Source organism: Triticum aestivum, chromosome 3B, assembly GCF_018294505.1.
Source record: "Triticum aestivum cultivar Chinese Spring chromosome 3B, IWGSC CS RefSeq v2.1, whole genome shotgun sequence".
NCBI classification, from domain to species: Eukaryota; Viridiplantae; Streptophyta; class Magnoliopsida; order Poales; family Poaceae; genus Triticum; species Triticum aestivum.
Window position 1 is genome coordinate 575071226 of NC_057801.1, and position 72089 is coordinate 575143314.

General features: G+C 44.6%; 3 protein-coding genes and 1 pseudogene across 4 annotated transcripts; 3 read left to right on the plus strand and 1 right to left on the minus strand.

Moving 5' to 3' along the window:
* Positions 1 to 25247: 25247 nt before the first annotated feature.
* LOC123071007 (vacuolar protein sorting-associated protein 28 homolog 1) lies at positions 25248 to 26284 on the plus strand. The gene has a single exon (XM_044494462.1). The coding sequence runs from the start codon at positions 25432 to 25434 to the stop codon at positions 26074 to 26076; it is 645 nt and encodes a 214-aa protein (XP_044350397.1). The 5' UTR covers positions 25248 to 25431; the 3' UTR covers positions 26077 to 26284.
* A 295-nt stretch (positions 26285 to 26579) lies between these two features.
* On the plus strand, positions 26580 to 33260 carry LOC123071004 (putative disease resistance protein RGA4; annotated as a pseudogene).
* A 1178-nt stretch (positions 33261 to 34438) lies between these two features.
* On the plus strand, positions 34439 to 41641 carry LOC123071008 (disease resistance protein RGA2). Its single transcript, XM_044494463.1, has 5 exons — positions 34439 to 34612; positions 34855 to 36954; positions 38795 to 40648; positions 40800 to 41300; positions 41417 to 41641. Exons 2-3 carry the CDS (start codon positions 34927 to 34929, stop codon positions 40607 to 40609), a joined length of 3843 nt encoding a protein of 1280 aa, XP_044350398.1. The 5' UTR covers positions 34439 to 34612; positions 34855 to 34926; the 3' UTR covers positions 40610 to 40648; positions 40800 to 41300; positions 41417 to 41641.
* Positions 41642 to 41813: 172 nt separating this feature from the next.
* On the minus strand, positions 41814 to 44889 carry LOC123071005 (sphingosine kinase 2). Of its 2 annotated transcripts, none has more exons than XM_044494460.1 (10): positions 44404 to 44889; positions 44046 to 44168; positions 43839 to 43939; positions 43396 to 43468; positions 43188 to 43280; positions 43024 to 43101; positions 42866 to 42936; positions 42506 to 42775; positions 42264 to 42386; positions 41814 to 42143 (listed from the first exon to the last, which is right to left on the minus strand). In XM_044494460.1, the coding sequence occupies exons 1-10, from the start codon at positions 44753 to 44755 to the stop codon at positions 41946 to 41948; spliced, it is 1482 nt and encodes a 493-aa protein (XP_044350395.1). In that variant the 5' UTR covers positions 44756 to 44889; the 3' UTR covers positions 41814 to 41945. The 2 variants fall into 2 exon arrangements, with proteins under 2 accessions (XP_044350395.1, XP_044350396.1); XM_044494461.1 differs by having other exon boundaries at positions 43194 to 43280; positions 44404 to 44885.
* Positions 44890 to 72089: the final 27200 nt, after the last annotated feature.

Here is a 72089-nt window from a genome sequence, read left to right on the forward strand (position 1 = left end):
TCGGATGCATGAGACGAACACGTATGCAATGCAATGCACATGATGACATGATAAAATGCAACACGCAAGCAAATGACATGGCAACAACGACGAATAACTAGCTGACATCTGGCGCATCGGAACCGGGGCGTTACAACACTCCTCCACTAACAAGAGATCTCGTCCCGAGATCTTAGGACCGAGACGGAAGGGAAAAGGGATGAGGTGAAACAAGAACTAAAGAGAAGAAGCAAAGAATCGAGAGCACTCGAGAAAAAGAGAGGAACGATGAGAATGACGAGAATCGAAAGCTCACGGAATCAGATAGACTATGAAACCACTCCGGTTAGAACAAGATAAGAAACGAATAAGACTGAAAGGATTTAGGCAGCACTCCGACTGAAACATGGAGGAACAGAACACGAGCTTCACAGATGGAATGACACTTGACGAGATGAACAACGCAAAGCCTCCGGAAGAATTGAAAGAATGAAATGAAAAGAATTTAGAAGGAAGGATTGAACGGAGTTGTTGAGAAAAATCAACAACGAAAAGAATAAGCTTGTTGTGGACTTATGGATAGCATCTCAAAATTATGAGGTGATCCCCGACCACAAGCTGAAAAGATTGAATAGCTGAGAAGAACGAAGAAATGTAAAACTCCACTTCGAAAGAAATATGGAGAATTAATTGCACTTCGAAAATCAAGAATGAAAGATACTTGAACTCCTTCGATAAGAATCTTGATGAACACTTGAAGAATGAATTAAATACTGACGAACCGCCGTGAAGAACTCCGTTGACAAAAAGGATGATGAGATAGAATGAGGAATGAAAGAATAAGATTAAAGCCTTGCGATGATTTAGATGGAGGTTCCGACGAAATGACCGAGGAAATTGAACTCCGGAAAAGAAAAGATGAAAACACTTGCAACTAGAATTTATTCATCAAGAACAAACTTCGAAGGAAGGGATTACTCACTTGGATGAAATAAGAATAAGATTTATTGTATGCTTATCCTTCATCAAATTAAATTGATGACAAGCAATGGATTTTGCATATTACTTATTCTTCTTGAAAAAGGATTGAGAAGTGACATATCGCAAACTTGAGAAGGTCTTCATGAACCACCGGTAGGATTGAAAGAACGAATGGATTAATATGATAATCAAAGAAAAAAAGAATCTTGAACGAACCACCGTAAGAATTCGAAAATCACTGACGAAAGAGAATGAATCACCGGGAAGAATTAGAAGAACCAATATGCTCGAGGGGATTTAGATGCAAAAGAACAAATAGATCATGAGCTGATTAAAGAACACTGTAACGAAGCACCGGGATAATTGGATAACGGTAACTGAAATGTGAGGACGAATAATTATTCTAGAACAATGGCCTCCGATGAAAAGAAACGGGAAAACAACTTCTGACATACTCCGGGTAGGTGAGAAAAGAATAACTGGCAAATGGAATAATTTGAGAGGATAATATGAAGCTAGAACCACGAATCTTTGGGAGGACGGACAAGATTTAGAGGAAAAACTCTTCTTCGATCTTCAAAAGTTGAGAATGAGGACGAGAAACACCACAAAATACTGAGATACTCCGGAAGAATGAAAAGCGAAGAGGTTGAGCCAACAATGAAAAGAATTTGAACGCGATCTTGGAGAAGACATGTGATTGATGGGATCCATTCTTACGTCAAACTTGAAAAGAATTGAGAATAACTCCGGGGGAATTAGAAGAGTCAGGTAAGATCCTGGGAAAAGACCTGTGGGTTAGGGCCCACTGAAGAGAAAACACCGTTGGAAAGGGATGTTGAACAGATAGATGATGCACCGGAACAATAGAAATATTTGAATGAGGTGACAACCTCGAATTAATTCGAACACAGACGAATCTCCTAAGATGTCTTGAGCACTCCGGAAGGATAAAATGGCGAGAGGCAAACGAGCAAGGAAAACACTTCGAGGAAAAAGGATATGATCTACCGAAAACTTGAATTCGGATCCACCGGAAAGAAAAAGAGATGAAGAATGTCAAACGAGACGAGAATTCACCGGTTGAAATAATTGAGGGAAGACTGAAGAGGCTCTACACGAATGAAATTGATGCTCGAAAAAGACTCAGACTTCGGGAAGAAGAGGGGTGGGAGGGCGGGAAAACAACTGAGGATTGAACTCAAAGATGAAGAGGCTCGAGTCAACTTGACGAGAAATGCACCAGATCAAAAGAGCTGAGAACCAACGATCGGAAAACCAACTGCGTGATCCTAAAGAAAAATTTGAAGGGGAAGAGAAGTAATTCAAAACACCTACGTCAAGATTCCTTACCAGAGCGACGAAGGGGCGGAGGAGTAAAAAGAATTCCTACTCTCCGATATAACTAGACTCCGAAAACAGTTTATTCTAGACTCAACAACGACCAAACTACACGATCAATCAAGGGGGCTCCTAGGGTCGGTCGAGGCTCTGATACCAACTTGTCACGCCCAATATGCGACCCTATCCAAAAGGAACTCGAAGGTCCCACCAAGGATAGACCCGCATATTGAAACGCTTTTGCAAGGTGGATATCATTACATCAACATTACATAATAGATGGGGATACATACATAAGGCATACAATGCCACACGAATACAACATCAACTTACATGAGAACAACATCCGACTACGGATGAAGCACAAACAGAAGCTCAAACGGCATCCACCCTGCTAGCCCAGGCTGCCGACCTGGAACCTATCCCCTGATCGAAGAAGAAGTAGAAGAAGAACTCCAAAACAAGCAAACATCGCTCTCGCGTCATGATCATCGCGTAAACATGTACCTGCAACTGTTGTTGTAGTAATCTGTGAGCCACAAGGACTCAGCAATCCCATTACCATGGGTATCAAGACTAGCAAAGCTTAAAGGGAAAGGAAGGGGTAAAGTGGTGAGGTTGCAGCAGCGACTAAGCAAGATATGGTGGCTAACATACGCAAATAAGAGCGAGAAGAGAGCAAATGGAACGGTCGTGAAGCTAGCAATGATCAAGAAGTGATCCTGAACTCCTGGTTACGTCAAACATAACCCAAAACCGTGTTCACTTCCCGGACTCCGCCGAGAAGAGACCATCACGGCTACACACACGGTTGATGCGTTTTAATTCGGATCTGGTGTCAAGTTATCTACAACCGGACATTAACAAATTCCCATCTGCCTATAACCGCATGCATGGCTTTCAAAAGATTATACCCTGCAGGGGTGTCCCAACTTAGCCCATGATAAGCTCTCGCGATCAACGAAGGATATACCTTCTCCCAGGAAGACCCGATCAGACTTGGAATCCCGGTTTACAAGACATTTCGACAATAGTAAAACAAGACTAGCAAGACCGCCCGATGCGCCGACAATCCCGATAGGAGCTGCACATATCTCGTTCTCAGGGCAACACCGGATGAACACTACGTACAACTAAAATCAGACCTCGAGTTTCCCCGAGGTGGCGCTGCAAGTGGCTCTGGTTCGGACCAACACTTAGACAAGCACTGGCCCGGGGGGCTATAATAAAGATGACCCTCGAGAGAGCGACTCCCAAGGGAAAAGTAGGTGGTGGTGAGGCAAATGGTAAAACCAATGTTGGGCCTTGCTGGAGGAGTTTTATTCAAAGCAAACTGTCAAGGGGGTCCCATAAATCACCCGACCGTGTAAGGAACGCAAAATCCGGGAACATAACACCGGTATGACGGAAACTAGGGCGGCAAGAGTGGAACAAAACACCAGGCATAAGGCCGAGCCTTCCACCCTTTACCAAGTATATAGATGCATTAATAATATAAGAGATATTGTGATATGCCAACCAAAATCCTGTCCACCAAGGAGCAATCTTCAACTTCACCTGCAACTAGCAACGCTATAAGAGGGCTGAGCAAAGCGGTAACATAGCCAAGCAACGGTTTGCATAGGAAAGGAGTCAAAGGTTAGAGGTTCATGGCAATAAGGGAGGCTTGATAAACAGGTGATAGGTAGCGCAGCAAAGCGATAGAATGAAGCAACTAGCATAGTAATGATAGTAGTGAGATCCAGGGTAGCGGTCATCTTGCCTGAAATCCCGCAAGGAAGAAGAACGAGTCCATGAAGAAGACGAACGGATGAAGCCGAACCAAGCGTAGACGAACGAGTCCTCACGATCGCAACGAAACGGGAACTATCGAGAGAAGCACACAACATAGTAAACACACCACACATGAACAAGGCATGATGCACAACAAGCATGATGCAAGACAAAACTACATGAAGCTACTCATGGCAAGAGATGATGCAAACCGGAGCAACACAACAAGGCAAGTTTAAATGAGGCCGGAAACAACATATAACAATTCCGGTAAGTCCTCATATGCAAATTTCGAAGTTGGACCAGATCTGAATAAACCTTATGTTCAAGTTGTTAAACAGCAAGTTAAGATGCACACATATGATCTACATGAGATTCTAGTCAAATTACATATAAAGTTCATTAGATTTGGAGCTACGGCCTAGAAGATATGAGCAAAACAAGTTAAACATGGCATTGATGCAAAATGCATACAAACATCAAGCAAACACCTCAAAACAAAGATGCAACATGATAATATGAAACTACATGCAAAATCAAGCAAGTTTCATATAAAGCACACTCAAAACGGAGCAACGGTTCAACACACACACATGAAACAAGTTTAAAGGACAAGCTGTCCAAAACAGCAACTAGGCATATTGCAAGCATCAAAACAACATGCTACAGGACCTCAACAAGAAAACAAAAGGCATGGGCATGATGTACAGGTAAAGCATAACAAAATATGAACACTGAGCTATCTCCATAAATCACTAGAACATGCCCAAACACACATGGCAAGTTTGCAAATAATAACAGTTCAGACTTTACAGAAATAACATCAGGTTGCAATGTTTAGAGCTATCAAACAACATGTTACAGGAACTTATCATGGCAAACAAAGGCATGGCATGAATCTACTAATTGCATAGATCAAAAGTCCCTTACTGACCATGAGCCCAAAAGGATCAGAAAATATGATGGCACCCATGTAAACATAGCAAGTTATAATACAGATTCAAACATGGCAGAAACAGAATAATGAAGGCATGTTGGTGTGCTTGTTACACTCACCACAGAGCAATACATGGCATGGCAAGGCAACCAACAGTAAGAAGGCATATTTAAGAAGCTAAGCATGGCAAGAGAAAGTTCATAGGGTACATGGATCACTAGCAAAACACATGGCAACAACTGAACTTAATGTTAACAGGCTGACAGCAACATTATATAGCAACTTTGGAGCAAGATTACAACAAGCTACAGCAAGCTATAAATTCAACCAGGAGCGTGGATCGTTAGAGGATGACATGTAGAACAAAACATATTTAGTGCTCATCTCCAGATTATGCATAGAATGATTTGTAGCAGCAGGTTTACATAGCATCACCAAATAACAGATTCAGCCTAGCAAAATAGCAACAACAAGTACACTACTTAACAAGCTTGATTCACTTACCACAAGTCATTGCATGACAAGATAAGCATAGCATCATCAAGAAGACATGTTTGTCAAACAAACCAAGGCAAGAACAAGTTCATAGCATGCAAGGATCAACTACAACAACCTTGGCAAAATTGAATAACATGTAAACAATCTGCCAGGAAACATTTTGAAGCAAAAGTAGAGCACGAAAATGACATGCTAGACTACTCCATAATTTCAACCAGGGGCATGAATGGATAGAGCATAACCATATATTCAAAACATCCTTACTTAAGTATCTCAAAATATGCATGGATCACTCTGTAGCATCATGTTTACATGGCATCAAAATAACAGCAGAACAGGGACTAAAATCAGCAACATCACGATGCCTAGTTTGCATGCTTGTGCTAGTCACCACATTGATCACAAAAATACATGGTAAGCACCTCTGTAAAGAAGATATATCATAGATCAAAACACATGTAGGCATCAACCTCATAGGATGCACACATCAATCATGGCAAAAATAACAAAAGAGCATGTTCTGTTAACAGACAGCAGAAAACATTAGGAAGCACTCTTGCAACGATGATTCAGGCATCAAGATGAGCTCAAATGAACATGATGCAATGGAATGAAATGATGTACTCGTTGAGGCGAACAATTTGACATATTACACGCACGAAACGGAGTTACGGATGCAGAGATACTATGCGATGAACATGGCATGATAATGCAAAATATTTCGGGACTTGCACGAAAACAGAGGGGGAAAAGTCAACCTCCATTCAGATCTGAGATGCACGAGTTTCGAGGTTCACCGGAGATGGACGAAGATGGCCGGGGAAGGGAGCTCCGGGCCGGATCTCGCCGGATCCGGCTGGATCTCGGTGCGGGGAGGCGGAGGAGGCCGGCGGGGCGCCGTGCGCTGCTGGAGGCACGGCGGCTGGGTCACCGCGGCGTGGGAGACGGAGCTCCGGCGCGAGCAGACGGCGGCGGTGGCCGACGGCCTCGGGCGCGGGGCGACGAGGGGCGGAGGCGGGCGTGCGCAGGGCGCGAGGCCGCGGCCGGCGGCGGCGGAAGCCGCGCGGCAGGGGCCGGGGTGCCGGGAGGCGACGGGCGGCAGCGCCGGGACAGAGCGGCGGCGGCACGCCGGCGGGCGGGGACGCGGCGGCTTGGGTAGAGGGGCACGCTCGGGCCGCGCGGGCCCCGGATGGGCTCGGCCGGGCCGCGGCGCGGAGGGACGGCGGCGGGCCACGTGGCGCACACAGGTTGGCTGCGGCGGTGGGGCGGACATGTCCAACTGCGGTCGGACGTGTCCGGTGGCGGCGGGAGGAAGAGGACTAGGGTTTCGGGGGGAATAGACCGCGAATTTTGGGGGGGAGGGCATATTTATAGTTTCTGGGAGCTAGGAGAGTCCAAATGAGGAGCGGTTTTCGCCCACACGATCGTGATTGAACGACTGAGAGCATGGAGGGGAGTTTGCTGGGTTTTGGGCCACTTTGGAAGGGGTGTTGGGCTGCAAAGAGAAAGGGGGGCTTCGGGCTACGCGGTTAACCGTTGGAGTACCAAACGACCTCCAAATGGCACGAAACTTGACAGGCGGTCTACCGGTGGTGTACCAAGGCCGCTTGGCAAACCTCGGGCCATTCCGAGAAAGTTCAACACCCACTCACGAAGAGAGGCGAGAAGGGGACGCCGGATGACATAGGAGCGCCGGATTGCAAAACGGACAACGGGGAAAATGCTCGGATGCATGAGACGAACACGTATGCAATGCAATGCACATGATGACATGATAAAATGCAACACGCAAGCAAATGACATGGCAACAACGATGAATAACTGGCTGACATCTGGCGCATCGAAACCGGGGCGTTACAGGATGCCCCGGATGGCATCCCCTCTTTCGTCTTTGTTCATCGATAACTTTACTTGGAGCTATATTTTTATTCACCACATGATATGTGTTTTGCTTGGAGCATCATTTTCTTTTGTTAGTATTAGCTTGATGTTATTTAGATAATGTTTTGCATCTTTGTTTTCAATAAAAAAAGTCAAGGATAGCCTTTACCATGCTTATTTTGCTAGTTTACATGTTGCTGTTTGAAAACAGAAAGTTTACCACTGTTGCGAAAATTCCCTAGAAAAGTCAGAGAATGGTATAATGTTGAAACTTTTTGCATAATGAGCTCTGATAAATCTTCTACAGCGTAGTATTTTTCTCATAATTTTTGGAGTTAGGTAAGTATTGGTACTCTTGCATTCTTTACAGACTATACTGTTTTGGCAGATTGCTATTATGATTGCATTGTTTGCTTGTTTAATGATTCTATTTGAGGATAGGAGTATTAAATATGCAGAGGAATTTAGTATGCAATGTTGAATAATAATTTTAGTGATTTTTTACAGTAGAAAATGATAAGGTTTTTGCATTGGTTTATACTAACCTATCTCACGAGTTCTTGTTGAGTTTGGTGTGGATGAAGCTTTTGATAAAAAGAGAAACCATGATATGAGAGGAATTAAGGAGACACAAAAGTTCAAGCTTGGGGATGCCCAAGGCACCCCAAGATAGTATTTCAAGAAGTCTCAAGCATCTAAGCTTGGGGATGCCCCTTTAGGCATCCCACCTTTCTTCTTCAACAACTATCGGTTAGTATCGGTTGAACCTAAGTTTTTGCTTCTTCACATGAGTTGTGCTATCCTTTCAATGTCATTTTATTTTGCTTTGTTTGCTGTTTGAATAAAATACCAAGATCTGAAATTCTTTAATGAGAGAGAGTCTTCACATAGTTACATAATTATTTAACTACTCATTGATCTTCACTTATATCTTTTTGGAGTAGTTTTCATTTACTCGTGTGCTTCACTTATATCCTGTGAGTAAATGGTTGAATGAGTTGAATGTCATAAATCTTAAATTATATATGTTTCATTGCTTATCCCATGGGGAGTAATGACTTCACATCTAAGAAGTAGAGGTTGTAAATTTATTGAAGGTTAGCAAGCATTGTATTGGTCATTTGAACAATTCATGAAAGAATATTGAAGGAAGAGAGATTTCACATATAAATATACTATCTTAGACATCTTTTATAATTGTGAGCACTCATTAAGTATGACATGCTAAAGAGTTAATGTTGGACAAGGAAGACAACATAATGGGTTATGTTTTCTCACATCTCACTTAAAGTATATTGTCATGGATCATTCAAACATGTTGAGCTTGCCTTTCCCCCTCATGCTAGCCAAATTCCTTGCACCAAGTAGAGATACTACTTGTGCTTCCAAATATCCTTAAACCCAGTTTTTCCATGAGAGTCCCACCATACCTACCTATGGATTGAGTAAGATCCTTCAAGTAAGTTGTCATCGGTGCAAGCAATAAAAATTGCTCTCCAAATATGTATGATCTATTAGTGTGAACAAAATAAGCTTTATACGATCTTGTTATGGAAGCAATAAAAGCGACGGACTGCATAATAAAGGTCCATATACAAGTGGCAATATAAAGTGACGTTATTTGGCATTAAGATTTTGTGCATCCAACCATAAAAGCGCATGACAACCTCTGCTTCCCTCTGCGAAGGGCCTATCTTTTAATTTATGTCTTTTACTTTATGCAAGAGTCAAGGTGATATTCACCTTTCCCTTTTTCATTTTATCCTTTGGCAAGCACCTCGTGTTGGAGAGATCCTGATATATATATCCAATTGGATGTAAGTTAGCATGAACTATTATTGTTGACATCACCCAAAGGTGAATACGTTGGGAGGCAACACTATAAGCCCCTATCTTTCTCAGTGTTCGATTAAAACTCCATAACCATTAGTATTGTGTGAGTGTTAGCAATTGTAGAAGACTATATGATAGTTGAGTATGTGGAGTTTGCTAAATCAAAGCTCTAACATAGACCCTTCCTGAAAATAAGATGAATTGTAATTGTTTGATGACTGAGAATGAAGTTTGCTAGTTTTCAAGAAAGTTTATGGTCTTTGCTTTAACATGTGAATAGCTTGTTACTTATTCTTGAGAAGTTTTATGAGATGAACTACTATTATGACATATAATCATGCTAGAAAAGGTGATTGAAATTATCATTGATCAAACTTGTGCACCTTCTAGCATTCACACTTCATAAATTCTTTCTTTTATCATTTACCTACTTGAGGACGAGTAGGAATTAAGCTTGGGGATGCTGATACGTCTCCAACGTATCTATAATTTATGAAGCATTCATGCTATTATATTATCTGTTTTGAATGTTTACGGGCTTTACTTTACACTTCTATATCATTTTTCGGACTAACCTACTAACCGGAGGCCCAGCCCATATTGTTGTTTTCTTGCCTATTTCAGTGTTTCAAAGAAAAGTAATATCAAACGGATTCCGAACGGAATGAAACCTTCAAAAAAGTTATTTTTGGAACAGAAGCAATCTCGGACACTTGAAGTACAAGCCAGGGAAGTTTCGAGGAGGCCAGGAGATAGGAGGGCGCGCCCACCCCCCTGGGGGTGCCCCCTGTCTCGTGGGCCCCTCGAGGCACCCCCGACCGACTTCTTTCGCCTATATATTCCCATATACCCTAAAACCATCAAAGACGAAGATAGATCGGGAGTTCCGCCGCCGCAAGCTCTGTAGCCACCAAAAACCTCGCGGGAGCCCGTTCCGGCACCCTGTCAGAGGGGGAATCCCTCACTGGTGACCATCTTCATCATCCCGGCGCTCTCCATGACGAGGAGGGAGTAGTTCACCCTCGGGGCTGAGGGTATGTACCAGTAGCTATGTGTTTGATCTCTCTCTCTCTCTCATGTTCTCTCTATGGCACGATCTTGATGTATCGCGAGCTTTGCTATTATAGTTGGATCTTATGATGTTTCTCCCCCTCTACTCTCTTGTAATGGATTGAGTTTTCCCTTTGAAGTTATCTTATCAGATTAAGTCTTTAAGGATTTGAGAACACTTGATGTATGTCTTGTCATGCTTATCTGTGGTGACAATGGGATATCACGTGATCCACTTGATGTATGTTTCGTGATCAAATTGCGGGTTCCTCCCATGAACCTATGCATAGGGGTTGGCACACGTTTTTGTCTTGACTCTCCGGTAGAAACTTTGGGGCACTCTTTGAAGTACTTTGTGTTGGTTGGATAGATGAATCTGAGATTGTGTGATGCATATCGTATAATCATGCCCACGGATACTTGAGGTGACAATGGAGTATCTAGGTGACATTAGAGTTTTGGTTGATTTGTGTCTTAAGGTGTTATTCTAGTATGAACTCTATGATAGATTGAACGGAAGGAATAGCTTCATGTTATTTTACTGCAGACTCTTGAATAGATAGAACAGAAAGGATAACTGTGAGGTGGTTTCGTACCCTACCATAGTCTCTTCGTTTGTTCTCCGCTATTAGTGGCTTTGGAGTGACTCTTTGTTGCATGTTGAGGGATTGTTATATGATCTATCTATGTTATTATTGTTGAGAGAACTTGCACTAGTGAAAGTATGAACCTTAGGCCTTGTTTCCTACCATTGCAATACTGTTTACGCTCACTTTTCTCATTAGTTACCTTGCTGTTTCTATATTTTCAGATTACAAATACTTATATCTACCATCCATATTGCACTTGTATCACCATATCTTCGCCGAACTAGTGCACCTATACAATTTTCCATTGTATTGGGTGTGTTGGGGACACAAGAGACTCTTTGTTATTTGGTTGCAGGGTTGTTTGAGAGAGACCATCTTCATCCTACGCCTCCCACGGATTGATAAACCTTAGGTCATCCACTTGAGGGAAATTTGCTACTGTCCTACAAACCTCTGCACTTGGAGGCCCAAACGTCTACAAGAAGAAGGTTGTGTAGTAGACATCGACATGCTAAAGAGTTGATGTTGGACAAGGAAGACAACATGATGGGTTATGTTTATATCCAAAATAAAGTATATTGTCATGAATCATCCAACATGTTGAGCTTGCCTTTCCCCCTCATGCTAGCCAAATTATTTGCACCAAGTAGAGATACTACTTGTGCTTCCAAATATCCTTAAACCCAGTTTTGCCATGAGAGTCCACCATACCTACCTATGGATTGAGTAAGATCCTTCAAGTAAGTTGTCATGTTGCATGCAATAAAAATTGCTCTCTAAATATGTATGGTTTATTAGTGTGGAGAAAATAAGCTTTATACGATCTTGTGATATGGAAGCAATAAAAGCGATGGACTGCATAATAAAGGTCCATATCACAAGTGGCAATATAAAGTTACATCCTTTTGCATTAAGATTTCGTGCATCCAACCATAAAAGCACATGACAACCTCTGCTTCCCTCTGCGAAGGGCCTATCTTTTACTTTTGTGTTATACCTTTTACTAGAGTCATAGTGATCTTCACTGTCGTGGAATTGTCACGGCAGATGTCCTTAGTGTGAGGACTTCGCGAGGCCAACGCATCTATGTGGTAGCTTGAGAGGGGTTGGGCGGAATCGAGAGACGCAACACACAAGACAAGGATTTAGACAGCTTCGGGCCTCGGGAAACATCATCCGGTAAAAGCCCTACATGTTGTTTGTGGCTAGGTCTCATTATGCTCATGAGGGAGACGCCGCATCTCCGGCTCTCTTCTAGTTGGGTCTAGCCCTAAAGATTGTTTCTTATTACTTGTCCCTCTTTGGGGAGCCCTGCCCCTCCTTATATGAGTTGAAGGGGCGGGTTACATGACTAGTCCTAGTAGGATTAGGATTACTCTATTACAAGTGGAGTCCTAGCCTTGCTTCCTTTGTAGGAGAATATTCCTTATGCCTTTTCTCTTAAGCCGGCCCACCATAGCATGAGCCGGCCTTCTGGGCCCTGGGCCTTGTCTTCTATCTGACCCGCCGTAAGGGCCATCCATGAGTCCACAGGCTCATGAGTCGTCAGACCAGTGAGCCGCCAGACTCTGAGTCGCCAGTCCTCCGGTGAGTTACCAATGAAAATGCCAAGCCTGGCCGAGTCATACCGTGGGGGTATATCCCCGACATTAGCCCCCAGTTTAATTTGGACTTATCCATGTTAAACTGATCCTGTAAAATAAACACAAGAACAAACTTGATAGGTTGTGCTCCGGGTTAAATATTTTCTGAATCGGCACCTGATCATCCTTAAGTCCTTGTCATTTTCTCCTGGATGCATGTCCATGATCTCATAGCAAATCTCCTTTAACAGATATGTTCAAACTTTGCCAATGCAAAAAAATCCGGGCACTTCTTCTGAAAAAAATTCGGGTCAATAGGCGAGCTTCATAATCAACTTGCCGACATTGGTTCCTTGCAGAAAAAATATTATAAAGAATAACCCATTTGAGTCGGCCTTCAATACTCTGACTTTGACAAAAAATATTAGTCTTGAAATATTAAACTGATATGCAGCTGGCTTAAAGATGTAGATCTTGCCGATATATGATTGCCAAAATTACCGGGTTATAAACAAATGATGCCGGGTCATGTAATTGTTGATGATGGCGGGTTAATCTTATGATGACGTCGGGTCATAAACTTTACAGATTTCTCTAATAATAATATAATACCTGCTTTGCTCAAAACTGAGAATTTGAAGTTATTCCTCCCTTATATGCATATCACCTGTAGCCCCCAAGTGTCGGGTCTGTTGGAAATATGCCCTAGAGGCAATAATAAAATGGTTATTATTATATTTCCTTGTTCACGATAATTGTCTATTGTTCATGCTATAATTGTATTAACTAGAAACCGTAATACATGTGTGAATACATAGACCACAACATGTCCCTAGTGAGCCTCTAGTTGACTAGCTCGTTGATCAATAGATGGTTATGATTTTCTAACCATGGACATTGGATGTCATTGATAACAGGATCACATCATTAGGAGAATAATGTGATGGACAAGACCCAATCCTAAGCATAGCACAAGATCGTATAGTTCGTTTGCTAAGAGCTTTTCTAATGTCAAGTATCATTTCCTTAGACCATGAGATTGTGCAACTCCCGGATACCGTAGGAATGCTTTGGGTGTACCAAACGTCACAACGTAACTGGGTGGCTATAAAGGTGCACTACAGGTATCTTCGAAAGTGTCTGTTGGGTTGGCACGAATCGAGACTGGGATTTGTCACTCCGTATGATGGAGAGGTATCTCTGGGCCCACTCGGTAATGCATCATCATAATGAGCTCAATGTGACTAAGTAGTTAGTCATGAGATCATGCATCACGGAACAAGTAAAGTGACTTGCCGGTAACGAGATTGAACGAGGTATTGGGATACCGACGATCGAATCTCGGGCAAGTAACGTACCGATTGACAAAGGGAATTGTATATGGGATTGCTTGAATCCTTGACATCGTGGTTCATCCGATGAGATCATCGTGGAACATGTGGGAGCCAACATGGGTATCCAGATCCCGCTGTTGGTTATTGGCCGGAGAATGTCTCGGTCATGTCTGCATGGTTCCCGAACCCGTAGGGTCTACACACTTAAGGTTCGGTGACGCTAGAGTTGTTATGGGAAATAGTATGTGGTTACCGAAGGTAATTTGGAGTCCCGGATGTGATCCTGGACGTCACGAGGAGTTCCGGAATGGTCCGGCGGTGAAGATCGATATATTGGACGAAGGGTATTGGAGTCCGGAAGTGTTCTAGGGTACCAGGCTATGGCCAGCATGACCGAAAGGTGTTTCGGGAGCCCCGGCAAGTGTTGGAGGGCCTCATGGGCCAAAGGGGTAGGGGCAAACCAGCCCACTAAGGGGTGGTGCGCCCCCACACCCTTTCCCACGTTATTTGGGGAGGTGGGGCGCCTCCACCTGGCTTGGGAGGCAATCCTCCACCTGCTTGTCTTGGGGGGCAAGTCTCCCTAGGATTTTCCCTAGGGAGATCAAATCTGCTTGGCCGCCGCCCCCTAGGGGAAACCCTAGGGCGCCTCCCCCTCTCCCCTTGCCCCTATATATCGTGGAGGGGTGGGAGGGCAGCCACACCTCTTCCCTGGCGCAGCCCTCTCCCTCCTCCAACACCTCCTCCTCCTCCGTAATGCTTGGCGAAGCCCTGCTGGAGAACCACGAGCTCCACCACCACCACGTCATCGTGTTGTCGGAGTTCTCCCTCAATTTATCCTCTCCCCTTGCTGGATCAAGAAGGAGGAGACGTCCTCGGGCTGTACGTGTGTTGAACGCGGAGGCACCGTTGTTCGGTGCTTAGATCGGATTCGACCGCGATCTGAATCGCTTCGTGTACGACTCCACCAACCGCGTTCTTGTAACGCTTCCGCATCACGATCTTCAAGGGTATGAAGATACACTCATCCTCTCCCTCTCTTGTTGCTAGAATCTCCATAGATTGATCTTGGTGATGCGTAGAAAATTTTGAATTATTGCTACGTTCCCCAACAGGGTCATTATACAATAATGAGCAGGGACTTTGTAAATATGATCATGTAGACTTGAGCAGCAACGTGTAGCCCCCAAGGACCGGCTCAGTAAATAATACTAAGCTGGGACTTTGTATATAATTCATTGATAATAACATCATATGATATAATCTCCACCATGGGGCTTGAACCCACGTCCATAAGGTTAAGAACTTTGTACTCTACCAACTGAGTAGTGGATCTTTCAACATAATGGATTAAGGCTTGTGTACCTTAAATTTGTGACAGGAGCAATAGGTAGCCCCAAGGGCCGGCTCATTACAATGGGATGAGTCAGGTCTTCAATAAGTTGATCAAAAAATGACTTTACATTAGCCCCCAAGTGCCATGGTGCATGCTGGCAGTGACATGAGACTTGCATATTTGATGTAATCTCAATTTGAATAATGTAGCTCCCAAGTGTCGGGTCGTAAGCCTGCAGCGACTCGGGACTATTCCTTCCATTGTAGAATAAATCATATCCATTGATAAAATAATAGCCATTGCGCTAAAGCGACTTTGAAAGCCTCAATCATAATACTGGTTATTGATAATCATAATAGAATTCCAGCCATGTTGGCTATTCAAGATTTGAATAATATAATCCGGTATAAAAACCTCAATCATTCAATATCATCATGAAAATCCAGGCAGTTTTGGCTATTAAAGATTTGAATACCTCATCGGTTGACAAGTAAATCTGAGTTTAAATACCTGGCGGCTCTTGGCCGATGGCGACTTAATGCGCATTCACTTAAGCCGGAATTTTTGTAACCCGACGGCTTATAGCCTTTGAGAAAATCAATAATTGATAACCCTTTTGCACTTATGATGACGTTGATTTGTGCATATGAGATTTAGAATTATCCTGCACACAAGTAGATCACAAGAACCCTTGGCGGTTTACCGCAGGGCGGGTCATAATATCTCACATATAACCACGAATGTGTAAAAAGGAGTCACACATAAGCCTGTTATGAATCACAACTTTGAAACATAATAATATCATACCTGTGATATTGAATTTGCACTGCCGGTTTATGTGACCTGCGCAGTAAGGGCGATAACCCAATCCTTAGAAGCCAAAACTTCCAAATATATAATGATTGTCATATGCTGGCGACTTATCGTCCAAAGCCAAGCCGGGTTAAATTGAAACCACACTTATACTTAGATCTGAACAAAAAATTCTCAAGACAAAATCAAAGATTGCTTTCAAAAACTTAAGCCAAAAAAGAAAGAAAAATCGAGGCTTCTGATTCGAATACGATCAGTAAACCATTCCAAAGGGGTTAAGCTAGGATTCGAATACGATCATGTAGCCCCCAGTGGCTTTGGTGTTGCGTCGATCAAGAGGGTACCGACAGCTATGTTCTCTTTGGTTCGAATACGACCTATGTTTGAACAGGAAGCCCCCAAATGACCTTGAGAGTTTTTTAACGACTCTGCTTTGAATACGATCAAAGTCGGACCCAAAAGGGGTTAAGCTATGATTCGAATACGATCAAGAAGCCCCCTAGTGGGTTTGGCAGTGTGCCGATCAAGAGGGTACCGACAGCTATGTTCTCTTTGGTTCGAATACGACCTATGTTTGAACAGGAAGGCCCCAAGTGACCTTGAGAATATTTAACGACTCTGATTCGAATACGATCAGGGTCGGACCAAAAAGGGGTTAAGCTAGATTCGAGTATGATCAGCCCCCAATGGTCATTGAAGCGGGGTACCTATGTTTGAGTTGTGCTTTGCAACAGACTCTCTTTGGTCCCTTTAATTTTTCCTGAGAACTCGAACTTGTCAGTAATGAATTCTTCTTGAACCGGGCATTGAGCCGGATGTTGGAAGCTTTAGAGCTTTGTGGGAGACAGATTTCCCTTGAGCCGGCGCGGTAAACCGCGTGGACGGGCGAGTTGATGTAAACCGGGCCACAGAGGATGGTGACTTGCGCACGTTCATTCACCGGGCAGTATGACACGGACGAAACCCCGGTGCAGAACATTGCCATCGCTCGCTCCATACCCACAATATAACACCTCATTTGTAATGAACAATTGTCCTGCATCAAAAAGTATCGCAAGCCAAAGTAATTGTTCTTTTAAAGAAAGCAATATGTAATATAAAAACATATTGACTGGATTTCACCTGACACGTCAAGCCAGTAGTTATCCACTGCGGAGTTGATGATCACCGCGGTGAAGCTGAAATTAATCACGGGTGAGCCGGCCGCGGTGTTGTAAGCTAGCGCGGACGGGCGGGTCAATCGCAGGCGCGGTAAACCGCATGGACGGGCAAGTCAGCCGAATTGTGTTGATGTAGAATGGACCACGGGGGCGGCGGCTTGCGTGCGTCCGTCGGGCGACTTATGAGAGCGGGTGCGGCACCGGCGTGTTGATGTAGACCGGACCATGGGAGCGGTGGCGTGCGCGTGTCCATTGGTGAGGGAGTCGGCCGTGGTGTTGGAAGCCGGCGCGCACGGGCGTGGACTGATGAGCCGGCCGCGACAGTGGTAATCGGTGTAGGCACAAGAGTTGGCCACAACGTTTAAACCGGAGCGAACCTCATGTCTATGGCATGACGTCACTTTTGTAGTGGATTTTATCCTGCACAAAATATATTGAAAGACAGAGTAATTGTTCTCAGAAGAATTAATATGTGCTAAAAATAATGAGAACAGATAGCACCTGATTTATTTTCCGGATGAATGCGGATACTGATGCTGGATAATGTATAGTGGTAAGACAAAAAATCCTCCAACACGTCTCCTTCGGTTGCCCTGAAAATCGTGTCACGCTGAGAGTAGTAGTAGTGGTGGTTCTTTGTCTTCAAGTGCCTGTGACCTTCTCCTTTTGTCTTTTTCTAATCTCACATGAAGGACCTGTTTGAAGTGCTAGCGTGTGCACACACTGCTCTTTAACAACAGCTTACAAGCCCCAACACCTTGTGTTGGAAAGATCCTGATATATATATATATATATATATATATATATATATATATATATATATATATATATATATATATATATATATATATATATTCAATTGTATGTAAGTTAGCATTAACTATTATTGTTGATATTACCCTTGAGGTAAAAGGTTGGGAGGCAACACTATAAGCCCCTATCTTTTTCTGTGTCTGATTAAAACTTCATACATATGAGTATTGCGTGAGTGTTATCAATTATGAAAGACTAAATGATAGTTGAGTATGTGGACTTGCTGAAAAGCTCTTATATTGACTCTTTCCGATGTTATGATAAATTGCAATTGCTTTAATGACCGAGAGCATAGTTTGTTATTCCTCAATGAAGTTTCTGATTCATGCTTGACATTGTGATTCATGCTTGACATTGTGGATATATTGTTGTTATAAGAATGATCATGATGCCCTCATGTTCGTATTTTATTTTGTCGACATCTCTATCTCTAAACATGTGGACATATTTTTTGTTATCGGCTTCCGCTTGAGGACAAGCGAGGTCTAAGCTTGGGGGAGTTGATACGTCCATTTTGCATCATGCTTTTATATTGATATTTATTGCATTATGGGGTGTTATTACACGTTATGTCACAATACTTATGCATATTCTCTCTTTTTTTACAAGGTTTACACGAAGAGGGAGAATGATGGTAGCTGAAATTCTGGGCTGGAAAAGGAGCAAATATTAGAGACCTATTCTGCACAACTCCAAAAGTCCTGAAACTCCAGGAAAGTTATTTTCAGAATGAATAAAAAATACTGAGCGAAGAAAATACCAGAGGGGGGCACCCACCGTCCACGAGGGTGGGGGGCACGCCCCCTGCCTCGTGGGCCCCCTGGCAGGCCTCCTGTGCCATCTTCTGCTATATGAAGTCTTTTACCCTGGAAAAAATTACAAGCAAGCTTTAGGGACGAAACACCGCCGCCATGAGGCGGAACCAATCTAGGGCTCCGGCGGAGCTGTTCTGCCAGGGAAACATCCCTCGGGGAGGGGGAAATCATCACCATCATCATCACCAACGATCCTCTCATCAGGAGGGGGTCAATCTCCATCAACATCTTCACCAGCACCATCTCCCCTAAAACCTTAGTTCATCTCTTGTATCCAATCTTTGTCCCAAAACCTCAAATTGGTACATGTGGGTTGCTAGTAGTGTTGATTACTCCTTGTAGTTGATGCTAATTGGTTTATTTGGTGGAAGATCATATGTTCAGATCCTTTATGCATATTAATACCCCTCTGATTATGAACATGAATATGATTTGCGAGTAGTTACGTTTGTTCCTGAGGACATGGGAGAAGTCTTGCTATAAGTAGTCATGTGAATTTGGTATTCGTTCGATATTTTGATGAGATGTATGTTGTCTTTTCTCTAGTGGTGTTATGTGAACGTCGACTACATGACACTTCACCATTGTTTGGGCCTAGAGGAAGGCATTGGGAAGTAATAAGTAGATGATGGGTTGCTAGAGTGACAGAAGCTTAAACCCTAGTTTATGAGTTGCTTCGTAAGGGGCTGATTTGGATCCACATGTTTCATGCTATGGTTAAATTTACCTTAATACTTCTTTTGTATTTGCGGATGCTTGCAATAGGGGTTAATCATAAGTGGATGCTTGTCCAAGAAAGGGCAGTACCCAAGCACTGGTCCATCCACATATCAAATTATCAAAGTAACAAACGCAAATCATATGAGGATGATGAAAACTAGCTTGATGATAATTCCCATGTGTCCTCGGGAGCGTTTTCCTTCATATAAGAATTTGTCTAGCCTTGTCCTTTGCTATAAAAGGGATTGGGCCACCTTGCTGCACCTTATTTACTTTTGTTACTTGTTACCCGTTACGAATTACCTTATCACAAAATTATCTGTTACCGATAATTTCAATGCTTACAAAGAATACCTTACTGAAAACCGCATGCCATTTCCTTTTGCTCCTCGTTGGGTTCGACACTCTTATTTATCGAAAGGACTACGATAGATTCCCTACACTTGTGGGTCATCATACGAGTGGTACCGGTCATACCAACAATTGTACCTGGTGCCACTGACTTCGTGACGTTATCCCTAAAAAACGTGAAGGACCTGAGCCAAATTGCAACAGAGAAATCCTGAAACCATATTCTGTCCATCTGCACTATAGGAAGGAGAGAAAGACCCGACACTCATCTCCTCAACCATTCACATCTTGGCAACAGTCGCTCAACTATCATCAATATCTCATCGACATTTCCATCTCCACCACCATAGCCTCCATCTCCATTAGATTATTTACTTGTAATCAAGATTCCGCCATGATCAATGACATTGCAGGACCATCAATCGTTCATCTTCAACTAACCTTTTATACCATGTCATCTGCTTGTGATTCCATCGCGATGTGTGGGTAATTCGCTCTGGCTAAGGGGCGAGTCATAGCCCTGCAACCCCGTGCATGCCCAAGAAGGGATTGAAGGTATGAGTTTACATTATAGTTTTCTATAATTGTTAGTCTCTTGTCTCTATCTCGATCTTAGGGTTCTCCAGTTCGCTATACACCGAAGATTGGTACAAGATAACCGAGGAAACCCCATGAGTCCTCGATGCAGCAGTAGTCAGCCGTGGTGCCACGAGGACGCATCACCCACTTATTTATTTTCACATTGTGTATCTTATTACTTACTCATGCAATGTTGCTCTATGTATTTATAATCACGAGCCGCGTACACGTATATAGGTGAAACCTTAACTCTAGCCTATTTATTTTATTGTTATAACCTTCGTGATACTTTATTGGTCCAGGAAACTGAAATGGTTTGCGATAAAAAGGACTTCCAGTCATTTCCTTACCAAGGTGAATTCAGTTTCTAGATTTGGTAAATCCTAAGGTCTATAGGGATGGCTATATTTACATCCGAAATTGGATCAAAGAGTTGCTTGCAAGGAGATTTTCGAATCTTGATTCGGCGAAGAAATATGTTCGATTGAGCACAAACATGAAGACTTCGATCTTGCTTCACTTAGACCCCCTTAGTAGCATGGTTTGCCTTACGTTGCAAATAAAGTCTACACAACAACTTCCAAGTCTTGAATGGCACTCCAAAAACGTCAATCTTCTCACAATATTTTTAGGGATCACCACCCACATGCCAAAACAAATTCTTATGGATTTTCACCCATGTATAGTGACAAATACGTTAGCCCATCAACTGCTTCATGGTTAATCATCCAAAATACATTAAGGGACACTAAATACTAGATGCACTTACATGTATCAAGACCCGAGTTCGGTGAAATTTTCTTGTTTGCGACATTTAGTTAGGTTGAACCAACCAAAGCTATACAAGACCAAAGCACACACTTTGATCTAACCTCCAGTAAGGGGATTTCTCAAGGTTGAAGTTGTCACATTGCTCGACACCTCACTTATTAATCTATTTTTCTTAAAAAATGAAAAAGCCGCCACAAATGCGAGTGTGATGCCCTATGGTCTTTTAATGGTAGATAAAAAATTCTAAAGTTGTTCGCTAGGTTGGATGATCCACGTCTTACGATGTCATGCTGGGATGGTACAGTAACATCGTGTGCATCCCGTGAACTATTTGACAAGGAGCCATCAGTTTCTCTTGTATGTGTCCTAGTAGTTTGTTGCTGTCACCCACTTGCTATTTCCATTTCCACAATAATTTTTTTCGTGCTTCGAGAGCTAGACCCCAGACACCCTCAAACAACTCTTCTTTTCCAAATAAATTATTGTGAATGAAAAAACACACTCCAACTCCCCATAAAAGGGGAGGGGGTTCATGTGGAGGTAGGAAGAGGGGGTTATGGTGGGAGTAGGGTTGCATCTCCCCTAACAATTCCCCTAGTTATGGCGAAGGCAACATTATGGCAACGTTAGGCCTCCATCACACCTTAAAACATTTCACTTTCATGCTACATACACCCCAAAGTTGATGAAATCTACACGCTCGGTGTTGGTTGTGTGCGTAGCTGCATGATCAAGCCATTTAGATACATTAAAACTGAGCACTCTTCCAACCATCTCAGGCCATTAGCATTCTTGGCCGTCGGATCTTCAGTTTTAGGTGCTTTTGGCCGTCTGATCAAACTCAGGCGCACTACTTCTTGCCAGGACTGGGCAGCTACTTCCACAACAAAATTGATGGCCTGCAGTTAATTGGGCCCTCGTTCTTGCATGAAGCCCACGAACAGTCCTTGCTCCACCTTCCATCCTATCTACATCGTCCTTCTCGGAAGAGGAAACGAACTGAGCCTCGATCCGATCCATCGCATGTACCGGCGTACAATAGACCGACACAGAGCGAGGAGACGCGGTGTGGACCTTGCCAATCGATGTGGTGGGAGAGGCGATGCACGCATTGGCAGCTGATGCAGAAGGGAGAAGTAGGGCTGCAGACATTGGAGTGGCGTTGAACTCGATCCGACGCCATTCAACCTCTGAGGCGTCAGTTCCTGATACTCATTTATGGCAGGTAATGCGTGCTACTCACCGGCCGCGATTAGTGTAGGCAGTTACTATTTCGAAAACCTACACCTACGTGAGTTCTTTTTCCTATATATATCCCTCACGCTCTCATGTTCTCCTTCTTCCTCTGGCATCAGGGTAACACATCTTGCAGCTATGGTTCGTTCTAAGTTGCCCCTCTACCTTCCACTTTCTGCAGAATTTTCCTTACGGTTCCATCTTCAACCCGACAATTCGTTGATTTATTTTCAATCTTAATTTTGTATGGGCAATGTACATGTTGCTTCTGGTCTATCAGTTTGGGCAAATTCTGAAGGTTTGTTCTCATATGTTGTTTGGATTGTTCTTCATCTGTCAATTGCAATGGTTGTCATCTTGGTAATTTCTTCACGGGGGCAGCCATGCCCTATCTCTGCATGCTTTATATCCATGTAACAAAGTGTTCTTTCTCTGTAAATCTGCAATGAAAATCATTGATATGTATGTGTGTCATTCATGCAATGATACTGTCTGTTGATGTATTCCACAGGTTACTTACAACAATAAAGTCAAATGCGCAAATACATAACTTGGTTTGTGTATCAATAAGAGAAACAAAGGCCAATAATTTCCCTGATAATTTGTTCCTAGATACACAGTAGTATAACACATTAAGGAAAATCATTGGACCACACTAGATACAGGAAACAAGGAAAAGTTAGATCAGGCCTGGACCACTACATGATGCCTCTGGATGAAGTGTACGTAGGTGCCCTTGAAGGTAAATTTGATTTTGCATTTGATGCCCATTTTTCCCAGTGTATATAATAATCAACAAGAGTACTTGCAAATTTGTTGTTATGATTACAGATTATTTTGTTGGCAGAGAAACAAGCAATGTTGGAGATGTTAGAATGTGAGGCAAAGGCACGAATATAGCAATCTTCTACTTGGGAGAAGTTATCCAAGAGATTTGTTGATTCCTCATTGGAATGCAAATCGGATCAGCTCATTTATTCCTTATTACCTATTCTGTAAAATCTTGAGCACAATATGTATATTTGCTGTCTGCGTACATTCTCCCAAACTGCTATTTGTCGCTTCCCCTATTTTCTATGAGGCGGTGTTGATGGGAGCGGGAAATATTGTTGTAACATCACATTCCTGCTGAAGAGGTCCTAAATGCAGTAATTTACGCAAGATAGCTAGAGAGACTCCAAATTTCGTTTTCTTGGCAGAATAGCTTTCATTGCACCGGATGGTTACTATGGTTTTACCTTGCAACAAAATATTCTTGTGAATCAATAACTGTAGTCACTTGTAGTTAAAATCGCACAAGGATCCGTGTTTCTATTCTCTCATTTGGCTTCTCATTACACCGGATGGTTACTATGTTTTTCCTTGCAACAAAATATTCCTGTGAATCAATAACTGTAGCCACTTGTAGTTAAAATCGCACAAGGATCTGTGTTTCTATTCTCTCATTTGTCTCCTTAGTAGATGTTGTCTTGTGCCATTTTAGTTACCAGTTGATGATTGTACTTGCCTGAAAGTTTTAGAGATTGTTGCCTCCAATTCTTTAAAGTTTAGAGTACGTTCTAGAATACATTTGTAAACTTCAGCGGGCAATCATATTCTTTATATGTTATATGCTTTCATATGTATATAAAAATTCCAACCATTCTATTGCCAAAATGGACGGGTGCTGCAACGCGCGCCGTCATGGTCTAGTACCTAAAAAAAACAGTCCTGCCTTCACTTGTTTCCAAGCCATGACAAGTGGCAATATATGAAAATGTGATCCCCACGCCCGCCGCTACCCTCTGCTCCAGCGAGCGTGCTGCCCTGATACCAGCGACCATCGAGTCATCTGCCCGCTCCCCATTCACTGGCACAACCCTACTCCTTCTTGGCCATCCCTCCCCAAACCCGGTCGCGAGCTCTGACGTGTCACTCGAGCCACCTCGAGCGTCGCCAACCCCGCACTCCGCCATGCTGCTCGAGCTACCACGTCGTGCCGCCTGACCCCGACGGGTAAGAGAGCGGGAGAGAGGGAGAGAGTGACAAAAATAAAATTATTGACCCACCGACAATGTCAGCAATTTACTAGGGAGTTGCGGGAGCACCCCATACATATTTCTAGAAAAAACATTGAGACAACCCTAATAACACCCTATTGAAGAGATGATTTACTAGTAACTGTTGAAGCGAAAGTGCTCTTGTGAGCTCGAGCTCACATGCACCCTTTGCTACAGTAGAATTGAAAAAATACTTAAAAAGTTTTAAAAAATTGATTTTTTTACAACAAACATTGATGTCTTTTTCACATGCGTGCAAAAATTCATGACAAAATGACATTCATGCAGGTCTCGGTAAAAAAACAAAATCGATGCTTCAAAATGCTTCCAAAAATAGTTTTTTCAGCATGATTTTGTCTTTTTTGTCAAGGCCTCCACAAATGTCATTTCATCATGAAAATTGGCACGCATGTGAACCATACATCAATGATTGTTGACAAAAAAAATCAGATTTTTTTGAAAATTTTAATATTTTTTTCGATTTTATTGTAAGGGTGCATGTGAGCTCGAGCTCACATAAATGTCCCTGTTGAAGATGATAGCTTCCTTGTGTTTATTACTCATTTCTGTCTGTATGTAGTCTACGTTAAAATATCGAAAACATCTTCCATTCATCTTTACCTTACAGGAGATGGTTTACTAGTAACCGTTGAAGATTGTAAACAAAGGGAGCAGTAAACCACAGGGCAGCAGAAGCTGCCGTGCAATTCCATTCATCTTTGCTTTTGGTTGGCCGACTAGCAGTGAAAGAAAGCTTCAGAAGAAAGGCAGTATAAACGCGTGCACAGCGACAGAGCGTTGCGATCTTGCAGACTACCGCGTGCGTGCGGAGAAGCATCAAAGACTCCACACTTTACGCGAAACCCCTCGTAGTTCTTCATCCTCCCAAGCTTCCCCACACCCCGCTTCCTTCCCCTCTCTGTCCCAATCTCGCGCGACGCCACGAAACCCTAGCCCCCAAATCGCTCGCCGGGGAGAGGGAGGGAGGGAGGCCGGAGACGGACGCCGCTCGCCGGCGCCGATGGAGGTGAAGCTGTGGAACGACAAGCGCGAGCGGGAGCTCCTGGAGAGCCTGGCCGACCTGTACGCGATCATCAAGGCCACGGAGAAGCTGGAGCGCGCCTACGTCCGCGACCTCGTCTCCGCCGCCGACTACGAGGCCGACTGCCTCAAGCTCATCTCCCAGTTCAACTCCCTCTCCTCCTCCCTCGCCGGGGTCGTCACCATCCCGCGCTTCGTGCAGGCCTACCGCCTCGACTGCCCCGCCGCCCTCAACCGCCTCGTCCAGTCCGGCGTCCCCGCCACCATCGAGCTCCGCGCCGCCACCTCCTCCTCCTCCGCGCCGCCCGCCACCGCGGCCTCCGCCTCCGCCATCGCCCAGTGCGTCCAGAGCTTCATCACCGCCATGGACGCCGTCAAGCTCAACATGCTCGCCAACGACCAGGTCCGCCCCCTGCTCCACGACCTCTCCACCTCCATGGGGAAGCTCGGTACCGTCCTGCCGCCCGACTTCGAGGGGAAGGTCAAGGTGAACGAGTGGCTCGCAAAGCTGCATAAGATGGGGGCCGGGGACGAGCTCACAGATCAGCAGGCCAGACAGCTCAATTTTGATCTGGAATCAGCGTATAGTGCGTTTATGGCCTCGCTTCCCACTGCTGGCCTGTGAACAATGATCGGCTTGATTCAGAGTTGGTTCTTCTTTTCTGTTTTGTCATGCTCTTGTCTTGCAATGGTATACATATGTGTAATTTGGCTCAAGCTATATCGTTTGTCGACAACAATGCCAATCTTATGGAAAGTTGCCCCCTACAGATCTATTGTTTCATACATGATTATAGGGACCCTTGATTGTATTCAGCGTACAGTGTGTTTTATGGCCTCGCTTCCACTGCTGTTTGTGATCAAAGGATTGGTTTTGTTCTGAGCTGTTCCTATGTTTCTACTTTGTTACGATGTTGTCTTTTGACCACTACCGTGGGTGCTATATATGTGTAATTTGGATTGTGTTCTATTCTTTGTCAATAACAGAGCAAATTTTATGAAAAATCCTCAGATGGATTCATAATTATTATATGTGGTGTGATGTTTCTCCGTGATGTCCATCAATTGTAGAATGCTTACCTTTGTCCTTTCTATTGGATATGTTTCTTCTCCATCAATAATATGGAGCAATAAGTGCCAATTTATATTCCACTGTCCTGGTGATATTATGATCTTTCAGTTTGCAAGAACAATCTTGTTTTAATCTAGGGCAGTTGGAACTGATTGCATTGGTGTTTTAGCTTTGTGCACTTGCTTATCCTGGACTGGTCCAAAGATACATGGATGTTCAGTTATGAAAATACAAGTCATGATGTGTCTACACTTGGGTTTAACCAAATTGCATCATTGATTTGATAGTTTAGTATGGATAGTGTATTCCAACTCTGTTACTTCTCGATGTCAATAAAGATTTTGTAAGGTTTGCTTCTGAATTGTTCCTTTCTTTGTACTATGTGGTCGTTGGATCACTACTGCAGTGCCATCAATATGTGTAATTTGGATTAGACTCTCTTGTTTGTCAATGATAAAAATGCATTTTTGTGTGGAAAGTCGATGGATTCTGTTGCATATTGGCTATATACGGTACAATTGTACAATGTTCGTTTGTGATGTCCATTCAATGTAGAATGTTTGCATATGCCTGCTAATCTACCAATTCTTCCTTAGGAAATGATAACTAATACTATAACATATGCCTGTAATTCAGGTTATTTCTCTTATAACATGCCTATTCCTTAAGACTGGCTCACTAGTGTGCTTTCTTCCTTAACCAAATAGACACCCAAAACTTCTAAACAGAGTTGTCTTTTATGAATGTAAATGTTATTTTTTCTGATCTTTTGGTGTTTTTCCGCAATTTTTTCTGAACTTTGCAAGCTGAATAAATTTTCAGATATTTTAACATGCCAAAATTGTTCCGATTGAAAATTAATTCATGTGCAATTTTCAGATGTGAATCTCAGATCTTCTACTGAATTATATGTGTGATTTTCAGAACTCGTTTGAATTTGTATGCTTTTAGTAGGACAAAAAAAGCTAATTATTATTCTGACATGATGCTTGGCAGGACATTTTTCCCAGACTCATCTCACCTTCCTCTGGTTTGCGTTTTCACGGAACCCAGTCCGATGGTGAATCGTATCACGTAGTTTGATGGAAATCATGCTACCCATTTGCAAATTATACATCTTCATGGATTTCCTGTAGTCGAAGACTAAGAGTCATATTTTATTCTTGATCATAGCTTTCTGAACTGAAACGGTACTTGGAAAGTGTGAAAAGCCAGTGATAGTGAGGAAGAATAAAATGGTAGAAGCAGGTAATGTAAGCCACCAGTTCATTGGCTTTGTTGGTTTTGATGTGCTAACACCAGGTCCATTATCACCATCGGATTATTTGAAACTACGGAAATATGTCAAGGGATGCTCTTTGAACGAGTATTTTCATAGTTTCATAACATGAATGAACTGTCACTTGTTTTTATTTTATCGATTGTAGCCTAGGCACATTTTTTATTGATTAGAGAGCTATCCAAAGTGGTTACTGTAGTTTTTTTAGCAGGTCCAGCTCGGCTCAATTTAAGAAAAGACAAGTAGCTGGATCAGAGCTGTGTACATTGGATCATATCAATAGTCTTGTTGACCTGCTGCTTGGAGAGTTCTGTATCTCATTTCTCTTGTAATACAACACTAGCTCCAACCGACCTCTCCAGCAGCCTTCCATCCGCCATCGTTGCCATGCCGCTCCAGTAACTCTAATTCCAAGGTCCACTATCTGAGTAAGCTTCAGATCCTTCCATTGCTGTTTTAACTTGTTATTGGATTCCCCCCCTCTTTTTTTGACCTTTAGAAATACTTATGCTGGCACAAAGAAGAAAGAAAACCTGCCCTTTGTGTTGTGTTCATTTTCCCTTTGCAGTTTACTAATTCGTCTGTCATTTACCGCGTATTTGCACCTCGTGTTTCCATCCGTTGCTGACTTCACCGCGTGTTTGCACCTCCAGGAGTTCCTTTGCTGTTTTAACTTGCAAGGTTCCCTCCTCTTATCTTTTTTTACCTCTTGAAATACTTCTGTGGCACAAAAGGAGAGAGAAAAACCTGCCCTTTGTGCTGTGTTCCTTTTCTCTTTGCAATTCACTAATTGATCTATTGTTTCCCACTTCTACAGGTTTTTCACCCATTGCTGCCTTCACCGTTAATTTGCCCCTCCAGAAGCACTTCTGTCGCCCTTCTTTTATTTCTTTGGGTCATTCCATACCCAAAAAACAGTAAGTCAAAAGCAAGAGGGGAAAAAGTTTTAGCTCCTGTTTACCGTGATCTACCTGTTAGTTTTCCGCCCATTTCCCCTGAATAAACGCTTCTGCATCTCCTCCTGCATCCAACTATCCAAGTAGCCACAACCCCACTCCCCATAAAAAGGAAAGAGAGAAGAAAAAAATCTGTCATTGGAGTTATTTTACCTGCTTGCCTGTTTATATCCTCCTAGCTTTCCCCCATTTTGTGTCTTTTGTCTTTACACTATACCCGATTCCGTGCATTCTCAGAAGTCAAGAAGCAGAAAAATACCCCCCAAAAATTGCAAATCCATGACGGGGGTGGAGCTGGTTGGTTTGCAATTGGCAGCATCTCCGATCCTGAAGAAGCTCCTCGCGGATGCTTCAACATACCTTGGGGTTGACATGGCGAGCGAGCTCCATGAACTGGAGATCACCATCATGCCGCAGTTCGAGCTGATGATTGAAGCAGCTAACAAGGGCAATCACAGGGTCAAGTTGGACAAATGGGTCCAGGAGCTCAAAGAAGCCTTCTACAAAGCTGAAGATCTGCTGGACATGCACGAGTATGACCTCCTCGACCGCAAAGCAAAGAGTGGGAGAGAGTCCTCGCCACCCCGTGCCTCATCAATCAGGACTATTTTGAAGCCTCTGCGTGCTGCTTCTAACAGGTTATCGAATCTCCTCCCAAAAACAAGAAGCTACTTCACCAGCTGAATGAACTGAAGGCCGTTCTGGTGACAGGCAGGGAGTTGCGTGAGCTTCTTTGCATACCAGCTGGTAACAGTACAGAGAGCCCCATTGTTCCTCCGGCCACATCATTACCACCTCTGAAAGTAATAGGCCGTGACAAGGATCGTGATGATGTAATAAACCTTCTTTCCGAGCCGGTTGCTGTTGAGGCTAATTCAGCTATGTATGCGGGTTTGGCCATTGTCGGAGCAGGAGGTATGGGAAAATCCACCTTGGCACAACATGTTTACAATGACAAGAGGGTACACGAACATTTTGATGTCAGGATGTGGGTATGCATCTCACGCAAACTTGATGTCCATCGTCACACACGGGAGATTATCGAATCCGCAGCTAAGGGGGAGTGCCCACGTGTTGATAATCTGGATACTCTCCAGTGCCAATTAAGGGACATACTGCAAAATCAGAGAAATTCTTGCTTGTGTTGGATGATGTTTGGTTTGATGATTTGAGTAGTCAGATGGAATGGGACCAACTGTTAGCTCCTCTAGTTTCCCAGCACAATGGAAGCAAAGTTTTGGTAACTTCTCGACGGGATACATTTCCTTCTGCTCTTAACTGTGAAAAGGTGATCCGTTTGGAAAGCATGGAAGATACTCAGTTCTTGGCACTCTTCAAATACTATGCCTTCACCGGAGCACAAATCAGAGATCTCCCCTTGCTTGAAAGGCTAGAAGAGATTGCAGAGGAGATAGTTAAAAGGCTTGGACAGTCTCCTTTGGCTGCAAAAGTTGTTGGTTCCCAGTTGAAAGGGAAAATGAATATCTCTGCCTGGAAAGAGGCTCTGACTTTAAAGATTGACAACTTAAGTGAGCCCAGAACAGCTCTGTTGTGGAGTTATCAGAAGTTAGATTCACGTCTGCAGAGGTGCTTTGTATATTGCAGCTTGTTTCCGAAAGGACACAAGTATAATATTGATGAGTTGGTTCACCTGCTGATAGCTGAGGGGCTTGTTGATCCATGCAACCAGGACAAGAGAATGGTAGATGTTGGAAAGGATTACCTCAATGAGATGGTTTCTGGGTCTTTCTTGCAACCATTTTCTGAAAGATTTCGGGCAACATGCTACATTATGCATGATCTTCTTCATGATTTGGCAGAGTCGCTCTCTAAAGAAGACTGCTTCAGATTAGAACATGACAAGGTGACAAATACCATGCACCGTTCGTCATCTGTCTGTTCGTGTTGAGAGTATGAAACAACATCAGCGCAGTATCTGCAAGCTACATCATTTACGCACTGTTATCTGCATTGACCCACTTACAGATGATATGAGTGATCTTTTCCATCAGGTACTGCAAAACTTGAAGAAGTTACGTGTACTCTATTTGTGCTTCTACAATAGTAACAAGCTGCCTGAATCTGTTGGTGAGCTGAAGCACCTTCGGTATTTAAACCTCATTAGAACTTCCATTGCCGAATTGCCTCGATCATTATGTGCTCTTTACCACCTACAGTTACTTCTGTTAAACCATAAAGTTAAGAGTTTGCCTCACAAACTATGGAAATTAAGCAAGTTACGGCATCTTGAAGGGTATCAAGATCTGGGATACAGGATGTATGAAGTAGCTCTGCCTCAAATCCCTTATATAGGCAAGCTAACTTTGCTCCAGCATTTTAAAGAATTTTGTGTGCAAAAACAGAAGGGATGTGAGTTGCGGCAGCTCAGAGACATGAAAGAGCTTGGTGGCAGTTTAAGAGTCAGAAATCTCGAGAATGTTACTGGAAAGGATGAAGCCTTAGAGTCGAAGCTATATCAGAAAAGTCATATTGGAAGCTTGAATCTTGTCTGGGGTTGCAATAATAGCATGAATGCAGATGATAGTTTACAGTTGGAGATTCTAGAAGGCTTGATGCCACCGCCTCAACTGAAAGGCCTGAAAATCAAGGGTTACAAATCTGACATGTATCCAAGTTGGCTACTTGAGGGTTTGCATTTTGAGAATTTGGAATCTTTTAAGCTCGTCAATTGCAGTGCGTTAGAAGGCCTGCCACTCAATACTGAGCTCTTCAGGCATTGCTCTGAACTGAAGCTCAAGAATGTCTGGTCTCTGAAAACATTATCTTATCTTCCAGCCGCCCTCATGCACTTAACAATTAGCAGTTGCCCACTGCTTATGTTTATTGCCAGTGATGAGCTAGAACAGCATGATCAGATGGAGAACATCATGAGAACAGACTACTTGGCATCACAACTTGCTTCATTGTGGGAAGTGGATTCCAGATCGCATATTAAGAGAGCATTATCGTCAGAACATTCATCTCTGAAGCAAATGATGACATTAATGGATGCTGACATGTCACATCTTCAAACCATTGCAAATGCTGTAGAAAGAGAGACTGGTGAGTTAATGCTGAAAGATGATATCATCAAGGCATGGATATGTTGCCACGAGCAGAGGCTGAGATTCATTTATGGAAGAAGCATCAGCTTGCCCTTGGTTCCACCGTCTGGTCTTTGTCAACTTCATCTTTCTTCATGCAGTATTACGGATGGGGCATTAGCTGTTTGCCTTGACGGTCTCACGTCACTGAGACGTTTGTCCTTGATGGAGATCATGACTTTAACTACATTTCCATCGCAAGTGGTTCTTCAACATTTGACAAAGCTCAACGACCTTTACATTTCATCCTGCTGGTGTTTCAGATCATTAGGGGGGTTACGAGCTGCTACCTCTCTTTCAGATTTTCAATTGTTTGACTGCCCTTCTTTAGACTTGGCACATGGAGCAAATTTTATGCCATTATCTCTTGAGAAGCTCCGTATACAGCGGTGCATGGTTACAACTAATTTCTTCAGTAGTGACTTGCCATTCCTGCTGCATCTTTCCATGTTTGGGTGCAGAAGCTCTGCATCCTTGTCGATTGGTCACCTGACCTCCCTTGAATCACTATCACTAGGAGGTATCCCTGATCTGTGCTTTCTTGAAGGACTGTCTTCCCTGCAACTTCGCCATGTACATTTGACAGACGTCCCAAAGCTTGACGCGAAGTGCATTTCACAATTCCGGGTCCAAAAATCACTATATGTTAGCAGCCTTGCGATGCTCAACCACATGCTCTCGGCTGAAGGTTTTACAGTTCCACCATTTCTGTCTTTCCAAGGATGCAAGGAGTCATCCGTTTCATTTGAAGAATCAACAGATTTCAGATCTGTCAAGTGCCTGAGGTTAAGTTATTGCGAAATGAGTTCCCTGCCAAGAAATCTGAAGTGCTTCTCCAACTTGACAAAACTGGAAATCCACATGTGTCCCAATATATCATCTTTACCAGATCTGCCATCCTCCCTCCAGCACATAGTCTTGTGGAACTCTAAAGTCTTGCAGAAGAACTGCAGAGCACCTGATGGAGCAACTTGGCCAAAGATTGAGCATATCCGCTGGAAGGAATTCACAGAATTTCCAGATTCATAAATATAAAGAAAAAAGGTAAAATTCCCCCAGTTCCTTTGCAAATATGAACTTTTGTAATATTTGTTGCATCTTTTATCTTTAAAATACTTCATTTGTTTCAAAGCTCCATTCGTTCATTTATTTCATGCAGTAGGACCAACATCTTTCGCCTACGGTGATCTCGTCTCCACCCGCTGCCTGCCAGGAGTTGGAGTGCCTCAGTCTCACTTGCACTTCAGCTCTCTCCGCTGCCTTCGTCGATCACTTCATGCGTCACTCTTCCACTCTAAACGGCCCCACGACTAGTGTTCGAAGCTTGTTCAAATTTGAATCTCTGTTACACAATTGTTGTCGTTAATTTGTTATCCTATCTTGGCGTGTTACTTTTGATTGGTGGTGCTTGTAACAGTTACCCCTTGTGTACTGAGATGCACTAGCATCCAATAATTTCATGTACACTCTAATTTCATCTAATAATTCTGGACCTTGATAAGTGCCGAACGTCAGGTACGAGCACATGGCAACTCCGAACGTTTTCGAGGGCAAGTTTAGTTACGCGAGGATGACAACTTTAGTTCGCAAGAATGACAACTTTCGCACTTCAGTTTATTTTTGACAGAAATTTGCCGTGTATCACTGGAATTTGCCATCCTTGCGTGACTGAAATTGTCATCAAAAAACGTCAGGGCCGGACTGCCACGCACCTGACGTGTCGCACTTATCATTTGCGTAATTTTATGGAGGGCTAAGCTCCATAATTCCGTATTGCAGCTGAACTTCTGCAGTTACTTTTGGAAAGGTAATTGGAGGACCCTTGTCAAGACCGAGTGAATAGTTAAATGTGCTCACTGGGAGTGGGAAGTGAAGACATCGCTGGCGACTAGCCGTCCCAGTGAAAAGCTTTGCCAGAATGGTGGTCGCAGTGTGATTCAACGAAAACACAACGGGGCGCCAACGGTTTGGGTTGGTTGGGATTGGAACTGAAACTGAAGCAAGACGAGGCACATTGTGTTGCTCAGAGACGTGTGACCTTTTCTTGAAAGAATCTTGTTTTGGATACAATGGAGTACTTTGAAAATATGAACAGGAATAGTGCAATTGACACGAATGGACAATCTCTGGAGAGAGGAGAAGGCAGGTAGGATCATTTGGGACAGTATACAGTGGCCAAGCCCTGGTGCACGGTCAGCTGAACAGAAGGGTCATAGGCCATCAAATCTTGATCCTGGTCCCTGCCGTACGTTCCTTCCATTCTGGCAACCACCTCACCATCCACGTCTGCGATGCCACCCACGTCTGCGAAGCAGTGGAAAACAAATTCAACACTGTAAGTTGATAATCAGGTTGACAGGGAAAAGATGGCTATAACCTTGAGATATGTAACATGCGCCAAAGCCAAAAGATCAGCCCTTCGGACAGTCTTTCAGTAGGACTGCATCCATGTAGCCACCTGAGAACTGGATTGCAACCACACACAAATTACACCAATACTTATTCTTGGCCATCGCTTTCAGAGATAAGGCCTTAATCGTGGTCGTGGTGGAGAAACAGAAAGAGACTACCAGCTCCCAGTGTACCTCTGGTTCAGATATTTTGCTCTCTTGTCTTGCTGTTTGGTGAGCTCTGGTTCTGATTTCTCTTGTATTACAACACTTCTCCAGTCCTCCTCGTCGGCAACCTTGCATTACCGTTGCCGCCGTGGTGGCTCCAGCAACGATTCTGTCCTTCACTCCTTCACCTCTGTAAGCATTCCAACCTCCTATGCTATTTAGTTTCCCCTGTACAGATAGTTCCGTCCACACAAAAGAAACAAATTTGCTTGCAGGGCTCTGCTTTAATTTTTCTTTTCTTTTCTAACATACTGCAGTAGACTAATTTGTTTTGTTCTTCTCCGCTCCTACGGGTATTTTCATCTAATTGGTGTATGCCATTGTTTGCCTCATAAAGTCTTTCTAATTCCCTGCCATTTTGTCTATTTACACAGCTGCCAAAGATCTTTGTGTTTGCAGTGCAAAAGCCATTTCCCAATCCCCAACGAACAGTACCCTGTGATTCCATGACTGGGGTGGCGCTGGCTGGCTTAAAGTTGGCAACATCGCCGATCCTGAAGAGGCTCCTCGCAGATGCCTCAACATTCCTTGGGGTGGACATGGCAAGTGAGCTCCATGAACTGGAGAGCACAATTATGCCGCAGTTCGAGCTGATGGTTGAAGCAGCTAACAAAGGCAACCACAGGGTCAAGTTGGACAAATGGATCCAAGAGCTCAAAGAAGCCTTCTACAAGGCTGAGGATCTGCTGGACATGCATGAGTATGACCTCCTTGAGCGCAAAGCAAAGACTGGGAGAGATTCCTCGCCACTGTGTGCCTCATCCATCAGCACTATTTTGAAGCCTCTGCGTGCTGCATCTAACAGGTTATCCAATGTTCGCCCAAGGAACAAGAAGCTACTTTGCCAGCTGAATGAACTGAAGGCCATTCTAGCGAAAGGGAAGGGGTTCTCTGAGCTTCTTTGTTTACCAGGTGGTAACACTGCAGAGAGGCCCATTATTCCTCAGGCCACATCATTACCACCTCTGAAAGTAATAGGTCGTGACAAGGATCGCGATGATATAATAAACCTTCTTACCGAGCCAGTTGCTGTTGAAGCTAATTCAGCTGTATATGCGGGTTTGGCCATTGTCGGAGCAGGAGGTATGGGAAAATCCACCTTGGCACAACATGTTTACAATGACAAGAGGGTACAAGAACATTTTGATGTCAGGATGTGGGTGTGCATCTCACGCAAACTTGATGTCCATCGTCATACACGGGAGATAATCGAATCCGCAGCTAAGAGGGAGTGCCCACGTCTTGATAATCTGGATACTCTCCACTGCCAATTAAGGGACATACTGCAGAAGTCAGAGAAATTCTTGCTTGTATTGGATGATGTTTGGTTTGATGATTCGAGTAATCAGATGGAATGGGACCAACTGTTAGCTCCCCTAGTTTCTCAGCACAAGGGAAGCAAAGTTTTGGTAACTTCTCGACGGGATACATTTCCTTCCGCTCTTTACTGTGAAAAGGTGCTCCGTTTGGAAAGCATGGAAGATACTCAGTTCTTGGCACTCTTCAAATACTATGCCTTCACTGGAGCACAAATTAGAGACCCTCCGTTGCTTGAAGGGCTAGAGGTGATTGCAGAGGAGATAGCTAAAAGGCTTGGACAGTCTCCTTTGGCTGCAAAAGTTGTTGGTTCCCAGTTGAAAGGGAAAATGAATATCTCTGCCTGGAAAGATGCTCTGACTTTAAAGATTGACAACTTAAGTGAGCCTAGAATGGCTCTGTTGTGGAGTTATCAGAAGTTAGATCCACGTCTACAGAGGTGCTTTCTATATTGTAGTTTGTTTCCAAAAGGGCACAGGTATAACACTTATGAGTTGGTTCACCTGCTGATAGCGGAGGGGCTTGTTGATCCGTGCAACCAGAACAGGAAAATGGTAGATGTTGGAAAGGATTACCTCAATGAGATGGTTTCTGGGTCTTTCTTGCAACCATTTTCTGAAAGATTTATGGACACATACTACATTATGCATGATCTTCTTCATGATTTGGCAGAGTCGCTCTCTAAAGAAGACTGTTTCAGATTAGAAGATGATAAGGTGACAGAAATACCATGCACCGTCCGTCGTCTGTCTGTTCGTGTTGAGAGTATGAAACAACATCAGCGCAGTATCTGCAAGCTACATCATTTGCGCACTGTTATCTGCATTGACCCACTTACAGATGATGTGAGCGATGTTTTCAGTCAGGTACTTCAAAACTTGAAGAAGTTACGTGTACTCTATTTGTGCTTCTACAATAGTAACAAGCTACCCGAATCTGTGGGTAAGCTGAAACACCTTCGGTATTTAAACCTCATTAAAACTTCCATTGCCGAATTGCCTCGATCATTATGTGCTCTTTACCACCTACAGTTACTTCTGTTGAACCATAAAGTTACGAGTTTGCCGCACAAACTATGTAAATTAAGCAAGTTACGACATCTTGAAGGGTATCCTGATCTGGGATACAGGATGTATGAAGTAGCTCTGCCTCAAATCCCTTAGGCCAACTCCACCGCACGACCCCAAACGGACGTCCGGATTGGCCGGTTTTGTCCCTTTGGGGCGCCGATGGGTACGCCCGTGTCCGGCTGTGTTCATTGGGTCGTGTGTGCGCCCACCGCGCGGCCGCACCCCAAATCACGTCCGTGTTTAGAAAAACAATAAAAAAAAGAAAACATAAAAAAATGACTAAAAAAGTAAATAAACGCAGTTTAATAAAAGATAAAACTTAGTTAGGGGGGTCCATGGCCACAAAACGGCCCAATTTCGTCACATTAATAATTAAACATAAAAAAGAAAAAAAAACGGTCGCCGCCGGCGCGCTCCTGCCCGTGCCCGTCGTTGCCGTCGCCGTGGCGCTCTTCACTGGCCGCCGGTGTCGTCGTCGTCGCTGACGAGGTCGACGTAGGCCGGCGGCGTCCACAAGTGGGCCGGCGGTGCGTGCGGTGCCTGGTAGACGGGGGCGGGCTGGACGGCGGGAGGTGCCTGCAACACCTCCTCCCGTGGCGACCCCTCCCGCTCGGGTGACTGCGGCGGAGTGGCGCGCCAGTCCACGCCCAGGCTGGCGGCCATCTCCGGAGCAGTGCAGGACCAGGCCCACCCCGCGCCCACCAGCTGCTGGAAGGCGGCCGCCGGCTCCTCCTCCATGGCGTCCTTCCTCCTCTCCTCTGTCAAGGCCGCCATCTGCAGCTCCAGGAAGGCCACGTCGCCGGCGGCAGACAGTGCCATGGCCTCCTCCAAGCCATCCCATTGCCGCTCGTCGTGCGTGCGCATGGAGTCCTCCATGACATGCTGCACGAGACAGGCTTCCTCCTCCGCCGTCATGCGAGGAGGTGGTGGTGGCGATGGAGACGGCGATGGCGTGGGCGTGAGGCCGCGCAGCACCCTACGCCCGCGCTCCTGGGGAGCGGCCGCTCGGCCCTCTGGGCGTGGCCGCCGTGGCCCCATCGACGTGCCGGCGAAATAGGATGCCCGCCGCGCGTCGTGCTCATCGCGGAACCAGGTGTCCCACAATGGCGAGTCGGGGGCGTACCTGGGATCGTAGTAGAGGTCGTCCGGGAGGAGGCGGCGGCGGCGCTCGATCTCCTGGCGGCGCGCACGGCCGGTCACCGGGACCGGCGGGATCGGCACGCGGTCGGCCGACAAATGCCAGTTGTTGGGGAGGTGGGCGTCGCTCCAGGGGATCTGCGTCCTCGTCTCCCAATAACAGCGGCACACCTCAGCGCGGATGTAGTGCCGGTCGCGCTCGTCGGCGGACGCGGGGGCGATGGAGAATGCGGGCGGCGAGGGGGCCCGGCGTGGTGGCGATGGCGAGGCCGGCTCCTCCTTCTTCACCGAGCCGCGGCGACGCCCCGACGAGGAGCCAGCCTCGCGGTCGTGCTTGCCTTTGCGGCCGTAGTTCCAGAGCCCCATGGCTGCGGGGCGGCCGGCCGGCGAGTTCTTGGCTAGGGTTTGGGGCCTGGGGCTGTCGGGTTTCGAGGAGGCCGCGGGGTGGCGTGGGGCAGTGTGGACGACGACCGGTCCACGCTTCCCACTTAAAGAAGGACGGCGACCCTTCCATGTGTGGATGACAGGTGGGGCCGCCCGCCCGTGCGCATTGATGTGGGCGGGAGGAAGGTAGGTGGCCGCCTGCCACGCGGCCCCGACGCGGACGAGGGCGCGTCCGTTTGGTGTCCGCCGCGACCCAAACCCGGCGCAAGTTTGCGCTCGAAATGGGTCGGCCCGGACACAAAACGGACAGGATAGGTCCGGGCCGTCGCGCGCTGGGCCGCCTCCTTTGTCCCTTTTATCCCAAACGGACCGGGGCGGACAGGATAGGGTCGCGCGGTGGAGTTGGCCTTATATAGGCAAGCTAACTTCGCTCCAGCATGTTGAAGATTTTTGTGTGCAAAAGCAGAAGGGGTATGAGTTGTGGCAGCTCAGAGACATGAAAGAGCTTGGTGGCAGTTTAAGAGTCAGAAATGTCGAGAATGTCACTGGAAAGAATGAAGCCTTAGAGTCGAAGCTATATCAGAAAAGTCATCTTGGAAGCTTGGCCCTTGTCTGGAGTTGCAATAATGGCAAGAATGCAGATGACAGTTTACAGTTGGAGATTCTAGAAGGTTTGATGCCACCGCCTCAACTGAAAGGCCTTGAGATCAAGGGTTATAAATCTGCCACGTATCCAAGTTGGTTACTTGAGGGTTCGTATTTTGAGAATTTGGAATCTTTTAAGCTTGTCGATTGCAGTGCCTTAGAAGACCTGCCACTCAATACTGAGCTCTTCAGGCATTGCTCAAAACTAGAGCTCGAGAGTGTCTCGACTCTGAAAACGTTATCGTGTCTTCCAGCAACCCTTGCATACTTATCAATTAGCAGTTGCCCACTGCTTATATTTATTACCAGTGATGAGCTAGAACAGCATGATCAGAGGGAAAACATCATGAGAACAGACTACTTGGCATCACAACTTGCTTCGATATGGGAGGTGGATTCTGTATTGGGAATTAGGGAAGTATTATCGTCTGAACATTCATCTCTGAAGCAAATGATGGCATTAATGGATGCTGACATGTCACATCTTCAAACCATTGCAAGTGCTCTAGAAAGAGAGAACGGCGAGGTAATGCTGAAAGATGATATAATTAAAGCATGGATATGTTGCCACGAGCAGAGGCTGAGATTCATTTATGGAAGAAGCATCAACTTGCCGTTGGTTCCACCATCAGGTCTTCGCGAACTTCGTCTTTCTTCATGCAGTGTTACAGATGGGGCATTAGCTGTTTGCCTTGGCGGTCTGACGTCACTGAGAAATTTGTTCTTAATGGAGATCATGACTTTAACTACACTTCCGTCGCAAGTGGTCCTCCAACATTTGACAAAGCTGGACTTTTTGTTCATCAGATATTGCTGGTGCCTCAAGTCATTAGGAGGCTTACGAGCTGCTACCTCTCTTTCGAAAGTTAGATTGATTTCCTGCCCTTCTTTAGACTTGACACATGGAGCAGGTTTATTGCCGTCGTCTCTTGAGGAGCTCTGTATATACCAGTGCATGGTTGCAGATAATTTCTTCAGTAGTGACTTGCCACACCTGAAAATTCTTAGCATGTATGGCTGCAGAAGCTCCACTTCCTTGTCTATCGGTCATCTGACTTCCCTTGTATCCTTATCACTGGGACGTTGCCCTGATCTGTGCTTTCTCGAAGGCCTGCCATTCTTGCAACTTCACGACGTACATTTGACAGATGTCCCGAAGCTCAGCGCGAACTGCATTTCACAGTTTCGGGTGCAGCAATCACTCTATGTTAGCAGCCTCGTGATGCTCAACCAGATGCTCTCGGATGAAGGTTCTGTAGTTCCACCATTTCTGTCTCTCGAAGGATGCAAGGAATCATCCGTTTCATTTGAAGAATCTGCAAAATTCACATCCGTCAAGTGCCTTAGATTAGGTGAGTGTGAAATGTGGTCCCTACCAGGAAATCTGAAGTGCTTCTCTAGTCTGACGACACTCGATATCTATGACTGCCCCAACATATCATCTTTATCAGATTTGCCATCCTCCCTCCAACATATATGTGTTTGGGGTTGTGAACGCTTGAACGAGAGCTGCCAAGCGCCTGACGGAGAAAGCTGGCCAAAAATTGCGCATATCCGCTGGAAGGATTTCAGATGAACTGTTGTTCGGATTCACAACTTACAAATAAATGGAAAGGTAAATGATCCACCGGCCTTTGCAAAGATAGTCCTTTTGAGGTTTGCAAAAAAATAAAATAAAGACAGCCTTTCGTAATAGTTATTTCATTTTTTATCTTTCATATGCTTCATTTATTTCAAAGTTGCATTTATTCTTGTGTTTCAAACAGTAGGTGCAAGATCTATCCCCTCCGGTGACCCTTCAACTCTCTCGGCATTGTCACTACTGCCGACCCCTCAGGATCCCTTCTACGTTGATTACTGCATGCATCGTTCTTCCACTTTCTCCACCACCTGGACTGAGACACATGTCTAATTTGAATCTTGTTCTATAGTTATTGCCGTTGTGTTGTTATCCTGAAGTGTTGCTTCTGATTGGTGATGCTTGTACTAGCAGTTATCCCTTGTGTGCTGAGATGCACTTGGATGGTTGTAACAGTTATCTATCCCTTGTTAGCTGAGATTCACTTAGATATCCCATGTACTTCTGGAGGGCTAATTCCATATTGTAGATGAACTTCTGCAGTTAGTCTTGGATGAAGGTAATTGGAGACCTCTTTGTCAAGACTGAGCGAATAGTTGAATATACACTCACATTTTAGATGAGAACCGTGAAGTCTGAAGAAATTGCTAGCGCCAACCAATTCAGACTCACAACTATAAAGAAAAAGGTAAAGTTTTCCCCAGTGCCTTTGTGAATATGAACTTTTGTAATATTTGTTTCATTTTTTATCTTTCAAATGCTTCATTATTTTCAAAGTTTCATTCGTTCATTAATTTCATTCAGCAGGCCCAACATCTTTCCCCTCCAGTGACCTCGCCTTCAGCTCTCTCTGCCGCCTTGGACGATTGCTGCATGCATCGCTCTTCCATTCTGAACGGCTCCACCACCAGTGATGTAACGCTTGACTAAATTTGAATATCTGTTCTACAGTTATTGTCGTTAATTTGTTATCCTGTCTTGGCGTGTTACTTTTGATTGGTGATGCTTGTAAAAGTTACCCCTTGTGAACTGAGATGTACTAGCATTCAATAATTTCATTTAGTACCTCGGTTCCAAGAAGCTTGTCTTAGATTTATCTAGATACGGCATCAGTCTGATTCAACGAAAGCACAACGGGGCGCCAACGGTTTGGGTTGGTTGGGATTGGAACTGAAACTGAAGCAAGACGAGGCACATTGTGTTGCTCAGAGACGTGTGACCTTTTCTTGAAAGAATCTTGTTTTGGATACAATGGAGTACTTTTTAAAATATGAACAAGAATAAAGCAATCGACACAAACGGACAACCTCTGGAGAGGAGAAGCAAAGGAGGATCATTTGGGACAATATACAGTGGCCAGGCCCTGGTGCACGGTGAGCTGAACAGAAGGGCCATAGGCCATCAAATCTTGATCCTGGATCATGCCGTATGTTCCTTCTCCTCTGGCAACCACCTCGCCGTCCACGTCTATGATGCCGCCCCTTTTCGGATCCTCCACGAGCTGCCCCGGCGATAACCGAAATGATTTCACCTGCAAATTCAAACCAGTGAGAAAAAATTCTACTGATGAACCACTCTATGAAGAAGGTTGGCACGGTGTTCTGAATCGCTGTAAGTTGATGATCAGGTTGACAGTGAAAAAATGGCCGACCTTGAGATATGTAACATGTGGTGATTTCACGTAGCTCCCGTCGCTCATCTTCAGCAGCAGAGCCAAAAGATCGGCCTTCGGACAGTCTTTCAGTATGACCGCGTCCATGTAGCCATCTGAGAACTGCATCACAGCCACACCGTGCATGTCGCAAAAATTACACCAGCACTCAACGGGCAGGTTTTGCAGAACCAAATAGAGCTTGATCAGATTAGCATTGGGAAACAAAGACAAAATATTACCTTGGCTTCAGGAGCTGCCATGGCGTTCTCAGCAGCCCATGGCACGTTGTAGACGCACACACCCACAAACGGGCCATTGATGGATCTCCAGTCTGAACACTGAAACTCGGCCCTAGGACCTTGATAAGAGCACACCTGAGATTCGCCGTTTTGCTCCACGATGGGAGTCTCGGCTTGCTTGACAGGATCTCCGTATGCCTCGTAGCCCGGGGCGGGCACGAAGTGGACGCTTCCGCGGTATCGGCGCAAGTTCATTATGCGAACCAGAGCCTGAGATCAATCAGGAAGAACTCGTTACGATGTGAGGCATCAGTTTCCAAAGATTTCAAGTTATTACAAAAGAACCAAGATTATACACACATAAAAGTCGAACCGCGCGCTCCCCATCCACCTGTATTTCTCAGACTCGATGTCAACATCCGCCACCAAACCTGTAATTTTTCTGAAAGAGTCAGATCAAGCATCCGCAGAAGCTCCATTGGAATTTGACAGACATTGTTGATTTCATGGTTGCGTACCCCAAGTAGTTGACAGCACGCTGAAAATGGTTTTTCCCCCTTGCACTATAGTGCAAACATCCAAGGCCTGCTTGTGACCTGTGCAACGAGAGAGTTGTTGCTTCCATCAGATTTCTCTATTTGAAAATGCCGTGGGAACTTATATTATGTGCCTGAAAACATACTATGACCTCTGATAATGGCAAATACGGCGTCCGAAACTGAGCACGTCTCGCTGGCAGCATGCATAAGCGATTTGGCCATGCCGTTTCCTGTGCCTGCATAAATAACAAGCCAACACACATGTTTGAGCACTTTCAGAAGCTTTTGTGCTACTAGTGTCTGACCAAAGATCGATTGTTATTCATTCAAAAAAAGATCAGTTGTTTTTACCAGCTGGAACTACCCCAATTGGCATTTTTATTGCTTCCTCCCAGTCTGATCGTTGCAGAATTCCGTTCACAAGCTACATGCCAGAAATGTCAGCATGAGAAAGAAAAAAAAAAGTAGGAACCTTACAGCATGTACGACATTTTCTATGTTTTCTTAGTAGATTTTTTTTCTGCGAATGAGTATATTTGAAGGCACTACAAACGCTCAAGCTAAACTTGCATCAGATGCTGTTAATATCTCTCAGTTTTCTTTTCGTTTATCGCCAGCCTTCCAGACAAGATGATCATGTGAGATCCATCCATTACCATTATGTGAAGTCAAACTCGCAGCTGCATATCGGATGCCAACTACTGGAGTCAACGCCGTGGATTCGACCCCTGTCATGCCGTGCCATGCCAGCCATGCAAACCTAAACATGGTATAGAATATTGCGTGTTACCAACCTCCACGAGGACGCCATCGCCGCTGACGCAGACGATCCCGTCGTATCTCGCACGGTCCAGAGAGGACGCCACCTCCCGGGCATGCCCCCGGTACCGGGTCTCTGAAACAAATTAACAAAACCACGGACCAGGCGGATCAAAATAACCGCAAGAGCCAAGAATGTAGGAGAAGAAGATCGCGCTTCAAAAAACCACGGAGAACCTTACCTTGCATTGTGACTTCGACGCCGGCGGCTTCGAGCAGGGGCTTGATTTCTGCCTCGTAGATCTTGCTTGCCCGTCTTTTGCCGCCGTAGGGGTTGATGAGGACGAACAATCTCTTGGGCCGCCCTATTATCACATGTCATCACGAAATATGAATCGTTTACGCTAATGGAGCATCGCATTAAACTAGAAACAGCTGATATAATCCCATAAAAAATTGGTTGATAAAGCAGAGCAGCAGCTCGTCACATCTAGATTGGAGAAGCACTGTACATCATCAGAGGAATCGAAAAAATCCGAGACAGTTTGGGCTGGTCGCGTGGTGACCGGCACGACGGACGGAGGCACCAAAGGCACGTACCGAAGGAGTCCAAGCAGCCCCGTAGCGTCTCGCCCCACGCGGCGGCCGCGCCCTCGCCGTCGGCCATCTCGAAAACGTACTCCCTCCTGCGCCTCTTCCCTCCAGCCTTGGCGCACGACGGAGGTCTCGCGGCGTCCTCCACCACGAAGGCGCAGACGACGACCTCCTTGCCGCTCGCCTCGGCTCCGAGCACGTCGGCCTCCAGCGAGAGGCTCCTCTCCACCGTGGCTCCGGCGCAGCGCCACCGGAGCTCGGGGCAGCCGCCTGTGGTGGTGGAGAGCGTCGCTTCGGCCGGCGTGCCGTTCGCGCGGACCTTGGTCGTGGCGCCGCCGGTGGCTTGCCGGTCTTCCATGGCGGGGGGAGATAGAGCTAGAAGAGCGTGAGATGCGAGATGGATTTTTTGGCGCCGAGTTGGGCCCGCGCAGCAGGGCGGAGGAGTTGGAGATGCAGAGGGAGATGTGGATCGGTCGATGGACTCCAGTACGACGTGGGTTTCCGACTTGCGTACTGCTCGCGAGCTCCAGTGATCGGCTTGTTGCCGTGTGTTTGAGTATTTTGATGGACGAGAAGAAAACGTACGTTATTTTATTATTTTTCATTTTTATTTATTTACTTTGGAAAAGAAAACTAATGTTGTCAATAGACAATTTTAAAAAAATCACAAAACCTTCAATCTATTCATCATGCCATCACAGTACAAATAACACAGAAATAACAAAAATTACATCTATACTTGTAGACCACCTAACGACGACTAAAAACACTGGAGCGAGTCGAAGACACGCTGCCGACCGCCGTCATCGTCCCTCCCTCACCGGAGCCGGGCCAAACTTGTTGCAGTAGACAGTTGAGAAGTCTTTGTGCTAAGGCCCCATACGACCAACGCATCAGAACAACAACCGTCGTCGATGAAGAGAAATGTAGTAGATCGAAACGATACAACCTGTAGACACATGAACAAATACTGGATCCAAGCAAATCCACCGAAGACCAACACCGATCGAATCCCGCAAGATCCAGCGGAGACACATCACCACACACCCTCCGACGACGCTAGAGGCGTCACCAAAATGTGGGCTAGGCGGAGTGAACCTCATTTTATCTTTAGGGAGCCGCCACCGCCTCTTCTTTCTGAGCATGACACAAACCATAATGAACTCACAAGAACACCTAAAAGCGGAACAAGACCCCTCCCCTAAGGGAGTCCTGGATTAGGGGATCCTCGGGTGTCCGGACCGTTTAATATGGGCAGAACTGATGGGCCGTGAAGATAAAAGCAGAAGACTTTTCCCCTCGTGTCCGGGTAGGACTCCCATATGCGTGGAAGGCAAGCTTGGCGTCTGGATATGTTATTTTCTTCCTTTACAAACCGACTCTGTACAACCCTAGGTCCCTCTGGTGTGTATATAAACCGGAGGATTTAGTCCGTAGAGGCTATCATAATTCTCATAGGCTAGACAACTAGGGTTTAGCCATTACGATCTCGAGGTAGATCAATTCTTGTAACCTCTATACTCATAAAATACAATCAAGCAGGACGTAGGGTTTTACCTCCATTAAGATGGCCCGAACCCGGGTAAACATTGTGTCCCACTTGTCCCTTGTTACCATCAATCCTCAGACGCGCAGTTCGGGACCCCCTATCTGAGATCTGCCGGTTTTGACACCGACATTGGTGCTTTCATTAAGAGCTCCGCTATGTCGTCAGCAAAAGGATTGATGGCGCAGCTTGTCATCGACGACGATGCTGTTTCCAGGGAGACTTTTCTCCCCGGTCAACTCTTTGTGTTTGGCGGCTTCGCTCTGCGTGCCAATTCGACTGGTCACCTTGAACAGATTGACAGCTACGCCCCTGGTCACCAGATCAGGTTTGGAAGCTTGAACTACATCCCTGATATCCGAGGAGACTTGATCTTCGAAGGGTTCTCGGCCCCGGCCGCCACTCCTCATCTACATGAAGGAAGCCCGTCGGATCCACCATCAGATTTTGCTCAGGGATCGACCCTCGTACCCGCCCTGGCCTTAAATCCAGAGCGGGCCACTCTGCCTGAAGACGGGAGAATAAACCCCACCGGACTCTCCCCTTTTACGGAGTTACCTGCCGGAGACCCAGAGGTGATCATGCTGTCAGCGGGCCCGGAGTCCAACAGGACTTTTCCTGTCATCGAAAAGCCGGACTCATCTCTGGATGTCAATTCTGAACTCTCGAGGTCTGCGTCCATCGAGCTCGGCCAAGAGGTGACTACCGGACCCAGCTCCGCAGATCCTCAGTCACCTGTCTAGCTTTCGCTCCTAAACGAGGCACTGGACCTAATGCGATCTCTCGCCATTACGGAAGTATCACTTCTGAACTACGCCCAGCCTGAACTGGGGGCTGGGAGTGGGGAATTTTATGTCCCACCCACCACCCACTTGATAGCCATTGTCGAGGACCTAACCGACATGCTAGACTACGCCTTCGAAGACATCGACGGCATGGACGACGATGCCGGAGCCGAACCAGGCCAAAACCCGCCTAACACTGGGCGTTGGACGACCACTTCTACATACGACGTGTACATGGTGGATATGCCCGAAAAGAAGGACAATGATGACACTCAGGATTGGATTGAGGAAAAGCCCGTCGAGGCACCACCAAAGCGCCGACATCAGCGGCGCCGTTCACGATCGCATCGGGAAAAGAAAGCAATACTGGCACCGGAGATAACTACACTCCGGACAATGTCGAAGACTCCGACCACCACGTCGAGCCTGCGCTCGAGCAGGATGAGTGGGAAGAAGGACAAGTCAACCCAGACAAACTTGTCGATCATGAGGATTCGGAAGATAGTAACTATCTACCGGCCTCTGAGGAGGATGTTAGCCTTGGTAACGAAGATTTTATCGTACCAGAGGAACCCCTCGAACAAAAACGCTTCAAGCGACAACTTATCGCCACTGCGAGGAGCCTGAAAAATAAACAGCAACAACTTTAAGCCGAACAGGATACACTCAACAACAGATGGGCCAAGGTCCTGCCTGCCGAAGAATACAACCTTGAGCGCCCAACCCAAAGCACAGACTACTACCACAATTCGACGACAAGGCCCTTGAGCCAATACCATCAAAATACGACCATGTTGATGAACAGGACCGACCACCACTTGGACGGGACAAAGCGGCTAATTATGCCGAACACCAGCCGACACCACCTCGCCGTAGAGGCAAAGAGGTAGTGGCTTCGGGCTACACGACTTATGTCAGGACCTGGACAATAGATCCGGCCAGACCAGATCAATCTATGAATCAAGGGGACATGCTCCAACATGAGACGACGGACATCAAGCCTAGCACGACAAGCATCACCAAGTTCGGGCCGAGAACCGGACACGGATGTCATCCGAACTCCGTCATGATGTCGCCCAATATAGAGGTGCCGCACACCCCATGTGCTTTACCGATGAGGTAATGCAGCACCAGTTCCCAGAAGGGTTTAAACCCATAAACATCAAGGCATACGATGGAACGACGGATCCTGCTGTATGGATTGAAGATTTTCTTCTCCACATTCACATGGCTCGCGGTGATGATCTCCACGTCATTAAATACCTCCCCCTAAAATTAAAAGGACCAGCACGACACTGGTTGAATAGCCTCCCAGAGAACTCCATTGGCAGCTGGGAGGACTTGCAAGATGCTTTTCGAGACAACTTCCAAGGCACTTATGTCCGGACACCGGATGCTGACGACCTTAGTCACATAGTCCAGCAGCCCGGAGAGTTAGCCTTCAAACTCTGGACCCGGTTCTTAATCAAAAAGAACCAAATTGTTGACTGTCCGTATGCCGAAGCCTTCCTTTAAGCATAGCATCCGTGACGAATGGCTCGCCCAACACCTCGGTCAGGAAAAGCCTAAAACTATGGCAGCTCTTACTGCACTTATGATTCGCTTCTGTGCAGGCGAAGATAGTTGGTTGGCTCGTAGAAGCAACAACACCAGTGACCCTGGCACCTATGAGCCCAGGGATAGCAATGGAAGGCCACGACGTGCCAAAAATAAGCGTCGGAACAACAACGAAGAAACTGAGGATACGTCGATGATACGTCTCCAACGTATCTATAATTTTTGATAGTTCCATGCTATTATATTATCTATTTTGGATGTTTTATATGCATTAATGTGCTATTTTATATGCTTTTTTGGGACTAACCTATTAACCTAGAGCCCAATGCCAATTTCTGTTTTTTCCTTGTTTTAGAGTTTCGCAAAAAAGGAATACCAAATGGAGTCCAAACGGAATAAAACTTTTGCGATGATTTTTCTTGGACCAAAAGACACCCAGGAGACTTGGAGTGCAAGTCATAAGAGCCATGAGGAGGCCACAAGGGTGGAGGGCGTGCCCAGGGGGGTAGGGCGCACCCCCTGACCTTGTGGGCCCCTCGGTGACCCCCTGAACTAGATCTTCCTCCTATATATTCTCAAATACCCCCAAAACATCCAGGGAGCCACGAAACCACTTTTCCACCGTCGCAACCTTCTATACCCATGATATCCCATCTAGGGGCTTTTCCGCATCCTACCGAAGGGGGATTCGATCACGGAGGGCTTCTACATCAACACCATTGCCTCTCCGATGAAGCGTGAGTAGTTTACCACAGACCTATGGGTCCATAGCTAGTAGCTAGATGGCTTCTTCTCTCTCTCTTTGATTCTCAATACAAAGTTCTCCTCGATGTTCTTGGAGATCTATTCGATGTAATACTCTTTTGCGGCGTGTTTGCCGAGATCCGATGAATTGTGGATTTATGATCAGCTTATCTATGAATATTATTTGAATCTTCTATGAATTCTTATATGCATGATCTGATATCTTTGCAAGTCTCTTCAAACTATCGATTTGGTTTGGCCAACTAGATTTGTTTTTCTTGCAACGGGAGAAGTGCTTAGCTTTGGGTTCAATCTTGCGGTGCTCGATCCTAGTGATAGAAGGGGAACCGACACATATTGTATTGTTGCCATCGAGGATAAAAAGATGGGGTTTTTATCATAATGCTTGAGTTAATTCCTCTACATCATGTCATCTTGCCTAATGCATTACTCTGTTCTTATGAACTTAATACTCTAGATGCATGCTGGATAGCAGTCGATGTGTGGAGTAATAGTAGTAGATGCAGAATCGTTTCGGTCTACTTGATACGGACGTGATGCCTATATTCATGATCATTGCCTTAGATATCGTCATAACTTTGCACTTTTCTATCAATTGCTCGGCAGTAATTTGTTCACCCACCATAATAATTCCTATCTTGAGAGAAGCCTCTAATGAAACCTATGGCCCCGGGGTCTATTTTCCATCATATAATCTTCTATTTTCATCATACAAGTTTCCGATCTAGACTTTTAGTTTCCTATTTATTTTCCTTGCAATCTTTTACTTTCCATTCCATAAACCAAAAATACCAAAAATATTACTTTGCCATTTATCCATCTCTATCATATCTCACTTTGCAAATAACCATGAAGGGATTGACAACCCCTTTATCATGTTGGGTGCAAGTTGGTGTTTGTTTGTGCAGGTATTCGGTGGCTTGTCGCGTTGTCTCCTACTGGATTGATACCTTGGTTCTCAAAAGCTGAGGGAAATACTTACTCTACTTTGCTGCATCACCCTTTCCTATTCAAGGGAAAACCCAATGCAAGCTCAAGAGGTAGCAGGCGGTAAACGTCGGATTCAGTGGATCCAAACCCGATCAGCAGAAGAAGTCGTTCAAAGGAAATAGAGACGGTCCATCCAATTTGGACAAAATTATAGATAGCCTTGCCAGATTCATGGCACCCCTGAGAAGTCTGCCAACCACACCAATAGGAACTGCTGGGTTTTTAAACAAGCCGGTGAGTTAAATACCGAACATAAGGGGAAAGGACCTCAAGGCGAGGACGATGACGAGCCCCGCCCTTCGAACACAGGGGGACAGAAGAAGTTTCCCCCCGATGTGAAAACGATGAACATGATATATGTCACCCACATCCCCAAAAGGGAGCGCAAGCATGCACTAAGGGACGTCTATGCCATAGAGTCGGTCGCCCCAAAATTCGACCCATGGTCGGCTTGTCCGACCACCTTCGATCGCAGGGACCACCCAACTAGTATCCTTCATGGAGGTTCGACGGCCCTGGTACTCGATCCCATTATCGACGGGTACCATCTCACTAGAGTCCTTATGGACGGCGGCAATAGTCTCAACCTGATTTATCAAGACACTGTTTGTAAGATGGGTATTGATCCGTCAAGAATCAAGCCTAGCAACAATACCTTTAAAGGAGTGATACCCGACGTGGAGGCCCGTTGTACGGGCTCCTTAACATTGGAAGTAGTCTTCGGTTCTCTGGACAACTTCCAAAGTGAAGACTTGATCTTCGATATCGTCCCTTTTCGCAGTGGTTATCACGCACTACTCGGACGAACCACTTTCGCCCGCTTCAATGCAGTCCCACATTATGCTTATTTAAATCTCAAAATGCCCGCACCGCGCGACGTCATCACAGTCAATGGAAATATGGAGCGCTCCCTCCATACTAAGGAGCACACCGCGACCCTTGCAGCTGAGGTATAGAACGGCCTCATCAAGCCGAACAACTCGTCGGCCATTAAGGCCCCTGACACTGTCAAGCGAGTTCGGTCCACATTACAGCATGACGGCTCGGCAGATCCGGAGATTGATTAGCAGTTCAGCCTCCGCCGATCACCCCATAAGGTTGTGGCATATGTACCGCATGTGCATAATTACACTCTTAAAATACCTTGGTCAACGTCGGAGGCATACTGCGGAAAAAGGTCCATAGTACGGCTTGACCCTATTTTGACCTTAACCTTCTTTCTCTCTTTCTTTTTCTTGAACTACAGGTTCATTAAAACCTGCATACTCTGTGGTTGTATAGGGGCTACTCTCTAAAGCTTCCTTTCTTATAGACGACCATCAACTTCTCCTATCAAGGGATTTCTAGCCAAGGAGAAACGGCGTAGACATGCAGCAGGGCATCATTAGGATCTTCAAGCCACTATTTTCTCAAATAGCCCTGTGTAAAACTTTCCCTTGTGTAAACTCTCGGCATGTAAAACAACCTTGATATTTATGGCATTATCTGTAACAATACGTTTTGACGTATCAACCAGGATATAAAGGAAACCGTTGATCACCACTTTTCGTTTGGAATTGATTTACTTCCTATTGTCATCTGTATCCCTTCCTCACTTCAGATTGCCACACGTGCTTTAGTCCGGCCTTAACACCGGGGGCTATATTCGGTCATGCACATTTTAAAGTCCGAACACCTATAGGGTACTCTTTGGCGTCCTGAATATTGCACTATATGCGCCAGCTCCGAATCATGTCTTTGGTCTATAGTTGGGTTGCCCGGCTCCTGTGCTTACCACCTTACGTTCTGCTCGTTCGGCAAAGGTCATAAAGGGAGAACTACTGCGATTGTATTTCTGGTTCGTCCGGTCAAATACCTTAGTAGAGAAAGTTGAAAACTGACTGTCATGATAAGGCGAGAGCTGATCAGCAATTCGGCGACTTAGTCTTATACGAGGGGCTGGTCTTCATCCAGCCGTGTGGAAAAGGCACCTTAGTTCGGACTGCTGCACATGTACAAGGGGCTAGTACTTAGTGCCACCGTCAAACTCCTATGGCCAAGTGAAAGTAATAAAGCTGCATAGTCTGATTGCCTGGTTCACCTCGCGGACATCTCCTTCACGGACCAAGACGTTGGATGAAGTGTGGTAACGCGTTATGCCGAACACCCCAGTAGTATCTATGTGGGGGCTGAAGCCGATGTCTGGCAAACTTTCAGAATTAAATGGCCGCACGGGAGTTAAATAGCTTAAAGTAAAAGGCGCAAATATATTACAAGCCTGGGTTCATAAACATAGTTTTTACAACCCGGACACATCTACTCAAATATAACGTCCTTTGAGCATTTGCCCTCCACTATTCGGGCACCCGCTAGGACGTCTTCAAAGTACCTCTCCGGCTTGCGGTGGTCCTTGCCTGTGGGCGGGCTTGCAGTCGCCACGTCGGCGGCCTTCATCTTTGCCCAATGCATCTTGACACGGGCGAAAGCCATCCGAGCGCCCTCTTGATGTCGCTTGAAGCTACGTCGATATTTCCCCAAAGAGGAAGGGATGATGCAGCACAACGGCGGTAGGTATTCCCCTCAGATATGAAACCAAGGTTATCGAACCAGTAGGAGAACCAAGCAACACGACGTAAACAGCCCCTGCACACAAATAACAACACCTTGCAACCCGACGTGTTAAAGGGGTTGTTAATCACTGTCGGGGTACGGCGCCTCAAGATAGGCAAAGGACGTGAGGTAAATTTTTAGTAGATTGATAGATCGAACGCCAAATAAAATAAATAAGAATAAATTGCAGCAAGGTATTTTTGTATTTTTGGTTTAATAGATCTGAAAATAAACGCAAGGAAAAAGTAGATCGCAAGGCAAATATATGAGAAAGAAGACTCGGGGGTCGTAGGTTTCACTAGTGGCTTCTCTCAAGAAAGATATCAAACGGTGGGTAAACAAATTACTGTTGGGCAATTGATAGAACTTCAAATAATTATGACAATATCCAGGCAATGATCATTACATAGGCATCACATCCAAGATTACCGACTCCTGCCTGCATCTACTACTATTACTCCACACATCGACCGCTATCCAACATGCATCTAGTGTATTAAGTTCATGGAAAAACGGAGTAATGCAATAAGAACGATGACATGATGTAGACAAGATCCGTTTATCTATTGCGTATATATAGATCCCATCTTTTTATCCTTAGTAGCAACGATACATACGTGTCGGTTCCCTTTCTGTCACTGGGATCAAGCACCGTAAGATCGAACCCACTACCGGGCACCTCTTCCCATTGCAAGATAAGTAAATCAAGTTGTCCAAACAAAACCCAAATATCGGAGAAGAAATACGAGGCTATAAGAGATCATGCATATAAGAGATCAAAGAAACTCAAATAACTTTCATGGATACAAAAAGATATAACTGATCATAAACTCGAAGTTCATCGGATCCCAACAAACACACCGCAAAAAGAGTTACATCATATGGATCTCCAAGAGACCATTATATTGAGAATTCAGCAAGAGAGAGAAAGCCATCTAGCTACTAACTACGGACCCCGAAGGTCTACAAAGAACTACTCACGCATCATCTGAGAGGCACCAATGGAAGTGGTGAACCCCTCCGTGATGGTGTCTAGATTGGATTTGGTGGTTCTGGACTCTGCGGTGGCTGGATGAATATTTCATTGACTCCCCTAGGGTTTCTGAAATATTGGGGTATTTATAGAGCAAAGAGGCGGTCCGGGGGGCACCCGAGGTGGGCACAACCCACTGGCGCGCCTGGGCCTCCTGACGCGCCCTGGTGGGTTGTCCCCTCCTCGGGACTCCCCCCAGGTGCAACCAGGGCCCAACTTCTTCCTTTTGGTCCATAAAAAATCATCGTAAAGTTACGTGGCATTTGGACTCTGTCTGATATTGATTTCCTGTGATGTAAAAACATGGAGAAGACAACAACTGGCACTTGGCACTATGCCAATAGGTCAGTATCAAAAAATGATATAAAATGACTATAAAATGATTATAAAACATCCAAGATTGATAATAAAATATCATGGAATAATAAAAAATTATAGATACGTTGGAGAAGTATCAGCATCCCCAAGCTTAACTCATGCTCGTCCTCGAGTAGGTAAGTGATAAAAACAGAATTTTTGATGTGGAGTGTTGTTTATCATGTCATGCCATATTCTTTTCTTTATAGCATGGACATTTGGACTTTTATGTGATTCAAAGCAATAATCTAGTTTTGACATAATAATTTAGATACTCAAGCATATCAACAAGCAACCATGTCTTTCAAAATATCAATGCTAAAACAAGTTATCCCCAGCCCATCATGCTCAAACATTGATCCATTCATGAAACACACTCGAATATTAGCTACACACAATAGTTAAGTACGATCATATTGCCTCCTAGTTGGTGCTTTTATAGGAGAGGATGGAGACTCAATTTCAAAAATCAAAATTGCATAAAGTAAAATAAAGGCCCTTCACAGAGGGAAGTAGGGATTTGTAGAGGTGCCAGAGCTCAAAGTGAAAAAGTAGAGATAAAAAAAATTTGAGAGGTGTATCCATCCCACCAACGAATATGACTCAGAGTTCCCAACACTTTCCATGCTAGATATATCATAGGCGGTTCCCAAATAGAATAAATTTTATTCCTTTTTCCACCATACTTTCACTTTCCATGGCTAGCCGTATCCACGGTTGCCCTCCATACCAACACTTTCCAAGGAATTTATTATTTGAAAACATAAAGTAAATTCATTTTTGCATTTCAGGACCGGGCATCCCTAAAACCTTTGCCTTACTCTCGTGCAATGACAAGTGAATAAACACTCATTGTGAGAATAACACATCCAACATGGAAAATATTAGCCACCCGTTACCGTTCCGCGAGTGAAAGAAACACACAAAAGAGAAGTTTATTTTGAAAATTAGAGATGGCACATGAAAATTTGCTTAGAATGGCAAAAGAATACCGCATGTAGGTAGATATAGTGGACTCATGTGGCAAAACTGGTTTAAATGATTTTGGATGCACAAGTAGAGGTCATACTTGGTGCAAAATGAAGGCTAGCAAAAAGATTGAGAAGCGACCAACCAAGAAGTGAATAATCACATAAGCAAGCATTAAGCATAATTAACACCGGATAATGCACCACAGGTAGGATATAATTTTCATTGCATGATTATTGACTTCCGTGCAGGCATAGGGAATCACGAACCTTAACACCAATATTCTTACTAGAGCACAATTACTCATCAACATAACTCATATATCACATCATCATATCTCAAAACTATTACCAAGAATCAAGTTTATTTTGTCTAATGATCTTCATGACATATATTTTTCTTATTTCTTTATCCTTCTTGGGTATCTATCACTTTGGGACTAATTTTCATGTGTTGCTTTTCATAAGCTCAAACAAATATAAGTGAAGATCATGAGCATAACATATTTTCTTTCTCTCAAAATAATTTAAGTGAAGCAAGAGAGAATTTCTTCAAAATTTTACTAACTCTCAAAAAAATCTAAGTGAAGCAAGGGAGCATTTCTTCAAAAATACTAAGCACACCGTGCTCAGAAAGATATAATGAAGCACTAGAGCAAGTCCATTGCTCATACAAATTTAAGTGAAGCATAGAGAGCAATTCTAACAAGTCATGACATAGTTTTGGCTCTCTCAAATAGGTGTGTCCAGCAAGGATTGATAAATTAAAACACAAAATAAAACAATAAAAGACACAAATCATATAAGACGCTCCAAGCAAAACACATATCATGTGATGAATAAAAATATAGCCTCGAGTAAAATACCGATGGTCGTTAGAAGAAAGAGGGGGTGCCACTCGGGGGCATCCCCAAGCTTAGTTGGTTGCTCATTGTTGGATAATAGCTTGGGATGTTGGGGCATCCCCAAGCTTAGGCTCTTCCATCCTTCTTTCATCCATCGTAAGATAACCCAGAACTTGAAAACTTCAATCACACAAAACTCAACAAAACCCTTGTGAGATCCGTTAGTAAAAGAAAGCAAACCACTACTATAAGTGCTGTGTCAAACCAATTCTTATTTTGTTTTTGTATTATATCTACTGTATTCCAACTTTTCTATGGCAAAAACTCATCAAAGAAAACCATAGAGCCATCAAAATAAGGACACAACACAAAGAAAACAGAATCTGTCAAAACAGAACAGTCTGTAGTAATCTGGAACTTTAGAATACTTCTGGAAATACAAAAATTCTACAAAATTAGGAAGACCAACGTAATTTATATATTAATGTTCTTAAAAAAGAATCATGGCAAAATCTATTTTCTGTGATTTATGAGAATTATTTTCGTGAGTGCAAAGTTTCTGTCTTTTTCAGCAAGATCAAACAACTATCACCCCAGAAGATTCTAAAGGCTTTACTTGGCACAAACACTGATTAAAACACAAAAAACACAATCATACCAGTATAAAAATTGTGTTAACACACAAGAACAGAAAGCAAAAGTGAAAATAAATTTTATTCATTGGGTTGCCTCCCAACAAGCGCTATAGTTTTACAGTCTTAGCTAGGCATAAAGCAAGGATCTAAGTTTTGTCATCTTTGGTGCTAGATCCATAAGACGCCCTCATGATTGATTCATATGGTGGATTAATTCTTGTTCTAGGAAAGTGTTCCATACCCTTTCTCAAAGGAAACTGGAACTTAATATTGCCTTCTTTCATACCAATCATTGCACCGATAGTGCGTAAAAACGGTCTACCAAGAATAATTGCACAAGACAGATTGCAATCAATTCAAGAACAATAAAATCAATGGGCACATAGTTTCTATTTGCAAGAATAAGAACATCATTAATTCTTCCCATAGGCTTTTTAATAGTAGAATCCGCCAAGTGCAAATTCAAAGAGCATTCTTCAAGATTGGTAAGGCGAAGCACATCACATAAAGATTTTGGAATTGTAGAAACACTAGAACCCAAGTCACACAAAGCAAAACACTCATAATTTTTAATCTTGACTTTGGTAGTAGGTTCCCATTCATCATGCAATTTTCTAGGAATTGAAACTTCTAATTCCAATTTTTCTTCCAAAGCTTTCATCATAGCATCAACAATATGTTTAGTAAAAGCTTTATTTTGTTCATAAGCATGGGGTGAATTTATCATGGATTGCAACAAAGAAATACAATCAACCAAAGAGCAACTATAATAATTAAAGTCTTTGTAATCCAATATAGTGGGCACATCACTAGTCAAAGTTTGACCTCTTCAAACCCACTTTTATCAATTTTCTCAACAAGATTTTCACCCTCCGAAATATTGGGAAGCCTTCTACCTAAAGTTGACTCTTCTCCAGTCCCTTTTTCATCAATCTTAATTTTACTAAACAAGGAATCAATAGAAGAAACACCAATCACTTTAAGATCTTTACTTTTATCTTCTAACTAGCACCCATTTGATTCACTAAAGTGGCTTGTGCATCGAATATTTTTCCCAACAAACTTTCAGCAAAAGCATACTTAGATTGAAGATTGCAAACTTCTCTACTAATATCATCAAGTTGTTTTGTGATAGCATCTAGCACAACGAAGTGCTCCTTAAGTTCTTTTATAAAGTACTTGTTATCGGAAATCCAACTCGGTGCCCATGCTCATCTGCTCCCGCTAAAAAAATCAAAATAAATACTAAAAAATTCAAAAAAAAATCCATTTTTTTGGGTGGTAGATAATTTGATGCATGAAGTCCGCTCTAAATTTCAACTCATTTGGACATTTTGGCAGCTCTCAGCAAAAAAGACAAATCGAGTCAGAATAGTGCATGAACAGTAAACATTTTTACAGACTCCAATTTTGTCTTTTTTGCCGAGAGCTGCTCAGATGTCTAAATGAGTTGAAATTTGGTGCGAACCTCACGCATCAAATTATCTACCACCCAAAAAAATTGGATTTTTTTGAATTTTTTTAGCATTTGTTTTGATTTTTTTCTGAGAGGGGGTGCAGATGAGCCTGGGAGCAGAAACTTCGCGTCCACTTGTTATGCTCAAATTGTGTAGTCATGTATTCCTTAGTACTTTTCTCAATTTAAAGCAAAATATTGGGGTAAGGAACATCATAATACTTTCTTTGAGGCATCATGATTGCGCAAACAAGAGCACACACAAAAACAGATCCAGCAAGAAAACGGAGAACGGAAAAACAGAGGTGAATAAAACGGTAAATTTTTGTGAAGTGGGGAAGAGGAAAACGAGAGACAAATCGCGAATAATGTAAATTGCAAGGAGATGACATTTGTGATTAGGAACTTGGTTATGTTGAAGATCCTCCCCGGCAACGGCGCCAGAAATTTCTTTTGATGTCGCTTGAAGCTACGTCGGTATTTCCCCAAAGAGGAAGGGATGATGCAGCACAACGTCGGTAGGTATTTCCCTTGGATATGTAACCAATGTTATCGAACCAGTAGGAGAACCAAGCAACACAACGTAAACAATCCATGCACACAAATAACAACACCTTGCAACCCGATGTGTTAAAGGTGTTGTCAATCCCTTTTGGGGTACGGCGCCTCAAGATAGGCAAAGGTCATGAGGTAAATTTGTAGTAGATTGATAGATCGAATGCCAAATAAAATAAATAAGAATAAATTGCAGCAAGGTATTTTTGTATTTTTGGTTTAATAGATCTGAAAATAAACGCAAGGAAAAAGTAGATCACAAGGCAAATATATGAGAAAGAAGACCCGGGGGCCGTAGGTTTCACTAGTGGCTTTTCTCAAGAAAGATAGCAAAAAGTGGGTAAACAAATTACTGTTGGGCAATTGATAGAACTTCAAATAATTATGATGATATCCAGGCAATGATTATTACATAGGCATCACGTCCAAGATTAGTAGACCGACTCCTGCCTGCATCTACTACTGTTACTCCACACATCGACCGCTATCCAACATGAACCTAGTCTATTAAGTTCATGGAAAACCGGAATAATGCAATAAGAACGATGACATCAAGATCCGTTTATCTATTGCGTAGATATAGATCCCATATTTTTATCCATAGTAGCAACAATGCATACGTGTCGATTCCCTTTCTGTCACTGGGATCAAGCATCATAAGATCGAATCCACTAGCGGGCACCTCTTCCCATTGCAAGATAAATAGATCAAGTTGGCCAAACAAAACCCAAATATCAGAGAAGAAATACGAGGCTATAAGAGATCATGCATATAAGAGATCAAAGAAACTCAAATAACTTTCATGGATATAAAAAGATATAACTGGTCATAAACTCGAAGTTCATCGGATCCCAACAAACACACCGCAAAAAGAGTTACATCATATGAATCTCTAAGAGACCATTGTATTGAGAATTCAGCGAGAGAGAGAAAGCCATCTAGCTACTAACTACAGAGCTGAAGGTCTACAAAGAACTACTCACGCATCATCAGAGAGGCACCAATGGAAGTGGTGAACCCCTCCGTGATGGTGTCTAGATTGGATCTGGTGGTTCTGGACTCTGTGGCGGCTGGATGAATATTTCGTCGACTCCCCTAGGGTTTCTGGAATATTGGGGTATTTATAGAGCAAAGAGGCGGTCCGGAGGGACCCGAGGTGGGCACAACCCACCAGGGCGCGCCTGGGCCTCCTAGCGCGCCCTGGTGGGTTGTCCCCTCCTTGGGACTCCCCCCAGGTGCAACTAGGGCCCAACTTCTTCCTTTTGGTCCATAAAAAATCATCGTAAAGTTATGTGGCATTTGGACTCCGTCTGATATTGATTTACTGCGATGTAAAAAACATGTAGAAAACAACAACTAGCACTTGGCACTATGTCAATAGGTTAGTACCAAAAAATGATATATAATGACTATGAAGTGATTATAAAACATCCAAGATTGATAATAAAACAACATGGAATAATCAAAAATTATAGATACATTGGAGACATATCACCTCTATGCATGCTGAGTGCTTCAGAGCATCAACTCGAGGTAGCGCATCGACGAGTCGCCTCACCAAACCAAAGTAGCTGCTGGGAATTGGTTCGGCTGGTCAAAGTCGAACTATTAGATCCTTCATGGCCAAGTCGGCCACCCTGTGCAGCTCCATCAGCTGCTTCATTTGGTCGTTCAGAGGCGTCGGATGCTCGGGCGCAAGAAACTGTGACTAGAACAACTTCTCGGTTGAGTTCCCCTCTTGGGCTTGGAAGAACTGTGTGGCATCGACAGCACTCCTCAGAAGATCCACAAACGCGTCTGGAGAACTCCACAGCCGTGTGAGTAATGCATACCGTTGACCTCCGAAAATACTCTGCAAAAGAAAGGGCTTACCAGCCGCTATCTGCTTGGCCTGGTGGATCTCCTCGCGAGCACTTTGGTACTCGACCCATGCCGCCTTAGCATCTTGGAGAGTTTTGGCAAGTTCAGACGATTGAGCCGAGGCCTTCTCCTCTAAACCCTCGCACTTGAGGATGCCGTCCTTTAGCTCCTACTCGACCTCGGCCACCCGAGCTTCGTGTTGTCGACAGACGACATGTTCGGTCTTCAGCTCTGCAGCCGCTTTTCAGCGGCTGCCTTGTTTGCCTTTGCCTCTTTTTGGGCTAGGGCAAGGGCGCCTTTGAGGGTCTCGACCTCAGCTGCACCAACTATGCCCATAAACAAAAACATTACATGAGTTCATCTCTAAATATACCTATCGATTATGATATACAACCAAACTTTTAAATATGCATACCTTGTGTTTCATCAAACCGCTTGTTAACGCGGTCGATTTCTTCATCGGCCAGCTTCAGTTTCCAATTGAGTTCGAACACTTCGGCGGCCTGGGCGGTTGCCGCCAACAGGGAAGCCTATTACAAAATAGATAAGTATGTTAGCTCTTCACAATACTACGTGGATCCTCTGTCCGGCTTTTCTCCAAACCAGGCAAAGTCTCAAGGGCCACTATCTATGCATAGGTATATTCCTTTATATGAAAAAAATTCTAGAGCATTATGTTGCATACCTCGAAGCCTGTCAGTAGGCTGGTAAAAGCTTCATTCAGTCCACTCTTGGCGTACTGAACCTTCTCTACCACCGCACCCATCCTCCATGACGGAAGCACGTTGCAGTGCTTCCACTAGGGTATTCGGCGCCTCCAGATTAGTGGAGGTCGCCGACGGAACTGATGCCCCTCCTTCAAGGGGGGCTGCTCACTCGATCCCGGAGCCACATAGGTCTTCGGGAAAGTGTCTGGATGGGGCCCGGATTGTTGATGGTCCACACTGTCAGTTGCCATAGGGGTAGCCTCCCCTATGTCTTGGACAGCCGAGGTATTACCCTCGGGCGCCTTCTCGACAGCCTCGCCCGCCCCTCTGCGTCCTGGAGAGGTCCTTCGGGATAACACCTTGGTGTCATCCATGGCGGTAGGCGAGGGGGCTCGTGGCGGCATCTCGCTCTCTGCCATTTCGGGTGGCAGAGAACTCCCCTCTGATAGCGAAGCATTCGGGAGATCGCGGGGAGGGCTGAAAGATGCATAACATGATAACTTATGTAATGAAAATAGGAAGGCTGAAAGATAAACAGTAAGTATCTAAACACTTACGATTCAGCCAAGGGCTTCGCCCTGGGAGTTTTTTTGGGGACCAGTTCGGCATCTGAGTCCAAACTGTCCTAGAGGGTCATCTTCCCCCTCTTGGGCGCCTCCCCCTTCGGGTCTTCGGAGCCCTCCCTCTTCTTCTTCCTCCCCTTGCGAGGGGAGTCACTTTCCACCTCCTCCTCTTCCTCTTCTTCGGACGAGAGGACTTCAGTCTCTCCGGACATAGCGTCTGAAGGACCCTTATGGCGGTGGTCGCCCTTGGCCTCCTTGGCCTTCTTCTTCTTTGCCTTCTTCTCCAGCGCCTGATACAGTGCTGGGACGAGCATCTCCGTCAACTGGGGTGTGGCTGGGTCTTCGGGCAGTGGCGCCGGACACTTGATCTGCTCCGCCTTCACCGTCTAGCCCTACACGGAAGACAAACAATATGTTGTATCCAAACTTATTCTACCGAATAGGTACTCGGGAAAGTCATGCTTACTAGTGTGGCCGGATTCTCGATGTCAATACCGATGTCTTTAGTCTTTTTCGGCCACGTTTTTGGGGCTTTTAAGAGCTGCTTCCAAATGTCTTCGTGCGTAGTGCTAAAGAAGTGCTTCAGGGTCTGTGGCTCCTCCGGATTGAACTCCCACATGTGAGAGGCCCGGAGTTGGCAAGGGACAGTGCGGCGGAAGCATCACCTGAATCACGTTTGTGAGACCGGTGTTTTTGCCTATCATGTTGGTGATGCATTTTTGCAGCATCTACACCTCCGCTGTGGATCCCCAATCCAGGCCCTTGGCAGTCCACGAGGTGACCCTCGTAGGGGGTCCAGATCTGAAGTCAGGAGTGTCTGCCCACTTGGCATCGTGGGGTTCAGTGATGTAGAACCACTTTTGCTGCCACACCTTGACAGTCTCCACAAACGCCCCTTGGGCCAAACGACATTGGGGAGCTTGCTTACCATGGCACCACGATAGTTCGCGTGCTGCCCATCAACCACCTTCGGCTTCAGATTGAAGACCTTGAGCCATAGGCTGAAGTGTGGGGGGATGCGGAGTAGAGCCTCACACATGACGATGAACGCCGATATGTGGAGGAAGGAATTCGGGGCTAGATCATGGAAATCTAGCTCGTACTAGAACATGAGGCCCCGAACAAAGGGATGGAGGGGAAACCCTAGCCCTCGAAGGAAGTGAGGAATGAATACAACCCTTTCATCGGGCTCCGGAGTGGGGATGACTTGATCCTTAGTAGGGAGCATATGCACGATATCCATGGATAGATACCCTGCATCCCCGAGCTCCTTGACATCCCTCTGGTGATGGAGGAGGCCTCCCACCTGCCCTTAGAACCAGATCCATACATGGCTGGAGAGGCTGGTGGCGGTGGGAAAGATCGAGATTTTGGGCGCTGGAGCTCAGAGGAAGGGAAGGCAGGAGATGGAAGAAGGCGTGGGGAAAAAGGAGGATTTACCCTCTTATAGGCAGTGAAATACCAAACGCCCCCCGCTCAAGCCTTAAAACTCGCCTGTTCCCAAAGAGATCATGCGAATGGCACGGTTGGATTATCCAAACCCATATTGATGAGGATTCCGCAAATAGGCGGGCACAATATCTATTTTGACAAGACATGCCAATGGAGGCTATGCCTCGAAACGCGACGCGGGAGGCGTGAAGACGGTTCAAAATGAAGAGACAGATGTGACGCTTCGCTAATAAAAGTTGTCAGTAAAAGAGAGGGTTTCTTTTTGATGCTCTGCCTTCATGGCTAAGGGTTATATTAACCATACAAAGCCGAATACAGTTCCTCTTTGCAGAGAATTATTCTAAAATGTTCAGGGGAAGGAACCCATATTGCGACACCAAAGACAATCTGCATGCCGAACACATCGTCATCGAAGACTAGTTCAGGGGCTACTGAGGGAGTCTTGGATTAGGGGGTCCTCGGGTGTCCGGACCGTTTAATATGGGCCGGATTGATGGGCCATGAAGATAAAAGCAGAAGACTTTTCCCCCGTCTCCGGGTAGGACTCCCATATGCGTGGAAGGCAAGCTTGGTGTCCGAATATGTTATTTCCTTCCTTTACAAACTGACTCTGTATAACCCTAGGTCCCTCCGGTGTGTATATGAACTGAAGTGTTTAGTCCGTAGAGGCTATCATAATTCTCATAGGCTAGATAACTAGGGTTTAGCCATTACGATCTCCAGGTAGATCAACTCTTGTAACCCCTATACTCTTCAAATACAATCAAGCAGAACATAGGGTTTTACCTCCATTAAGAGGGGCCGAACCTGGGTAAACATTGTGTCCCACTTGTCCCTTGTTACCATCAATCCTCAGACGCACAGTTCAGGACCCCCTACTCGAGATCTGCCGGTTTTGACACTGACATCCCCCAACAATGGCTAAGGTCCACCATGCCTCCATGGCCCTAAGGCCTTCGGAGACGAGGCATGCCGGAGCCGAGAGGAGGCAGAGGAACCCTAGCTCTGATGGTTAAGTTTCTTGTGATGGAACTAGCCCACTAGTCTTCAAATCATAAACTTGGCACCGATGCTCGCATTTTCTTTAATTTTCAGACTTTTCGGCAAAGTTTGTTTAGCGGGAGGAGACGTCACTGTCTACTACGAGGCACATGTGATGACTTTGTCAATCTTAAGATGTTGTGACGTCTCAGTATTTCAGAGGTGCTCCTAGGGTAGGGTGTGCTTGTGAGCGCTCACAGGGGTGAGTCTATGTGCATGTATGTGATCATCTGCATGTCAAGTTCGCAAAAATTTCCACTATTCTTGAGAGGTGCTCTTGATACGATCATGCATCTCAATTTTCCATGTTGAGAACTTCCCCTTTGCATCATACAAAGAGGGGTGTGCCTTGAAAGTTATTTTTAGGTTTTCAGGGTGATGGTTTAGGGAAGTTTCATCCATATTCGCTTGAATTGATCCTCGAGGGTAGGGTAGTGGTAGGAGGTGCATCGAGCTTGGCCACAAATGCTATAGCCACCGCCGGAATGATAGCGTCACCACTAGGGCTTCCTGCTGCCAATCTTATCTCTACCACATGATCAATCATCGTTTGAAGGTCAATGGGTTTTTTATCTAATGCCTTATTTAAGTCCACATAGATATTATCTTATCATATCATGATGAGGTATCCACAATTTAATCACTTAGATATGTGGAATTAAGTACCACTTCTTTCCCTTCTTTGGATGTCTCGCTCTAGGGTGGTTAAGCCAAAAGATAAAGCATGAGGCTCTGATACCAATTGAAAGGATCGAGATGGACATAAAGGGGGTGAATGTTGGAAATATGCCCTAGAGGCAATAATAAATTGGTTATTATCATATTTCCCGTTCATGATAAATGTTTATTATTCATGCTAGAATTGTATTGACCGGAAACTTAAATACATGTGTGAATACATAAACTACACGGTGTCCCTAGTAAGCCTCTACTAGAGTCTGGACTAGCTCGTTGATAAAAGATGGTTATGGTTTCCTAACCATAGACATGAGTTGTTTTGATAATTGGATCACATCATTGGGAGAATGATGTGATGGACAAACCCAACCGTAAGCTTAGCATCAGATCGTTTAGTCATTTGCTATAATTTTCTTCATGTCAAGTATCTGTTCCTTAGGCCATGAGATCATGCCACACCCAGATACCGGGGGAATCCTTGTATGCTATCAAACATCAATTCGTAATTGGGTGATCATAAAGGTTCTCTATGGGTATTTCCGAAGGTGTTTGTTGGGTTACATGGATCGAGACTGGGATTTGTCACTCTGTGTGACGAAGAGATATCTCTGGGCCCTCTCGGTAATACACCATCATAAGAAGCTTCATGTGACTAATGAGTTTAGTCATGGGATCTTATATTATGGAATGAGTAAAGAGACTTGTCAGTAACGAGATTGAACTAGGTATGGAGATACCGACGATCGAATCTCGGACAAGTAACATATCACCGAACAAAAGGAATTGCATATGGGTTGACTAAATCCTTGACATCGTGGCTCAACCGATAAAGATCTTCGTTGAATATGTAGGAATCAATATGGGCATCCAGGTCTCGTTGTTGATTATTGATCGGAGAGGAGTCTCGGTCATGTCTGCATAATTCTTGAACTCGTAGGGTCGCACACTTAATGTTCGGTAGCGCTAGGGTAGTATTGAGATATTAATAATGGAAAATCCGGAGGTTGCTCGGAGTCCCGGATGGTATCCGGGACGTCATGAGGAGATCCTGAATGGTCCGAAGGTAAAGATTTATATATGGAAAGCTGTTGTCGGGATTCCGGGAAAAATCCAGTTTTTCGGTATTGTACTGAGAAGCCACCGGAAGGTTCTAGAGGGGTCCAGAAGTCCTCGGAGGGTTCAACCACATCCCATACAGTAGCATGGGCTGTAGGGGGCACCCTGTCCTTAATGGGCTAGGGGCACTAGCCCCTACAAGGCCCATGTGGATGGGAAAGGGAAACCCTAAGGGGGAGGGCCTCCACTTGGATTGGGGGGCACTCCTCCCCCTTGCCCCCTTGCCTTGGAGGGGGCTAGGGCTGCCACACCCCTCCCCCACCCCTTTATACACTTGGGGAGGCACAGAGGGCAGCTAGCCCTTCCGTGCTTGCCCCGTCTCCCTCCTGTTACTCCTCCTCCATGTTCCGTCAGCGCTTGGCGAAGCCCTGCCAGAGTTCCACTGCCACCGCCGCCACCACGCCGTCGTGTTTGTTCAGATATCATCTACCTCCTATCCCTCACTTGATAGATCAAGAAGGAGAGGACTCCATCGAGCCGTACGTGTGCTAAACTCGGAGGTGCCGCACGTGTGGTACTTGGATCGGAGTGGATCGCGGCGTGAGTACGAGTATGCCAACAACGATCTCTAGATTGTTAACGCTTTCGGTCTACAAGGATATGTAGACACCACTCCCCTCTCGTTGCTATACATCTTCTATATTAGATCTTGGGTGTTCATATGAGTTTTTTTGATTTTCATGCTTCATTCCCCATCAGTGGCATCATGAGCTAGGTCTATGCATAGATGTATATGCACGAGTAGAACACAAAGAAGTTGTGGGTGTTGATGTTCAAATTGCTCACTTCCCTTGTCTTATTTGGACTCAGTGGTATTGTGGGATGAAGCGGCTCATACCAACCTTACATGTCCACGCACATGTGACTGGTTCCACTCTTTTACATGCAACTTGTATTGCATATAAGTGGCTTTGCGGGTGTCTATCTCTCCCACTTTAGTTGAATCTAATTTGACGAGGGCGGTCCTTGTAGAAGGTTAAAAGGAAACTTGTATATCACCGTTGTGGTTTTGCGTAGATAAGAACAATTCTTATAGTTTGCCCTAGAAGCCACGTAAAAAATGCAACAACAAAGTAGAGGACGTCTAACTTGTTTTTGCGGGCCATGTTGTGATGTGGTATGGCCAAAACGTGATGTGATATATGTGTATGTATGAGATGATCATGTTTTGAATAGGTTCACGACTTGCATGTCGATGAGTACGACAACCAGCAGGAGCCATAGGGTTGTCTTTAATTTATTGTATGACCTGTGTGTCAACAAATAATGCCATGTAATTGCTTTACTTTATCGCTATGCGTTAGCAATAGTTGTAGAATCAATAGTTGGCGAGACGACCACGTGACAACACGATGATGGATATCATGGTGTCATGCCGGTGACGATGGAGATCATGCCGGTGCTTTGGAGATGGAGATCAAAAGCACAAGATGATAATGGCCATATCATGTCACATATTTTGATTGCATGTGTTGCTTATATTTTATGCATCTTTTTTTGGCTTAGGACGACGATAGCATTATAAGATGACCCCTTCACTTAATTTCGAGATAAATGTGTTCTCCCTAAGTATGCACCGTTGCGAAAATTCGTCATTTCGGAGCACCACATGATGATCGGGTGTGATAGACTCTATGTTCACATACAATGGTGTAAGCCAGTATTACACATGCAGAATACTTGGGTTAAACTTGATGAGCCTAGCATGTACAGACATGGCCTTGAAACACAGGAGATTGAAAGTTCGAACATGAGTCATATAGTAGATATGATCAACATGGAGATGTTCACCATTGATGACTCATTGGTACAGAGACTTGTTATACAAACGGTTTTTAACCCCTTTCTGCGACGGTGTTTTGAACCGTCGCAAAGTGAGTGTGTGCGATAGGGGGGTCCTTCCCACACGACCCAGAAACCGTTGGGGATAGGCCCTCCTGCCACACAGACGGGGGCAAAATGAGCTCATGTGCGATCAAGTGAGGCATCAAAACCCAATCGTTTCCGTTCGTATGTACATCCCACACAGTGAATCCCAGAAAAACGTTTCCGTTCATGTGTATATCACACACAGTTTTTTGTGTGGAAACGTTTGTGCAAGGTGGCCTAACGCAAACAGTTGTCTGCCGAAAGCCGTGTGGTGATTTTTAGTTGGCCCAACATGCCTAATTTCTAGAAACCGTGTGGGTTGTTTGAGTTCATCGCCCACGGTGTTGTCTGAGTAACCGTCTGCAATAGGAAACCCCAATAAGCTGGGGAATTAGCCTATTATTGGTAATCCATGTAGTAATCAAATTGACATTCCTTATAAAACACACCAGATATTTCATATCTGTGTAATGGCAACCAGGATTTCATAATCAAATTACATCAGATAGCTTCAACACTTAGTTACACCATAGAGGGATATAGCTAGCTACGCTATTACAGAACAGCACCAAGTTTCACATGCAACATCGAAAACCTTTGGAAAAGTAACATCATAAATGGTAAATAGATAGATGGATCTCATCTGGGAAACTGCGGAAGCGGAAGGCGAATATTGAGCCTTCAGTGATGTTGAATGTCCTTGCAACTTTAGGCGAGTGGCTATGGATAATTGCCCGCCCAACCCTCGTCCTCTTCAGGAAGACTTCAATATTGTACCGTGGGTGTTGAATGAATACCTTCCTCGCCTCTTGACCATGCAGGTGGTTTGAGAGGTAATCATCGGTGAACTACTTTGAAAAGTACTGAAAACAAAGATATGCATAAATTGTTGTTACAAATCTTGAAATGGCACAAGGGGTAAAACAAGGTAAAAGAGTTAGTACCATCCTATAGTTGACTGATGTCTTCTTCATTGTGAAAACAAAGATCTTATTGTTATTCTTCGCAAGTTTATTTATCCTAACAATCTTTCTGAGTTTCTTGACTTGACTGATATTCATGGACAACTCATTTCCCCATATGCAAAATGGGTTGAACAGTGGGTCTAAGCTTCATGACCAAATTGTAAGAAACCTAAATATTAGCATGATTCCTTCAACTGCACAATAATGTGCTATTAGCGAAAGGACCATGCATGAGCAAACCTCGATGGTAAACCGCAGTGTCTCCCATTGGTTTCCTGCAACACATATAAGGAAGATCTTGATCAGGTGAACCGAGAGTTGCCATACTATCAGTAGAATATGTATTGAGCATAGCCAAATTCGATTTATTTCTCAAATGCATAAGAATACAAAATTATACCCACAACAAATGAAAATCAAATTGCAGAATTGAACCAAATAGTTAACTAGACAGCAGACCAAATGAACCAAAGCAGTTAACTGAGCACGACATTGCAGAATAGAACATATACTAGAAGATAAGACAGTTAACGAAACCAGGAATGCTTGAGAACAGTACTACGAAATGTAGCAATTGTTGGACCAAACTGTTAATTGAACATTACATTTCAGAATATCATATTGCATATTAACATTACAGAGGACAAATCACTAGAAGGCACTGGCGGTGGCCTCGAGAAAATAGCATGAACTGTATTTTAAAGTAGACAACCGTGTGGCGGTGTCGACGGTGGCCTCAAAAACAAGGTGCTCCTCCAAGATCTGGCGGTCGGCACGCATGGTAGGCATAGCGACCTCGTCCGCGCGTGCGGCCGTGATTTGCTTCTCCGCTACCAGATGCTACTGAGCTCCACATTATATTGCATGCAAAATGGCTGTGGGCAGCGCTTAATTGGAGGACGGGGCTAGTGATTTCGATGGAAGGTGTCGGGCCGTCGGTCGTGGCATGTGGAACGGGAAAGGAGGAGGGTGGTGTGGGTGGGGTGTGGATTACCTGACCATATAGACGAGACCACGTAGCAAGAAGAAGGGTCACCAGCGAGGAGGCGACGCTGCAAGAAGAAGGGTCACCGGTGAGGAGGCGGCGCTGGAAGAAGAAGGGTCGCCAGCGAGGAGGCGGTGATGTAAGAAGAAGGGTCACCGGTGAGGAGGTGGCGCTGCCAGTAAGCAACAGTGAAGGTTTGTACTTTGAAAGCAAGGAGGAACAGTGGAAATGTGGCTTTTGGTGGGGGGAGATAGATATTTCCGCGGCAGCGGAAAAATTTCGCTCGATGCCGCGAAGAACTAGCGCGCAAGTGTGGTTCAAGTGCAGGCGGTGGACTGTAGACGATGAAGCTTCCTGCGTAAGCCAGACAAGATGGTGCGCCAAGATATTTTATATCGCATCCCACACGATTCTTGCTAGTAAACTGTTTGTGGTATACCTGATTTTTTTATTTTTTTTAAAGACAAAATGGTGTTACGGAGGGAAAGGATGGTGTTTGAATTGCTAGAACATTTATCTATAGTGAACATGCAACTATATGAGTGTCGTGTTAAAATTTGCAATTATTCCGGGTTCGTTTAGCATTTTTATGCATTAATTGAGTTTCTAGGTATTTAATGTGTATAATTCAAATTTGAACTACAAGCACATGCTCCAGTGCACCAAAGTTTGTTTAAAAATCACATGTGTGTCTTTGGGTGAATTTATAGGTCCCATGCAAGAATGGGCATGAAATTCAAACATCTGGGCGTGGGGGCTCGGCCAGAAACATTGAGAAACCTGGTTTTTAAATTCCTATAAATCCCAAACTCGCCTGAAAATCATGAAACTTGGCATGGTGTCATTTCATGATGCCAACATACCGTGGTAAAAAAAATTGGCCGAATTGGGACAAGTTTTGGTATAAGCTTCTTGTAAATTGGATCTTCTCTCAAGAAGGTGTGTGGTTTCAAGAGGGAACATGTCACCTTTGTGTGCGAAATGACATACGCTGGCCCCCTCTTGATTTTTTATAGAGCAAACATAGAACTATATGAGTGTCGTGTTAAAATTTGGAATTATTCCTGGTTTGTTTGGCCCTTTTTGTGCATTAATCCAGTGCACCAAGGTTGGTTGAAAAATCACATGTGTGTCCTTGGGTGAATTTATAGGTCCCATGCAAGAAATGTGAATGAAATTCAAACATTTGGGCATCGTGGCTCGACCAGTAACATTGAGAAACTTGTTTTTTTAAATTCCTGTAAATTCAAAACTCGCCTGAAAATCATGAAACTTGGCATGGTGTCATTTCATGGCACCAACATGTTGTGGTAAAAAATTGGCCGAAATGGGACAATTTTTGGTATAAGCTTCTTGCAAATGGAGCTTCTCTCAAGAAGACTCGTGGTTTCGAGAGGGAACTTGTCACCTTTGTGTGTGAAACGATATACGCTGCCCCCCCCTTGATTTTTTGCAGAGGCAACATAGAACTATATGAGTGCCATGTTAAAATTGGAATTATTCCGGGTTCGTTTGGCCGTTTTATACATTAATTGAGTTTCTGGGCATTTAATGTGCATATTTCAAATTTGAACTACAAGCACATGCTCCAGTGCGCCAAAGTTGGTTGAAAACTCACATGTGTGTCCTTGGGTGAATTTCTAGATCCCATGCAAGAAATGGGAATGAAATTCAAACATCTGGGTGTCGTGGCTCGGCCGAAAATATTGAGGAACTTGGTTTTGTAATTCCTATAAATCCAAAACATGCATGAAAATCATGAAACATGGCATGGTGTCATGACATGGCACCAACATGCTATGGTAATCTTTTTGGCTGAATTCGAGACAAACTTTGGTATAATAACATCATTGCAATCATGATTTTCATTCAAGGAGCTATCATGAATCACTTTATAAATTTCTTCATTTGACACTTCATCACAATTTTCAGATTCATGAATCTCACGCAAAACTTCATAAATATAATCTATTGAACGCAATTCACTTTCAATTGGTTCACAATAATTGGATCTTTTGATAGATTAACAAGTGGATGAGGATCCATATAAATAGATTTTTAGCAAGCGAAGATGCAAGCAAATATAAGACACATGGCAACACAAGCAAAGAGGCAAACAAGAAAAAGGAAGACAAAAAAGAAGGCAAATAAAAGGCAAATTTTTGTGAAGTGTGGGAGATGAAAATGAGAGACAAATGGCAAATAATGTAAATTGCAAGGAGATGAGATTTGTGATTAGGAACCTGATAGATGTTCATGATGTATCCCTGGCAACGGCGCCAGAAATTCACAAGTTGACGGGAGACTACCTTGACTTGATCCTCCCCGCAATGTCGCCAGAAATTCCTTTGACATGGCTTAGACTGGATCGGTAT

Coding starts and splice junctions, on each gene's coding strand:
- LOC123071008 (XM_044494463.1), top strand. CDS start 34,927: ATGACTGGGGTGGCGCTGGCTGGCTTAAAGTTGGCAACATCGCCGATC. Junction 36,955..38,794: donor AAGTAGCTCTGCCTCAAATC/CCTTAGGCCAAC, acceptor CGGTGGAGTTGG/CCTTATATAGGCAAGCTAAC.
- LOC123071007 (XM_044494462.1), top strand. CDS start 25,432: ATGGAGGTGAAGCTGTGGAACGACAAGCGCGAGCGGGAGCTCCTGGAG.
- LOC123071005 (XM_044494460.1), bottom strand. CDS start 44,755: ATGGAAGACCGGCAAGCCACCGGCGGCGCCACGACCAAGGTCCGCGCG. Junction 43,469..43,838: donor GCGATGGCGTCCTCGTGGAG/GTTGGTAACACG, acceptor TCTGGCATGTAG/CTTGTGAACGGAATTCTGCA. Junction 42,937..43,023: donor CGTGCTGTCAACTACTTGGG/GTACGCAACCAT, acceptor GAAAAATTACAG/GTTTGGTGGCGGATGTTGAC.